We start from the raw sequence: 71,433 nt of genomic DNA on the forward strand, positions 1-71,433 counted from the left end.
ACCGGAACTGTTGTGAAAGGTCATCTTCTGCTGTTTTTGAGGTGCATACACCAACTTACCAATATGAATGTCTGTCTCCTTCATCAAAATAGACCATTAGGGATAGACTCTCTCTCTCTCTCTCTCTCTCTCTCTCTCTCTCTCTCTCTCTCAATATCTCCGAACGTCTGTATATGTTGAAGCTGCATATATGGAAAGGTTCACAAGAGCTTTCAAACAGTAAATGCAAAGCATTTCAGTTACTTGTACAGCCGAGCATCCATTTTCTTTAAATGTCCTTATATGAAAACCATTATTTACCTTTTTTTCTCACCTTCCCAATAGAAACCCATATAAGCAACCGCAACCTTATAATTTCTCCAACCATATATTATATATACACACATGTACACATGTACACATACATTCATACCCTACGTAATTTCTAACCATCAACAACCCTTTGAAAAATAGAATTCAACAAACCACTTTGACTACTGCAATCAAACTTTCTTACACATGCATGCATGATCGATGCACCCACTGTTCCACATCATACAAAACCTACCTTTTGCCTTGTGTAAACCGTTACCTTTCTAATACTTACCCTTTTTGTTGTCCTTATTGAATGCATATTGTTACATGGTTGCGCAAGATATTAATGCACTTTTGCTTCATTAAATTCTCATAACTATGCTTTCATAAACTGATTTGGACTTGTCACATGAAAAACATATATAGTTTTTTTTTTTGTCAAACTAAATTACTTTCATTAAAAAAAAACAAGTACAAGAAAAAATGGAGCCCGAAGACAGCCCACTACCTAAATACAAGCCAAATAGCAAAAACGAAAAATACAGTAGATGAACCCAAAAGTAGCCAGCTGAACAACAACAACAAAAAACCCTAAGACTGGAACGAAACTAGCAACCACTAAATGCGCCTCCATCGCAAGGCTGCCACCACCACCAAGAGAACAAACCAACGAAACAAATGGATCAATGGAAAATAGGGGTGAACAAGCCACCCGCGCAGGAAACGCTCCCATAATTTTACCAGATAGTGCTAAAAGCACTTTGACAGCCATCCAACACCCGGGAAGAAGCACACGGGCCGAGTAGCAGAGGCTAGTGATTGAGGACGTGCGACGAAAAGTTGCACAGAGTAGGAGAGGGCCATAAAGGTCCAGATTTGAGACCAGCTCATGGGAATTGAGACAGAGTTCATAGAACAAAGCTCAAGGGAAGCCAAAACAAAGACCAAAAAAGAAAAAGTTCAAAAAAAAAACTTTTGAGTAAAAGAAAGGAAGGAAGAAGGAAAGTAAGGGAAAAAAGAAGATGTAAAGAGTGGAGGTGGAAGGGAAAGAGGAAAAAGAGCTAGAAAAAGTTGGGACTAATGGGGGAAAGAAGGGGAAAGAAGGGGAAGATGAAGATGCAGAGGGTGGAGAAGGAAGAGAAAAAGGAAAGGAAGGCTAGAAAGAGGGAGAAGTTGGGCTGCCGCCGACCCCAAGCCGGAGCAAGGAGCGGCGGCGAGGAATTTTTTTTTTCTTGAAGGCAAAGGGGGGAAGGTTAGAGAGAGAGAGGAGAGAAAACGCATTTTTGTACTTCAATAAACTCTAAAGTCTACGTCCATCTAATTGTGAAAACCAAAAAACAAAAACAAAAAAAAACATATATAGTTAGGGGTGTGCTATCCACACACCCCTTTTTACTTCTCACATACCTCTTGTTAATTTTTGTCCGTTGATTTTCTTCAATTCATCCAATCCGACGGCCGAAAACCAAAAAGGTGTGGGAGAAGTAAAAAAGGGTGTGTAGATATCACACCCCATATAGTTAACAACCATAATAACGCTAAGATTTTGAAGTAATAAATTCTTATGAAGGGGGAATGCCAGCAACTTTGTGAAGAAATACATTTTATGAAGGGGCATGATAGGTAGGAACCTTCTTATTCTACCTTTTAAGCTCTCATTTTCATTATGAAATGTTGCACAATGATCCGAATCTTTTATTTTCTAGGTCATCTTTAAAAGGTCTTACAAAAAAAAACAAAAAAAAAAAGTTTATATCACAAATGGTCCTGAAATTGACCCACACCATCAAGATGGTCCCTAAAATTGAAAATCGATCAATGTAGTCCCTGAAAATATGTGTCACAAATCAATGTGGTCCTCTGTCACACATAAATGAGGCCCACAAGGTACAAGAGTTTTCATCACAAATGGTCCCTGAAATTGACCCACACAATCAAGATGGTCCTTGAAATTGAAAATTAATCATTGTAGTCCCTGAAAATAGATGTCGCAAATCAATGTAGTCATTCTGTCACAATTTGTCAAAGATTATGTTATGTGCTGATGTGGGTTTAATATAATCAATTAAAAAAGTTGTCAAAATACCTTTTTGCACAATGAGATTATCTAAAGACAGAGTTCGCCGTTTTCCACATCACCAAGATCACGGGGGAGTGCCCAACAAGCTCTCCAAGATTAAGGTTGTCAAGCGCCCAAATATTGACAGTGGAGTCACAAAAGTCATCACCAATCCAAACCATCACCAAAGGTGGTCTCAATCTTATTCCAAGTCTATGAAGGGTGTCGAGAGGAGTAAAGATGGGTGTCTTGAGAATTTTTTTTCAAAGAAGAGACGTCGAAGGCTACCATAGATGGAGGTAGAAGAGTATAGGTTGGGATCGAAGGTGATTGCGAGATCGAGTTTCTGGGTTGACAATTTTTTTAATTAATTATTAAATTATTAGACCTATTTCTAATTTATTTTTTATTTAGTTTAATGGGTCCATTTTGTGCCACATCAGCACATAACCAATTTTTTTACATAATTATGATGGAAAAACCACATTGATTTGAGACATCTATTTTAGGACTATGGTTCAATTTTCAATTTGAAGGACCATCTTGATGGTGCGAGTCAATTTTATCGACTATTTGTAATTCAAAAAAAAAAAAATTGACTTGTGAGGCCCATATATGTGTCACATTAGCACATTAATCGATTTTAAATTTCAAGGACCATTTTGATGGTATGAGTTAATTTCAAGGACCATTTGTGATATAATTAAAGGAAAACTAATGAAGAGAACTTCAAAACTTTGAATTTTAACCAAAACCACCTACTAACTTTATTTAATGAAAAGGACAAAGAGAAAAGTAGATGCCAATTTTGAACCCCTATGTTGCATCGAGCCCATTCTTCAGTGGGGATCACGGTAGCTTGTTACTTACAATCCCTGCATTGAAAAGTATATGCAAATCTCGTATGGCCCCACAAGCATCTAAGGATGTTCCATACAATTTCTACACATGTTCCATACAATTTCTACACATGTTCTTGGAGGACTTTGAATTCTTAACATACCGTTCCTCAGAGCCATTGGGAGGTTGCCCAGCTGGTTCTTGATGGCATACTTTTTTTTTTTTGCATATATGGGAGTTACGAGGAGAAAGGAATGGCCTCATTTCTTCAGATTTCATGTGGTGATGGGCATGACGCTTTCGTGTGAGTTTCTGGTGAACCCAGTTGGGGTTTCTTCCAAGCTGCAAAATGTGACTAAAGTTATAATAATGGACAAGCTTGAATTAACTAAGTCATCATCTACGCCAATATATGTGGAATACTTTTGCAAAGTTTTCACAAAATCCAATGCCAACATTGATAAAGGGAAGAAATAGAGATTTTTTTCAAAGTTCAAATTGATTTTTCATTTAAAATGTAAGAGAGAAAGGAACGTGTGTGCATAGCCGTAGTGGTTGAAAGGATGTGCAACACAACAGAACATCCACCATTGAAAAGGTGAGGCCTTTAAGGGCTTCGATGGTGCCCTCTTCATCATTGGGCATGAATTCGCCATAGCCATTCGTAGCAGTCTCTCCTATGGCTACTGCATGGTTCTTGAGACACTCCTTGTAATAAGTATTCATAAACAGTGTAGTAAGTTTCATAAACAGTGTCATAAGTTTTCATAAATAGTGTAGTAAGTTTCATAAACAGTGTCCTAAATTCCATAAACTGTATAGTAAGTTTCATAAATAGCGTACCGTGAGTCCACGCGTCAGATTTTTTGTCCTTTTTATTAAAATTATGTCTTTTTCATTAAAATTTAAGTTCTTTTGTCCTTTTTATTAAAATTTTAGGGTTTTTCATTAAAATTTAAGTCTTTTTAATTAAATAAAGTTATAGCATGGTTTTTTATTAAAATAAACTTAGTCCAAACTCTTTCCATGAAAGTTCCCTATAATTAAACCCAAAGAAAAATTAACTAAATATGAAGTTATCTAATAGTTGTCCATTAAATAGACAAACCATATTTTTCATTGAAACATTGAATGAAATTTTGAGAACATGAATTAGATTATTAAACCATGTTTAATTTGGTTGATTTTTGGTAGAGTTGATCATTGGTGACCTAGAAATTAGATAATTTTGATCATCGAGCAACATTTCAAGACATAAAGAAGTGTGAGAAAGTAAAATGAAAAGATTTAAGTGAGAAGGTCATTAGTATTCACATTTTATGAATGTGTGTTGTTCTTGTGCTTCGCTTCAGACACCACACACGAATGAACGTTTTGAGAGTGTGAAATCGAGAATAAAGCCTTGTATATATCTATATATTGTAATAGGTGTGCTAATGTAAAGCCGATGACGAAGCAGATTGAAGAACAGCTTGAGACACGCAAAAATTGCAGCAAGGTTGAATGCAGGTCCGGTCGTTGGTGTCAAATCAGGCCCATAATATGTTATTGGAAGCAAACAACGCAAGTGGCAATGCCACGAGCTTTGATCGTGACCTAGGACAATTTTGGCCAAAAACCTTCGTTTACTATCACAAAACAACATTTAGATTTTTAGCTTAGGAATGTTTTGGAACTTTGTTTACGATTTTTTTTATTTATTTCCTATTTGATCATTAAGACCTTCTAGGGTTTGATTTTATATTATGAACGTATAAACATACTTCCGTGATGTTGGAATTGTTACCTTTTGTATTTTTTTCATTACAAACGTGAGTTTTCGCTCAATTCTTCTTAGTGGATTCTAGGGTTTGCTAATGGATTCCACCTTGAGTTTATCGTTCGATTTCCCTTCAATATATTTGTTGCAGCATATATGTCATTGTAGATGGGTCAATATGTTTGTCAATTTTTATGAATAAACTTGTTCCTTGCCATACTCTTTTTTATTTTTATCTTATGTTTTCAATCACCTTATATATGTGATGCATATAATAAGATGATATCTAAACAAATTCAACCAATTAACAACCAAAGCATTTGTTATGTTTATAGTAGAGATATATGAGATAAAAATGAATCATGATAATGGAGATGCTATCATATTAATTATGTTATATATGAGAAGAGTCTTAAACGGCAACGAATTTTGAGACAACCAACTAAGAGAAGGTTCTTAGACAAGTGTGACGTTTTATCCAACACAATAATCAAGTAACCCATAATGATTTATTTGTTGGACCTTCCGGTAACTTGTTGTTTCATGCATGCCTTGTACAATAACCAACACCTATTAAACCACAATAAAATAACAGGACTGTTTAAATTTATACATAGTTAAGTACATTTAGTTGGCTTTTCAGTAGTGATTAAGTCTATGATCACAACAAACCAACATAGCCATTCTCCAGTTGATCGCAATATCTAAAAATTAAAATTTTTGTTTAATTAGCGACTTGATACAACTAAGACAATGACAGTTTATCTACCTTAATCTATGGTTATACCTCTTCCTAATCTGAGGCTGATCGTGAATTAACATTCTCTAAACTTGTCCAATCAGTCTAATTAATCCACATTCTCAATCATACACAGCAGCACTAACAAAATTAGCATATCCATATGAAAGGTTTATATCAATTATATGACGTTAATTCCATGCTTAAACCTGCCAATCTGAACCGATTCATTCCCATATTTTGCATAATTTGAAGCTGACAGGAACTGCCAGCTGTTTGTTAATTTTTTTTTTTTTTGTTGGTTAATTGTGATTATAGGTATGTGGGAATTGGGATGTGATGAACATGCATGCATCAGCGTTCAAATCAAATTAGGTATATATATTAATTTAATTGTACAATTGCACAGCCTTTCAGTTGAGCTTTGTTGCTTGAGGATTACCTATATATAAAACTAGCATTTGCCCATCATTTTTTTAAATGAGAAGGAGAGAGGGAGAGAGAGAGAACATGGGGAGAATGGGAGGTTTTTGTTTTTTATTTTTTTTTTTTATGTTGGAGGTATTTTAATATCACTTGTAGGTGAGGCTTCAATAAAAAACAGTAAAATTTGAACCTGTAAAATTAAATTATTGCCCATCATTTTTTTTTTTGTGATAGAAAACTAAATTGTGTTTTCACCCTCTTTTGGTTGATAAAAAGGGTTTCATTAATTAGTAGAGATAAATAATAAGAATCTAAAATAGATATGGTTATATATATGTATGTGTGTGTGTGTGTATATATATATATGTAGTTTTATGGCATGTTTATTGCAAGTCCTATCATTTCATTTGTTTAATTTTCTATAATATCTTATAGCCAGGAATTTGTGACGGTTATCACTTTAGTGATAGCATGACATCCTACCTACTAAATTACTAATTAAGCGAATTTACAGTTCAATATATGGCAAAAAAAAAAAAAAAAAAAAAAGGTGAGATCGGGTGTAGAAGAGAGAAATTTTCTTTATGTCTAATTCTCTTCTAAAATCCTTAAAATAAAAAATCATTCTTATTTAGCTTCAAAATACATTGAATTTAGAAAATTATCCTTTCAATCTATTAAGAGTGAAGCAAAGATGTCAGTTCATAAGCCATGGAGAACATGTTAGTTCATAACCGCCTGATTGATTAGGATGAAACCACTCAAGAAAAAGAATTCCCTTTAAAACATGTTCAAAACATCTAATCCACAAGTTCCCCACGAATTTTAGATTCTAAAACAATTTTGACAAAAGTACAACGACAAGTCTAGTTGATGTAAATTAAAATGATAGAAGTATAGAGAAATTGAAAGGAAGCAAATGAAGCGATTAGACATACGGAATTCAAAACACACCATCCCTTGACATCTGAAGCTAAACATAAAAGATATCACGTGTACAAAAATCTAATAAGAACACGAAGAATTGTTCGTGAACTGGCATGTGAGACGTGAAATTCATATTCAAAGGAATTGTTAAGACTCCATTGGAATAAAAGGTACCATATGGAAGAAAAAAAATTACGCGAAAGATAGCTAAATGTATCAACCTTACAAGTGTCGTATTGAAAATCTTAAATATGGATATTTTCAATACATATCTTCAAAATTTTCACAAATTGTATGTGAATATGGTGTAAATAGTAGGTTTTTTTTTTTTTTTTGGAAACGGTGTAAATAGTAGTTTAATTATATAAAAAAATATACTAAAAATAATAGAAGATATTGGAGAAAAAGTATGAAAGGCTCAAACTAAATGTCAAAACCCACCAAGCCTAAACTCTGATCAGTTTGTCCGATTAAACCCAGGATTTGTCGGTCTTTTTCTTTTTGGTCTGGATCTCAAGACTTCTTTGGGCCTCCTTCAAGTACTCTTGTACTTGACCCAACGTACTTCTAAAATGAATGTGCCTTTCTACGGCCCCAATCTGGCCCAACTTAACTTTGGGTTAGAATCTGACCCGATATGACTGTGTAATAGGGCTCCAGGTCAATGTGCCTTAGACCAATTACCTGAAGATCTTACTCTATCAGTTATATATAAGAATAACCTCCACATAGTAATATCTGTCAATAAGTACAAATAATGCCACAAATAATTGTTCAAGCCAAAATATTTGTAGCTTCTCAAGTATGTCTATAACTTCTAGGCATGGAACTTTGGCATTAAAGAGAGAACTTCCCACATTTTTGAAAATTGATATGCTCCACTAATAATGTTGTTTGTACCATACTTAGGGCCTCCGTATTTAGATCTCGTATAAATACTCAGGGGACTTAATGTAATTATGTAATAAAGGACGGGGTAAATATGTAATAAGTGAGAAGCCCTTATTCTATAAAAGGACCCCTCACCTTCACAATTGGGGGGGCCTCACTCTCACCCTTAGAGGCCAATTCCTAGGCCATAAGGATCCTCACACTCTCTCCCTCACAATCCTCTCAGAAATACAATATCAGTGTGGACGTAGCCCAAAACTTGGGATGAACCACGATACATCTTGTGTTATTTACTTTCTTGCAGATTCACGGTCGGATTTACATTGTTCCAAAACCCCTCCAGTTTTGTGCATCAACATTTGGCGCCGTCTGTGGGAAACGATACGAAAAGTTGTGTCGGTTCTCTTTCATTTTTTCACCTCCGCCGTGAATCTGCAGAAACCAAAAAACCAAACACATGCACAGTCACTGCAAGACCCATGTTTTCCGCTCTAGTTCCCGGCCACGGCGGCAGCGCCTAAACACAATACTTGTTTGAACTTGAACCGTCATGGCCACCTCCCTCTTGCTCTTCCTCCTCCTCCTTCTCCACCCTTTGATTTTCAACCCATTCCCGAACGTCGTTGTTTCAGCTGTAGGCATAAACTACGGCACTCTCCGAAGAAACCTGCCACCTTCAAAGATAATGGCTCAACTCCTCCAAGCTACTCTCATAGACAAGGTCAAAATCTACGACACCAACCCCTAAATCCTCCAGGCATTTCCTAACACCGAGATCGACCTCATTGTCGCTATGGAGAACAACCATGTCCCCAACATCAGCACGGAAGTGGCCGCCGCGGACGAGTGGTTTGCCACTCGCGTCCTGCCATTCATTCCCGCCACTTCCATCACTGTCATTGCCGTGGGAAACGAGTACTAAATAATTGGTGTTGCCGCAAGAAACGATGAGAAAGACCTAAACCCATTGGACCCAACAGCCCTAGTCCAAGCAATACAGAACTTGCACTTGGTGCTTATAGCCCGAGGGCTAGACCGTAAGATCAAGGTTTTCCGCCAAGGCAGTACAGAGAGAGTGCCGACCATGTTGAAGACGAAGAAGCAATTGATGTCATCAACTCCGTGGATGATGGAAGAAGAGGCGGAAGCTGAATTCCCAGAAAGGAAGCTGAAAGTGACGAGCCAGCCAGGATTGACTCCAACCATGCACGTCACTCGCAAGAAAACCAAGCGCTCTCAAGACCAAGATAATCAAGATTCTCTCACTGAGATCAACCCTGAGCTCCGATACAGCTTCCAGCGTAACTTTCAGTTCCTTCAACGGATGTTTAGCATTGACACTGTCGTGAAACCTCTTCATTCAACGGATGGGAAGCTTCATTTCCTGAGTCAGTTGCAAGTTTGGAAGCAAGAACCTTCAGTCTTAGCTGTCTTTCAGCAAAATAGTTAATGGGGTCGATGTCATGGTGAGTGATGGGAAGCTGGGCATAATTGTTACAATAGAGAAAGAGATTAAAATGGTTGCACACCAAGTGTTCGGTGAAATGCAGACGTTGGAAGTTCAGGCCAGGGAACTGCTGGATGAGTTGGAATCAGAAATACTGGGCAACCATCAAGACAATCGAAAACCTTGTTTCTGCAGTCTGCATGGTCGGGGTCTTCAAAATTACCGGCACATTGTTTGAGATGAAGACACCCAACAAGCCATCATGTTGCTTGCTGAGACCATCAGTAAAGCAAAAGTAAAAGCAGAAAGAAAAGCAAGGAATAAAGGGAGGAAAAGAATTGAGCAAAAAAGTGGTGATGGAGAAAAAGGGAGAGGTGATCAGCATCTTGTTGAATATTTTGAAACCTTTCCGACACCATACACATGATAATCTTGTGTAAAGGAGAGGAGGATCTTGCACGTGAGGCTCTGAAGAGGCGTAAATCTTTTGCTGATAGTGGTAATATTTTGAAATCTCAACTTGATCAACAAAAAGCTGTTGTTGATAATCTTGTGTTTAATACACGGCTTTTAGAAAGCAAGATACAAGAGGCAAGGTCGAAGAAAGATACCCTCAAACTGAGAATTATGGGTGTGACCCATTGAGCAGAGGGTCGGATTTATTTTTGAATGATGTAATTTATTCTTCTTATCTTTCGGATATATCTGTATAAACCCCATAAGGTAATAAAAAAAGGCAAGCCTAAAATAATGAGCTGGAAGCTTATGTGGAAGGCGAAGGCATATATGCCTAAAAGAGCCAGACCCTCTATTATCACCAACCAGGTGATCAAAAGTACGTCCAGTACTACAAAAAATTATTCGGCAGCCTGCCTCTATTATCACCAACCAGGTGATCAAAAGTACGTCCAGTACTTCAAATTATACATGAGCATCACTCATGTCAATCATACATAAACATTCATCGCCATCATTCATGTCAACATTCATAACCATCATTCATGTCAACATTCATGAGCATCACTCATGTCAACATTCATGAGCATCACTCATGACAACATTCATGAGCATCACTCATGACAACATCCATGAGCATCACTCATGTCAATCATACATAAACATTCATGAGCATCACTCATGTCAATCTAGCTTCAAAAGCTTTATTTACAGAGCTCTAGCTTCAAAAGCTTTATTTACAGAGCCCTAGCTTCAAAAGCTTCATTTACAGAGCCCTAGCTTCAAAAGCTTCATTTACAAAGCTCTAGCTTCAAAGCTTCACTTGCAAAGCTTCACCTACAAAGCTTCAATGTCGGGTATACAAATACCACCTCCGAACAACCGCCACTTCGACCCATACATGGATTCAATTTGAAGTCTCCAGCCAACAGACTCTATTGACCGAAGACTTGAGGGACTACACTATACACCATATATTGGGCCTCAACTGGGCCTCATGAAAAATACTTGGAGGACTTAGCCCATTATTTATGTATTGAGGAGAGAGCCCTTATTCTATAAAAGGGACTCCCTCACCATCATTAGAGAGCATCGCCGCTAGCTGAGCAACCGCCTCGCCGCGAGCATCACTCATAACCCATCACTTATGTATTGAAGAGCGAGCCCTTATTCTATAAGAGGGACTCCCTCACCATCATTAGAGAGCATCGCCGCCTGCTGAGCAACCGCCTCGCCGCGAGCACCAACTCTAGCCCATCATTTTTGTATTGAGGAGCGAGCCCTTATTCTACAAAAGGGACTCCCTCACTTTCGACGCGACAAGCCGAGCCACCAAGGCAACATTAGCCACAAGCCGAGCAGCCTCGCAACATGTGCTACTTCTAGTTGAGCATAATTTCAGATTGAGCACCACCTTATATCGAGCATCAGTTCAAGACAACATCTAGTTACTTCAGGCCACACATAGACTGAATTTCAAGTCTCCAGACAAAAGACTCCCTTGACTAAAGACTTGGAGGACTACTGTTTGTACCATACTTAGGGCCTCCGTATTTAGATCTCGTATAAATACTCGGGGGACTTACATGTAATTATGTAATAAAGGAAGGGGAAAATATGTAATAAGTGAAGAGCCCTTATTCTATAAAATGACCCTTCACCTTCACAATTGGGGGGCCTCACTCTCACCCTCAGAGGCCAATTCCTAGGCCATGAGGATCCTCACACTTTCTCCCTCACAATCCTCTCAGAAATACAATATTAGTGTGGACGTAGTCCAAACCTTGGGGTGAACCACGATACATCTTGTGTTATTTACTTTCTTGCAGATTCACGGTCAGATTTACGTTGTTCCAAGACCCCTCCGGTTTTGTGCATCAACAAATGTAATTATTTTTATGCATACAATTTTTTTAAGGATAACTAAGTGTAAGTGTAAGTGTAAATACTTTATGATTAGCTTATTTCTATATTGACAAATTTCATGCTCAGAATATCTCGAATACGTGGCATTGGCACGTACCTCAAAAATCCTAAAAATAAAAGGCTCACCCGTCCAAGCATTGTACTCCCGAGTATTCTCAAGATAGGTTAAGCCCAACATGTTTAGGCTCAACAAACCTCAAGGCGGAAACCTTGTCAATGTTTTACAAAATACAATGTGGAACAAAAACTCAACCTAACATAATTTTTACAAGTGAAGTGATCAAGTTTCAAAAGTTGATACATAACCAGATTTCCCTGGAAGAAAAAGAAAAAAGAGAGAGAGAGATATTAAGAAACTCCTTGACTTGCTCGAAAGACATGACGGGCATATCACACTAGGGTGGAGGAGTAGGATTACAGTCCCATAATGGGTCAATTACAAGGCCGGCCCATAAATTTTGAGGCTCAAGGCTACTAAAAATGGACTCTTGAGTTTTTACGCACTTCAGTCTGTTGTACATCCATATAAACTCTTGAATATTGTAATTTGATATAACCAAAATTATGAATTTATATATTTTTTCCAATAATTTATTATTCAAAGATTAGATGATTATAATATTCGTTATTCTAATGTTGATTCCAGGAGGAACACAAGAGAACCGATTAGCGCTATTGAATTTATTATATTTATCAATCAAGTTTTTACTCTCTTGAAATCTTTAGTTTATTGTTGATTATTAATTATCTAGAGCACGATATAATAATAAATTAATGATCATGTGAGAGTTGATTTACACATTCAATAGAAATGGAAAGATTGGGAGTTTGAACGAAGAGGATTGCAAAGGGACTTAGGTTTTATATGTAACTTTATATGTTGAAGAGGAATGCAAAATATGATGCGGTTTTATATGTAACTTTATATGTTGAAGAGGAATGCAAAATATGATGCGTGTTATTTTTTGTCTCACCCTTTTTATGATTTTTTTGGTTTTTGTTAATTGTTATTGGAGGCTCATTTGAGAAGCAAACTAAAAAAATATATACATTTGGACTAGGATGATACTTGTTTGTATTCAACTGCTGGATTGGGCCATTAATCCCTTGGGGTAAATTCGAAAAAGAAGAAAAAAGTTAACGACTAAAGTGCAGCTCCCAGTATCGAGCTGCACACCCAAAAAAAAAAAAAAAAAAAGAGGTGGGCCGGTTTTACTGCACCCACAACTCAATTATGATGTCCTATAAGTTTGCTATATTTATATGTACATACAGCATCTAAAAAAAATGGTGATGCGGGGAAGAAAAGCAAAAAGAGTCTCGGGGAGACACGGGATGATAATTTGGGAATCACTCAATCAAAGGGATGAAATCACTCACGTCTCTACGGGGATAGAACCTGGGAATCACTCGATAGAACTTGGGAATCACTTGATCAGTGGCAACAGAATCACTCACGTCGCTAATCGTGGATTCACTCACACGACCAAACCTCACACTTGATTTAAGAAAGGAGAAAACTCGTATTCTTAGATTACTTTTAATTTACTCTATTGGCTTCCTTTTGAGTACATAAGTATCCCCTTAAATAGGGAGATTACAATAATTGATAGCATAAATATTTAATGCTAAAGATTATAGTTTCTAAATATCTAATTAAAACATGACTTTGAAAAATGAAAAGCCACCAACATGTTTAATACATAGACAATGTTAATTATCTTGGGCTGCATCAAATGGGGCCCTTGAGATTGAAGGTCCTAAGCGACCGTTTTATTAGCTACCCTCAAAGCGGATTTACTCGAAAAAAATGAACTTTATTTTTAACTTTTAAATAAAAAAATATATATCATTAAACAGTAATATGAAGCGACGAAAACAACTTTTGATTATACATCTGTACACTTGTAAATATCCGAACTGTAGTGCTTATGTATTGGATAAGATAAGGATGATTAGGACGAAGGATTAAAATAATTTCAAGTTGTCCTGCAGTGATTAATACTTCCATTGGACAACACTTTCACACGCGCAATTTTACTCCACAGCCCAACCCCATGATTGACGACATATCTATGATTCCTTTCCCACTACAGATGCATACAAGTATAAACTGATTTTCATATTGTTATTATTAAAACAAATTTGGTAAGATATGGAGCATAAGTAAGGAGAGTTTATGCTTCAAAGCCACGTCTTAGTAATGTTCTAATTAATTTTTTTTAAGCATGGTTTGTAACTACGGTCAACCGACTTGAATTAATGAGATAAGACTTTGTTGTTATTATTAGACTATTTTGAAAACAAATTTGGTAAGATATGGAGGATATTAAGGCGAGTTTATGCTTCAAAGACACGTCTTAGCAATGTTCTAATTAATTTCTTTAAGCACGGTTTGAAACTACTATCAACCGACTCAAATTAATGAGATAAGACTTTGTTGTTGTACTGTTTGTGAATACTGTGCAAATAAGACTTATGTAAAGTTTCTCTATTTATCCTTTAAAAAAAATGCAATGAAGTTCAACACCTTGTTGTTGTTAATCCTCTCTCGATTTATTTATTTTTGTCCACACACTTTGATGTAGTTCATTTGCTTTTTGAACTCATCAACAAGGCTTCTAAATACGTCTCACGGTTATAAGAAAGTATTTTTATGTTATACTCTTTCATGGTAAATTAATTATAAGGCTAAATAGTAAAGTGTTTTAATAATTAGAGATTTTCATTAACTTACTACATTTCGTGTTTAATCTCCTCTTTCTTCCCTCTTTCCTTAAAGTAAGATATCTCGTTCTTTCCATCTAGTGAAAGTTTGTAGCAAAAAGGTCTGAATATAAAACCTTCGACTTTGTCATACAAAGCTATAATTCCATGGGGAGTGAGAAATGGAGAATTGCAGCGGCCCCACCATGAAGTGTTTTTAATAAAGTTCCGATCAAACGTCACTAAGGATTAAGCACAACAAAACTTTTGCACCATATTTTTCAACCGTTACCGTACAAACAATTGTTCATACAAGTTTAGTCCAAGTACTTTTTACCCAACTCACTTGACCCTTTTAAAATCGATGTGCCACCATAGATTCATTCGTTGGTTTCCAATTTGATGAGTCGGAATTTGATTGGCCAAAAGTAGGATTTGCTCGAGATCAAATCTTCTGCACCCAAAATGGGTGTAGCCTCAATAAGTGTCTGACACATATTAAATTCATGACAACAAAATTAAGAAAAGTTAAGATATTGAATACGTGTTAGAGTCATAGAGAGGCCACACCCATTTTGGATGCAGAAGATTTGGTCTCGATTTGCTCACTTTAAAAGAGCAATTCTCTTATCTAACTAAGATTTAATTTCAATAACGTTATTGTATAAAAATAATTAATATATTATGTTGAAGAATGCAATCTAAATAAAGCATTGACAATATGTATTACTACTTATAAATGAATACTTCTACTATGAATAACATCAATATTTATAATGATAATATCCAACACATGTTTGGTTGTTCATGTGATTAAGAGACCGTTTGGATGTAATTTTAAAATAACTGAAAATGCTTTTGATGAAAATATTTTTAGAAATAATACTTAGTAAAAATGTTAGTAAATTCTGGAAAAACACTTTCTAGAAAAGCATATAATTGGTGCTTTTTGTAAAAAACACTTAAAGTGTTTTTGGAACCCAAATACATTTTCTCTAAAAGCGCTTTCAGTCATTTAAAAGCATATCCAAACGAGTCCTAAATTAAGCCAATATCAATGTGATTAGTACTAAGTTGTTGACCAAACTCTAAAATCATAACATTGTACCTGCATCATAGACCATTGACACGTGGTACGTCATGACATGAGAAAATCCCTCTCTCAAGTCAAAACCCCTCGAACAATCCGTAAATTATTTATCTTCAAGAGGTTTCTGGGTTCGAGACCCTCGAACATAGTCTATATTGTTGTCGACCCCTTCAAGAGGTAGTGCTCAAACACCTGTCGAGTGGTTAAAATGCTAAAGGTAAAGAAGGACAACTTTCAAAAGACCCCATGATTGTGCTTTGGAAGCAAACAGTGTCACAACAAAAGCAACGAGAGCATCACATTGCGCAGTCGACAACATTAGTCAGACAAGTTGGTATAAACATGCAGACTGACTTATGAACAGAAAATTCAAAAACAAAAGAAGAGGTAAAAGCAAAGGAAGGAAGTTTCCTCTGTAGGGAATTGTTGGCTGGATTTCTCTTTTCTCACTGCCTTTTTTTCTTCCTCAAAGTTCCTGAATGTTGGAATTTTCTGCCCCAAAACCAAAGTCTCCTCTTAACAAAACAGTGTTTTCTCTGGTCAGATGCTTCAAATAGGTAGTTAATATCCACCCAAATAACAACAGTTTCTTAGTATTTATTTTCTTACTAATCGAGGTCATTTTTCATTTGTCTATGTTTTTGGTCTTCAAATTTGCTTTTTGGGTTATCTTCTCTACCTTGTTTGTTGCTTCTCAACCTAACTACTTCATAAAAATCTAAAAATTGTTTAATTATTTTATATTATATCACCATAGGAATTTTGGCCCTTTTCCTTTGTCTTAATCACAAGGTCAAATCCTCAACTCTTTCCTCTTCCTTCAAAGTTCAAGGTTCATACCAAATTCTCACCTTCCTCTTCATTTTTGGGTTCATCTTTCACTTGCAGCAAGCAGGTACTTATCTTTTTCCTCCTCCTCCTATTCTTTATATTTTTTATATTTTTTATTCTTAAATCTCTCCTCTTGTATATGAACTTAATTGTCATGAAGTTTATTTGCATATATATTATTGTATTTATAGATAATTAAGTCTATGAAATCATTGGTTCAGGCAGGCATGGATCTCTCTCTCTCTCTCTCTCTCTCTCTCTCTCTGATGATGGTTATGCATGTTGTTGTTGTAATCTCAGAAATCTTCTGTCTTTCTGTCATGATGTTTTGACAACTTTATTCCTCTGCAATTGCCAGCTACCATGAAAAACAATTTTGTTGTTTTTTTATTATTTATTTTTTCGGGTTTTCCGGAGTTCCCATGTTGTTCAAAGGTCCAGCTTATTTCAGAATTTGTTCAGCTTGTTCAAGGTTTTCTTAATTGCAGCTTTTAATTGTTTAGGCTCAAAATTTCAACATTTTGATACAGACGATATCGGGGGAGGGGGAAATCGAACTTGGAACCTCGAGCGCAAGGGTGAATGGTCATGCACTTCCATTGATTTTGCTTTCTTGCACAACTCTTTTTACCTGCCACTGCAAAAGGACATATGATGAATAGTCTTTTGTTGTTGTTGTTGTTCTGTATATATGCCTTCAAAACAGTTTAGCAGACATTACTATCTGTTGGATTGGACAGGCTCGACCAGATTTGCTGGACAGGGATCTGGATCCCTTCCTCCTTATCCACCAAATCAGGAATCCGGCCATTGAAATTTGATCCAACAACTACAAATAGGGGTCCACTTTAAAAGTTATAATAACTTTAGCCGTTGGATAATTTCAATGGTCCGAATCCCCTGATTTAGTGGATTAGGAGGAAGGGATCCGGAGAGGATCCCTTTCCAGATTCGCTTGGTCTAATTTACTAGTTTCCAGTGTTAATGATTGTTTGACAGTTATTTACCCTCTAACGGGCGACAAATTGTGATGCAGAAACTCGAATTGTGTGATAGAACTTGTGTTCCTCAACGACAGAAGAAGTAAACCAAAACCATGTCTTTAGTTCGGCCAGCAGAGCTCTCCACCACATCATACAGAAATCGCAAATTATATTCTTTAAATGGCAGCAATGACGGTTCCAGCTTGTCAACTCAAATATTTGGGGCCGATGAGCACAAGGCCGTGTATGTGAATGATTCTTACAGCAGTGAGACTTACGAGAAGTACTTCCTTGACTCCCCAATGGAAGAAGTTACACATCCATCCAGCTCTGGCATTTCTGGAAGTTCGACTAACCCACGAGGTGCCTCATATTACCAGCTAACAGCTGGATCAGTTTCCTCCTTGAATACTCAAAATCCATATATCACTTCTTTAATGTCCAATTTTGAGTCAGATTACTTAGAGAGTCAAAGCCCCGATGCGGATAGCTTTGATGAAGATAAGATGAGATTGAAGCTTCAAGAATTGGAGAGAGCACTGCTTGATGACAATGATGATGATGAAGATGATGGGGAGAAAAATTGCTGTAGTCGAAGCATGGAAGTGGAAGGTGAATGGATTGATCCGATCCAGAGTGAATTGCTCCATGACTCACCCAAGGAGTCTTCATCATCTGATTCTAACGCGAGCAGTATCAGCATCAACAAAGAAATATCACATGCTTCTCCTCGGACACCCAAGCAGCTGCTTTTTGAGTGCGCTGGTGCACTTTCAGAGGGAAACAATGAAGAAGCATCAACGATGATAAATGAGCTTCGACAGATGGTGTCGATTCAAGGAGATCCCACACAGAGGATTGCAGCTTACATGGTGGAAGGCCTAGCAGCTCGCTTGGCTTCCTCAGGAAAATTTCTTTACAAGTCTTTGAAATGCAAGGAACCCCCGTCTTCTTATCGCCTTGCAGCCATGCAAATCCTTTTTGAGGTGTGTCCTTGCTTTAAATTTGGATTTATGGCAGCAAATGGAGCCATCATAGAGGCATGCAAAGATGAAAAGCGAGTTCACATCATAGATTTTGACGTAAACCAGGGGAATCAATACATAACCCTCATACAAACACTTTCGAGCCTGCCAGGTAAGCCACCACACTTAAAGTTAACAGGGGTGGATGATCCCGAGACAGTTCAGCGTCATGTTGGAGGCCTTAACATCATTGGACAAAGGCTTGAGAAGCTGGCAGAAGCGCTGAAAGTTCCATTCGAGTTTCGTGCAGTAGCCTCGAGGACTTCAATCGTCAATTCTTCAATGCTCGGCTGCAAGCCTGGGGAAGCAGTTGTGGTTAACTTTGCTTTTCAGCTTCACCACATGCCCGACGAAAGTGTTTCAACAGTTAACCAGAGAGACCAGCTTCTTCGGATGGTGAAAAGCTTGAGGCCCAAACTCGTTACAGTTGTAGAACAAGATGTGAACACCAATACAACCCCTTTTATCCCAAGATTTGTTGAAGCCTACAACTATTACTCTGCTGTTTATGATTCCCTTGATGCAGCTCTCCCTCGGGAGAGTCAGGATAGGATGAATGTTGAAAGGCAGTGCCTTGCACGGGACATAGTGAACATTGTGGCATGCGAAGGAGAGGAAAGAATAGAGCGGTATGAGGTAGCTGGAAAGTGGAGGGCTAGGATGACCATGGCAGGATTTACTTCATGTCCTATGAGCACCAGTGTGACTGATTCGATTCGGGATCTTAGCAGACAGTACAGTGACAGGTACAAAGTGAAGGAGGAGGCAGGGGCGCTTCATTTCGGGTGGGAAGGCAAAAGCTTGATTGTTGCTTCAGCGTGGAGGTGATGATCGTTCAGCTCCAAACTACTGCTACGCTTTCATTCAGTCTTGTACTTTGATTTTGTGTGGGGATAAAGACTCACGGCAATACAGAGGCAATTTCAGAGATTGACTACAATACTTACATATATTTAATACAACTACCATCTCGATTGTAAGGTGGCAATTGTATTAAATACACTTAAGTTTATAGTCAATCCCGTAATTTCGAGTTTATAAATAAAGGAACGTAGGGAGCTGCCAGTTTTCTAACACTGATAAACGATCTCAATGCTTGTAATAGAATAACCTTATGTACTCTCCTGTATAATTTTGTGCAGATGTGTCGTGATATTGTTGATGTTGCGAGCTTAAAATTATCGATATGTTGGGCAATATTGTATTCATAAATGGAACAACGGGTTATCCCGGACCTATTGACGGTGATTCTCAAATATTGCATAATAGAATGTGATTAAGATGGGATAGAATGAACAGAAACAAAGACCTCGTATATATATAACCCTTCGCGTTATCCCGGACCTATTGTTCTTAACTAACTTAGCTACAAGCCTACAACCCTTCGCGTCATTTCGTCATCAAACAATTAATTTCAAATATGATAGATCGTCAAAATTGTGAACAATATAAGTCAATTACAAGATCAGAAAATACAGTTAGGACTTCCCTCCGGCAGTTAAGCGAGTTAAATGCTCTCCGACATTTCTACTATTTCTCGTCACCTCTTTTAAGAGATCACTTTGTTTTCTTCCATACATTCTTCCTTACGTTTGCCTGGTTTTTGTTATCTGTCCAAGCCTCCCAACTAACCATTCCGACAGTAACGCTGCTTGGACGTTGTAAGACACCAACCGCCTTGCTCTTGCGAGCAAACAGGTAAAAGCAGCCGGAAAGCTCAATTTTGTCCAGCTCTCCTCACCCAATCCTTGCTGGAAGTCACCCTTAAAAGCCCTTGATATTCTATGCTCAGCTCTTCACACCAACAAAACACAATGCTACCTCAGCTTGGGCTTGGAGCTCTTCCAATACCTTTACAATGCTCTCCCGGCACATTGTTGTTTCAGTACGATCCAATAGCATTTTCCTTAATCTTCATCCACGTACAAGAAAAGTTAACAGGGTCAGACATGAATCAACTCCAATTAAGCAACTTCTACGCAACAATACAGATAAATTCATGTTATTCTATTGATCGTCAACCAAATGGCTTACATCGAAGCTTTAACTCAACTCCCTTATTATAAGGTATCCCCAAGGTCAGTGTAAACTCCCTGGACATCTTTAACGATGTTTGAATTTCAAAAATTTATACTACCATTTCATATAACAAAATCACTAACAATCTGACAGTCGTAAGTGGTAAATTCATCAGCAAGCAGAGTCTACTAGTCATCTATTGCTCTTTAAATATATTTTCAAGGAACAAAGGAAAAATACCAATGTAAATAATTATCTAGGTGAAATGTAGGACATACCTAGAGACAGTTGCTATATCTCCATGACCAGTGCAGACAATAAGCATGGCATTAGCAGGCAATGCGGCATACAAGGTACGTATTCTAGTATCCAGTCGCATAAGAATTTCCTTTAGTTCGGACGTTAAGCTGCAGCTGATACTTTTTTTATTTCCAGAGTTCTTATGGCATGTAAGCAAGGATATCAACTCAGCAATTTTTCCATCTAATTTCTCCGCATCTTCTGCTTGTTTCGTGAAATAACGATTCAATTCAGAAAACTGGGTCCAGACGAAATGCACTTTCTCATTCCTTGCCTACAATCAAAAGTAAATGAAAAAAGCATGTAAAATTACGTAGCCAAGCCAAATGATAAAAATGAGAAAATAAGTGAACACAGCCATGAGAACTCTACCTCCTTTTGAGCTTTGGAAAGAGCTTCATCATCCGAGAACACAGGAACTGCATGGGATAATTCAGAGGCATGACGCTTCACAATGGAAATATCATCAATGATAGAGGATGTCTTTCCGCTTTCACTCAAAACAGTTAGGAGCCTTTTCCGTATCAGTGATGGTGCTGTACCAAAGTCGGGTCCTAATCCAACAGAAGGAGCATTCTTATAACAGACATTGACAAAAGGAGAACTATTTCCACCTTGGGCTCAGACAAGGTGTCAAATTCTGACATCTGGAAGACACTGAACTTTTGCCACAAACAGTAATGCTTCCCAACTCCACTTTTTCTGTATTCTATTTTCCATATAATTAGAATGAACGTTTATGGGCAAGTGGCCCTTTACCACAATGATGAAAAGGTGTTGAGCCCTTGCATGATGGCGTGGGTTAGAATCCCGTCGGTGCTAATCTACATCTAATCTAACAAAATCTATTGTTTGAAAAGAAAAAATGAATAAAAGTTTATGCTGACAATGACAAGGTTCAATATAAGTCCTATATTAAAAAGGTGATAGATACCACACTAGTTGAGTTCCGTTATTCTCCATATTGGTCTATCATACAATGTAAATGCAAAAGATAGTCACTTACCATGTCTAATCTTTAAAAGTGCCAGGTCCATAGTAGCTCTTGCATCTTCAATACTGTCATGGCCAAGCCCTGACTGCTGTATCTCTTTAGAAAGAAACTTCCGGGCAAGATCACGAAGTTTAGGTTTGTAAGACCTACCACGGGGGTACTTGTACAACACTGCAGTATCGATCACTAGATTGTGGGAGATTTTTAATGCTAACAAGTCATTTTCCAACGAATGGCCCACTACGATGGTCTCCTTGTAAACCAGCTTTAGAAAGTCCTCCTGAGCATCGAAAGCGACTATTATAAATTAGAAACAAAGAGTTTCTTAACAGGAGATGGTGAAATTAACACGTGAAGCAGCATCTGACAAGTCACAACTCTGGAAAATCACTAAGCGCAAATGTAAAACATAAATATGTACAAATGGAGAACAAGATCCAAGGATTAACCTGGATGTCCTTAAGACTTGTAGTCACCCCCTCTAACATCTCACTTGTAATTCCACTAAACCTGAACAGGAAATCGATCGTTATTCTTTTTATCATTTTACAGAAGCCTCTCTCATTCATACCGCAACAATTTCAAATACTGCAATCTAATTATAGGGCTGGATCTTATCCAGAAAAAGCATCAACACTAAGAATCACCTATATCCAGAAATAAAATCAGGAAAAATGATGATTTCTCAATGATTTACAACTTTCCCAGTGTGTTTTTTATTTCTCAGAGTAGAAAACTTTAAAAGCCCAAGTGTGGTTGAGTTATAAACGTTTGAACTCATTCTAAATCAGGATTCCAGCCTTGCACAGAAACTAAAATTGATTTCGAGCCTGCTGCTAGGGTTGGGCTGGTTGTAGAAGACACCTAGGGGATCATCATTTTAGTTTTTAGAGTTGAGATGTATTGGTGGCACTCGGGTGGATAAAGAGGGGGTTTTTCTGGAAGAAACTTAAAGCTGCAGTATTCGTGGGTTTTGAGTAGAGATGGAAGATGTGGACACAAAACCCAGCGTGTCGTAGATGGTTTTTATTTAAATGCTAAATATGATTTGCTTTAAAATATCTTTGGCCAGCTAAGGCAAATTAATGTCGGCCGTATAACAATATATTAAAAGGAAAAAAGCACAGCCGCCACTGCAGTGCCTCAGACCGCATGAACAGGGACATGCACACTAAACGGTCGGCCAGGTAACAAGGGGTGCCTTGAGGGGCAATTTTGGAACTCCTTGCCCCAATGGGAGGCAACATTTTCCAAAACACTTGCTCCCCCACAATGCCCCAATAGCACTACAACCGATCATCATTTGTTTTACCCCACAAGAAATACAAACACCACCATGCACTTAGTTTGAAAAACATCATATAATATGCAGGAATAAGATATTAAAACACAAATGTTCAATGATAACGGTGACAAGGAAAATAATTAAAATTCAATGTGTAAGAGCAGAGTGAATAGCACCTTTTACTGGTAAGATAAGAGGAAATTTGGCTTAAGTAGATGGACTAATAAATGCACCTATAACCAAAGCAAGACTACTTCAAGAAGAGGTAAATGACTATGGGTGCTGACCAGAACTAACACGAAAATAACATAAAAATATTTTAAAACTTGAAAAAACTCCAAGATGAGATTTCATCCGGCCACCCTCATGGGAAACGGAAAAAGAAAAAAAAAAAAAGGCACGGATGGCCACACATATTGATGACGATAAATCTGAATTCCAAGAAGCAGCTCTAATTGCTTCAACACTAGAGCAACATATCAAGGGAAGGACTAATGAAAGCTAAAATGATAACATACCTGGTATTATAATCAGTGATAGGATTTGTTGGTTTGACCAATTTATCTAGCACAACCTGAGATTCATTAAAACTTAGAAGTTCAAACATTGAGAAGAAAAGTTATTTAGGTGGTAACAAACTCATTTGCACAAAATTACGTAGAAGAAATTTTAAGAGTCTAGGGGTCACATTAAAAGTTTCAAAGCATTCAGAATCATAAAAAATAGTCAAAATTTCATACAAAATCTTGATAAGCAAGAACTTGATATCATATGATATGAGGATTCAAAAAACCTATATGATTCAGACATTGATAACATGTTGACCCTGGTGAACCAGAGATTTCTAGCTTCAAGATTGTGTCATCAGCAGGATGGGATAAGGTGCGAATTAGAAAAGATGTTGAAGCCCTGATATGTCACTCTGTTTTTTCCTTTCCACACCTCCTTCATATATTTGGAAATGATAATCAAGCAACACTAGGAAATGAGCATCTCCAAGTTTCTTTAAAATTTGTTAATTTAGCTAGTGCATCCAAAAACTATTTTAACTAGCCAATTTAATTTAACGTCTCCAGCACTATAAATGTTTTAATCTTCAAACAACCCATCTTTCTCATCATTCTCATCCCTTGACATCTCTCTCCCCAATTAATAACTTTTTATGTTTAGCTAGCTCTTTTCTTTAAGGTTAAAGAGCAACTATTCAAAAAAACTAAAATAAAGAGTGGGATATAGATTCTCTTGGAGCTTGATTTCCTTGGTTTGGCTCTTTCAAAAAGCTATTTGAGAAGTTTAAAGAGTCTCTTGGAGATGTTCTACAAGTAGACCAGAGAAAGCTTAATGTTCAGGGAGATTGGCAATGGTTTAGGGATTATATAAGACAAAATATAAGTTCAGAGACATTAGCAAGATTTACTCAAAACAAGAAAGTTCAAGCATAAATCACTCAGATACTACATTTTATTCAACTGAAATTATAAGTTTTGAAACATTCAAATTTAAATAAGACCACTAAACCATTGCCAAGTCAGAAAAAAATTGCAACTTTTACTTTTAAAAAATTTCAGAAAGAAAAAAATTGCACAAAACTCATGCATCCTTACACATTAACATCCATTTCCTTTTGCACAATTAGGCAACAAAATAGTTAAAACTTACATCTCCTTTCATAGTCACCAGCGTTGCTCTTGTTAGCTCAAAACCCTCACTTGTGACGCACTAACAAAACAAAATGGATCAACCAAGATGACATCAGTACGCCAATGCTTTGTGAGAACAGAAAAATTAAAAATGAACATAATTTACAACTATCGAACAATTCAGCTGGCAGTTATAAAACAAGTTGAAAGGACAAATACACCTCAACAATGAACTTCCCACAAGATAACAGTTATTTAGTACTATATGTTAAGTTGTTAACAAATTTCTTTCTATCTTTAGAAATTGATATTCAAAGATTTACCATCTCACAATCAAGTGCCAACATTTGATAGTGAGACGATCCTGAAGGGGCCAGAAGAGTAGAAAGAAAACCTGCATTGATAAATAATAATTAATAAGAATAAAAGTTTAAGGAACTAGCTAGAAATTAAATCATAGAGAAATCCTAATTAATAACTTAAGTGGCATCTGTCTTGTTACCTGGCAAATTGAAGCAATATCCATTCTCTTCAAGTTGTTTTGTTGTAAGAGTGTAAAATGTAATAGGGAAAGGTATATCTTTCATGAGTTCCACAGAAGATAGATTATCTAAACCAGAAAAACATGTAGAGAAAACCCAGAAAAAAAAATTAAGAGGATCCTCATGGAGTGTTAAGATACTTTTACAGAACACAAGGATGCATACTTTTTATAAGATAATTTTATAGCTTGGATCAAATGATAAGAACCTACACCAACTTAAGAAACGCAAAAACTGAATGGCTAAGTAATCAATACAACACCGATATCCAAGATATGATAAAGCTGGTATGATTTCTGAATTCTACTCATACTGACAGAACTGATGTTGTATCATGAGTGCATGAATTTCAAAAGGAAAACCTTTTCTAGACTTCCATATACAAGAACTTCTATGGCGCAATCCAATAGTGCACACTGAAATAACTTTGATGTTACAGTCCAAACATTACGAAGCAGATAACATTGTGTGTTTCTTCATGTTTTATGCATGCGAAGATTTGGGAATACTAATATGAGAGTGAGTGTTGACAGCAGGAAAACATCAACACAAGCTCTAGTAGCAATAAAAGTTGTTCTGCTTCTGCAAAATCTAGCCCCATCCAGATGGGCATGCAGCATTTGTTTTCGTAATTGTTAATCACAACATTGTAGGTAGTTTCCTAATAGTTTGAATCTGAGAGACACTCTCCACACATTGGACATTTTTCTGCTCTTACCTATTGGTAATTAATTGAACATGGATCCCACAACTCCTAGTGATTCAGAACAGTACAAATAACTATGACAACCAATGTTACCAAAAATGAGGATTGCTAGCCATAACGGAATGGAGAAGTTTAAAAAAAGAAACCGAGAAGTATTGATACTTCTCAGTTCATGAGTATAACTGCAACCCCGGAGAACTGTACAAATAAACAGAACTTCAGGTTACTTGTGGCTTGCTTTCCTACTCAGACAAGTTGGAGGACCATTCTCTAGTAAAATGTCCTTGATTTCCGTACAAATACTAACTTTGACGTGCAAATTAGCAAAGTTAAGATGAAAGCAAGAAATTTAGTATGATCAATGTTCTGCAAACATGTCACATACCTTGTTTAGACGCCAGGTTAGATTTCTCCACAGTTGAACTACTCTCTTCCCTCTTTCTTTTCACTTTGCTCATCAGGAGTGCATCAATCGTCTGCATCCCATCTGACATACAACTAGTATGGGCAAAAAGATAAAGCATAGAAGGTGGAAGTACAGGGAAATTAAAGGCGGATGAAGCAAAATCACTTGTGACAAACCTGAGAGCTAAAACTGGCCTTGGCTTGCCACATAATGCCTTGAGACTCTTAAGAAGTCGATGATGTGATAAATACAATGCTGCGTCCAGGCCTGGGACATAAAGCATAACCACTTTGGGAATGAGGGGCTTGTTCTGCAAAATGTAAGGTTACAGTATTAATAACTATAAGAATTCTTGTTTCTTTCAACTTCATGTCTACAAATTATGCACGGAATCCAACGAGATTGAGAAATATATACGGCTGGGTAACATTTCACAGTTTAATGAGTCTTCCACCTGTTTGGTATGTGTATTATTTCACAGTTTAATGAGTCTTCCACCTGTTTGGTATGTGTATTAAGGATTCTTCCATGTACTTTTGGTAATATTGATCATTATGGTTTCATTGATCCTTAACGATACATACATTGGAATTATCAAAAGAGGGGTTAAAAAACAAAAGAATTCCTCACCTTAATAAAAACCCATGAAGGCATGAATCCTTCAGCAAGCACCCACGTCACTAGTTCTTGAACCTCCTGCATCACGACATAAACTCCATTCACTCACTCAATCTTCTTTCTTAGTCAATAAATGTTCAAATCGAATGAAATTTCCTGCCACTTGACAGAAAAGGAACAAATATGAGTACCCACTTGCAAATTCAGAGTTGTGTTGGCTTCCGATGTCTTAAAAACCACCTCTGCTTTACTCTGCAAGGGCAAATAAGATTAAATGCAAAGCACTAAAGTTCAATCGTTTCAATCAAAATCCCGTCAGACCGCACAAACTACTTCCATGAACAAGCATTACTGGTACTGCAGAAACTAAAGTCTAAAGAAAGCATACAGATGTACATACTACAGCTAACTTCACCATTTACGTATCGAATTGAAAGCTATAAGCAGCAGACCTGTTCTTCGTACAAGAATACATGGTATCGCCAACATCACAGAAATTCGAAACAAAACTAAAAGATTGCAACTTTGAATGCTAATGATAATACAATTAGAGCAGCAAATACTTTAGACGCACAACCAATTCATGGCAAAACATGGAGGGCGACGAAATTTAAAAGAAAACAAATTAGAGAGAGAAAGAGTACTTGAGGGCCGTGGACATCGAAGAAAGTGGAGCAGTTGCTATCATTTTTGCTGCTGCTTGAGCTCACTTCTTCCTCCGGGGCTAAAGTTTCGACTTTAATGGGGGAAGAAGGCATGGCCTCCGTCACTGAAGCTTTACGAACCCCCGGAGAGCGAATATGTACGAGTTTTATTACGAACCCAGGGAGAGAGAGAGAACGTACGAGGTTTATAAACCCTTTTGTTTGACCGGATTAGGGGGACTGGACTAGGACTAATTCCAAGTGTAGTCTTATGTTTGGTTTGCACAAAAATTAGGTTTAATGGGATTAGATAGGACTCGCTCGGATTAATGACTTCGCTAGGAGTTCTTAGCCAAGAACCCCAAATTTGGCCGGACTCGTAGGACCTTCTGCGAGAGCGAACCTGGCTCATCCTGCGAGAGAGAATCGACGCCATCGCTCCCTGCTTGCCCTGCTCCCTCATCCTTGTCCTCCTCACCCTCATCTCTGTGTCCTGCTTGCCCTCAGTTGCATCCTGCTCGCCCCCATCTGCTCCTCTTGCCCGGTAAACTTCGAATCTTCGATTTGTTTTGCGATCGTGATACTACTAAGCTTTATTTGATTTAGTTGTTTTGGGTTTGAGAAATTTTCAATAATAGATCTCTGCACTTGAACAAATTAGGGTTTTGATTAGGGTCAAATTGCAGATCCTGCTCGCCCTCATCTGCTCCTCCACCTTCTTCTCAGGCGACCTCTCAGGAACCCTCCACCCAAACCGACCCTCCTCCTCCCCCATTCGATCACAGTCCAAGTAACCCTCTCTCTCTGGTTTTTTGAATTTGCGACTAATGTTTTTAAGATGCCTTTTTTATGTATCTGAATTTTTTCCATCTGTTTTATTTACTTATTTATGGATTCTGGGTTTATTGAAAGGTGTTGAATTTGCAATCAGTTGCTGTCTAATTTTGAGATCTGAAATTTAGTTAAAATCAGTTTTGACCATTAAATATAGGTTGGACAGGTTGGAATCAACATTTGGAGGTTGAGTTGGTCGAATTTGAACATTTGAGAGCCTTGCACTTGTAATTATTATGAGTAATGATAACATAGAGTGAGATGTATGTGATTAATGAAAGATAAGATTGTGAACCTTGCATGCAGTGGTAATTACTTCTTCCATGGCTTGAGAATAGAGAGTAGGATGATCAATGCAATAATCAAGAGCAAGATTATGGAAATCATCATGCATTTTCTTGACTTCTTTTGCAAGCTCTTTGCAGCTTGTAGGGCAACATTCTATAAGAGGAATCCCATTTACTAATTACTTCTTCCTTACTTTTGTTCTTTTGTAATGTCTCATAAACTTTTGTTCAAATCGACAAAGAAAAAAAGTCGTCTCATTTAGCCTTACATTGCCGTGAATCAATTTGAACTGTAGAGTCTACTTTGTTTTGTTTCTTCATTTAAGGCCTCAGTTCTTCTTCGTCAATTCAACAAGCTCATCATACTATCTCTCTCTAAAACTTTCTCTCTGTAAAGCTTTTGCTCTGATATCTTGAGCGATTTAACACTCCCTTTGCAGCGCCGTTCCTTCGTCTTGAGCGATTCAACACACCCTTTCCGACGCTGTTTTATCGTCTTCTCCAAGCTCTTGCAGTCACTTCTGAAACTCCAACCTCCAGGTCAGTGTTCATAGCTTATCTCTGTCATCGCTTCTGCCATCGCAATGTATATTTTGTCTCAATTCTTCCTTTATGTTATTCTTTTAATTAGAATTAGGTTTGGATTTTTAGTTTAGTTATATCTTTATTTTCGTCATTTGAATATTTTCTACTAATTTTATTTGTTTAATTTTTGTTTATTTGTCGAAATTTTTGTTTAATTGAAGAAACATATCGTTGGGTTGGGTCCCTTGCACTCAATTTTTATTTTGTTTTTTTAATATCACAATAATTAAGGAACTGTCAAATAGTGATTATGTACTCTGATTTACTGGTTTTCATATTTCTGTATATTACTTTTTCGGAGGAAGTTCGATCATCTGAAAGTTACTTTGCAGCTCAATTGTTAATGGAAGCTACCAAATGCCATTATTTTTGTATACCCTATTGAGTTTTGTCGCGCTGTTTTGTGGTGGATCTTGAATCTTAACTTGTGTTATACTTATTATCCTAAATTCGTAATGCTTTGTAAAGCGGTCTGCCCTTGTGATCTCGTGAGGCTGGCGGGATTTCGCTTTCCATTTTACCTCTTTGGTTGTTGTACTAGTTGGTTTGTTCTGTTTCTTGTTTTACAAACTAAGATAAAAGGCATAATTTTGCATTGTTGCTTTCTTTACCCGCTAACCTGTATTGGACTTTCGCTTCACTTGTATTCTGATTGGTTCCCTATTGTTGTTGCAGTTTATTCAATTGCAGTTACAGATTCACAAAGCAGAACTTGGTTTGTGAAAAGAAGGTTTCATTCTCATCTATTTCTTTGTTCAGTTTTCATTTTGTTAGTTGTCTTTTATTGCTGCACTCACATGCCTGCACTACATGTATGCATCACTCCTATATAAAAATGCATTGAAGACACAAACTTGATGTCCCTTGAGTACAGACAAATGCTCCATCCATGCATCCCTTGAGCACAAACTTGATGTCTCTTAAACTTGGTGTCTCTTATTATGTCATTGTCAATGCACAAACTTGATGTCCCTTTTGTACCCTTGTTCTCTCTTAAAATTTTTAGGCCTTAAAATGCATTTGAAAATGCAGGCAGGATGATGTAAAAGTGTAATGGGTGATTGGCAGTCTGATCAGGGTACATAAAAAATGGGTACATAAAAAATGTTGGAATATCGATATGCATATTTTCCATGAATTTTTTTCTCTAAAGCCCAGGATATCCTGCCTGAGATCTCCCTGACCCAATGGAACATGCCCCATCTTGTTTAATCTGTACTTCTTTATCTCATTTGGAAGGATCCCATTTTTTAATTTGTTATTAAGTATTTTAGATTCTATTTGTTAATGTAATTTTGCACACTCGAAGTTTGTCTGCTATGAAGATGTCTTTCGACTTTATGTCGTGCACAATTACGTATCGTTCTTTGGCATAATTCCTATTGAAATAAAAACTTTGTTTTCTATGCAAAAGGTTGAAAAGGGATAAAGATAAGATAAGATGGAACTTGGGAATTTAGGATGTCAAAGTTGTCAAAATTCCAAGTCCTACCCACATGCTGTTTTGGATTTTTAAAATTTGGGGTTTCAGCAATGGGAGTCTTCCATGTGTGTACTATCTGCGTGTGTCGATGTATGCTGGTTTTGTGTGTGTTTGTGTGTGTGTGTGTGAAATTGTAAAGTTTTTGTAGAAGACTCGTAGATGATGGATACACCTTATTGACCTTTGGTTGAAAACGATTAAAAATGTGTTTTGGCAATGATAAATAATGATGATGATCTCTACAATGTAGGATTGAGCACAATCATGCGCATACACATAAGCACGCGCAGATCACACACAATTGCTTTGTAATGACGATGATCTCTAGTTCTAAAAATTGAGAGCAAGTAACTTGCATCTTTGTGATGTAGTTGCTTTGTATTATGAATTCTTTTGATCTGGTTCAATTGATATCATAATTACTTCTTTTCCATCACCCTTAATAACAGTGATATTACATATATCATGTTCTTATTTTTTTTCCTTTTTTTTTTTAGTTTGGATAGAGATGGATCGAAGGAAGCTTTTATTGATCTTATTGTTAGAGACGTCCCATTTAGAGACAATTTGCATTTGTACAATTCTTGTGTTGGCTGATGCTAAGGGCCAAACACAGACATGTTGAACGACGCACTTTGACTAACCGTTCACTTGTTAGACGACATATTAGTTTGTGTTATCTAAACGGTATAATAGGGAATACTGAGATTGAATGTGTCAACGAATTGAGAATGGATAGAAGGACTTTTGGCATATTATGTGACTTACTTCGTCAAGATGGGAGGGTAAAAGATGATGGTTTGGTGTCTCTGGAGGAGCAGGTGTGTATGACTTTACAAATACTAGCATATCATACTAAGAATCGTAGTATTGGTGCTAGATTTTATGGGTCGGAAGAAACTATAAATAGGTATTTCAAAAGTATATTGCAAGGAATTTTGCGATTACAAGGTATCCTACTAAAAATCCCTCAGACTGTGCCTATTGATTCTACAGATCATAGGTGGAGGTGTTTTAAGGTGTGTTGATAATTTTTTCAATTTTTCCTAAGCTTTAACTAGATATTCCCTTTGTATAAATTAACAAAAGCTTATTTTTTGTTTAGAATTGCTCGGGAGCATTAGATAGAACGCACATTGATGTGCATGTACCTGAAATTGACAAACCTAGATACCGCACAAGAAAGGGTCGAGTCGCAACTAATGTTTTAGGTGTGTGTTCAGGGGATATGTAGTTCATATATGTGTTTCCGGAGTGGGAGGGCTCCGCATCAGACTCTAGAGTGCTACATGATGCAATTACTAGGCATAATGGTTTAAAGGTACTTGCGGGTAAGACTATTAGTTAGTCTCAAATTTGTAAGTTAGGTCTAGTTTTGTTTGTGAACTGCAAATATTAATAGGGTCTTTTTTATTATTATTATTAGGTTATTATTACCTTGTAGATGGTGGTTATACAAATGGTGAAAGATTCATTGCACCTTATAAAGGAATACCTTATCATTTATCTGAATGGGAGGGACGAACACCTTCCAATAAGGAAGAATATTTTAACACGAAGCATTTAAGGCAAGGAATGTAATTGAACGCTGTTTTGGCTTGCTAAAAGGAAGGTGGGCGATACTAAGAAGTCCATCTTTCTATTCAATAAGGACACAAGGCCGAATAATTACCGCTTGTTGCCTACTACACAATCTTATTAGGCAAGAGATGTCTGTAGATCCAATGAAGAATTTGCCAATAATAGAAGATGGACAAAATACGGAAGAAGGTGAATATGTTGGTAGTGTTGAAACATCTGACCAGTGGATTGCTATGGCTCAGGAAATGTATAATGAGTGGAGAGCAATTAGGAACCAGCAACCGAACTAGTTATATGTGTTAATGATAGCATTTTATTTTAGCTTTCCTTTTTATCATGCATATGTTGGACATTAGCAAAATGATTGGATTGCTCATCATTGATTGTAATTTGATTGGATAGTATGCAAATTGATTGGATATTATATGAATTGATTTTTTGTATTGTACCTTAGTACATTCAAATATTTTTTGTTTAGGTATGGATAACGACAATAATTTGAATGTTGCTCAAGAGTCAAAAGGAAGGAGGCGTAAATGGGAAGCATTTGAGGAAGAAGCATTACTATCTGTTCTTGAGGATTTTGTTGCTCGAAGGCAACGGTGTGACACAGGTGCTTTCAAACAAGGTACTTTGATTGAAGTTGCAAAAGTTGTCAATGTGTTATGTCCCAATTCAAATATAAAGGCAACTCCACATATTGAGTCAAAGTTGAAGAAATGGAAAAAAACATATAGTTTGGTCCTTGACATGATAAACACGAGTGGATTTGCATGGAATGATGTCAAAAAGTGCATTGAAGTTGACAGTCATGACACATGGCAAACTTATGTGCAGGTTCATATCCTATTTTATTTATACATTAGTTATATTCTTGCAGCTATATTTGTTACGCATGCTAAATTTTAGAATTGCTATTTTGATATAATTTTAGAAAAATAAAGAAGCTGATGGATGGAGAAGCAAACCTTTTCCATTGTATCATAGATTTGCATATATATTTGGAAAGGATCGTGCTAAGGGTAATGTAGCCGAAATCTCTGCTAAAATGATGAAGGAACAAAGTCATAATCAGGTTGATGCAAGTGATCTTGGAGTTGAAAATAATGTTACTCCAGTGAACCAGCAAAGCCAACAGAGCAACCAATCTACAAATAGCCAAAGAAAGAGGAAAAAAGCTACGGGAAGTTCAAGTGATGGAACCGAGGCAATTATCAATGGATTGAAAGAATTTTATGTTGAAAGTGGGAAAATGATGCAAATGGTAATTGAAGCTATAATTCGAGGTACCACAGATTATAGTGACATAGCTAACGAACTTAAAGCAATGGGTCTTTCTCCTATGGATCAAATTGATGGATTGACTCTTATTTTGGAAAAACCACAAAATGTGGGAGTGTTCAGGTCAATAGATTCAGAACTCAAGAAAGTGTTCGTCCAAAGGCTTTTAAGAGACAAAGCAAGCGGATGATTATATTATGTGGTGCCTTTTGATATGGATGTATTTTGTTAATCGCACAATCTTAAGGTTATGGCTTCTAACTTAGTCTTGCACTGTGAAATATTTTGGCTAATATTAACTAGGATTTTGTAAATTATGGGGATCTACTTTGGAATGCTATGCTATAGTTAACTAGCATTTTGTAAAATATCATGGAGGAAAGTTTAGTAAATGATGTTTTACAGAGTCAGTTAATGGCAAAGATTGACTTGTGCGATGAACTGAAATGATGAAGTAATTGCTCCTCTCTTTCTTTTGCATATTGTTAATAGAGGATGTTGTATAATTACTAGTATATATATGTATATATGCACAAAAATTTCATATGCATGATTATTGTTATTACTAGCTTAGGAATGCATAAATTGTTCATGATCTCTTCCTTTTGCATATTGTTACTAGTTTTCTTCAAACTAGGTGGAGCAAGCAAATTTACGTGCTAGGAATCCAAATGTAGCAATGATCAATGCGCAGCTATCCATTTGTCATTGTGCCTCGTATCATTTTGGTCTTGGGATTGAATGCAATTGTCATGGTATGGACTGAAATTGGCTGGAAGCGTTTTAAATGCTTTTAAAAGTACTTGAGCCTTTTTACCTTAAGACTCGTTTAAAAGTGTTTTTAATGAGATTGGTTATAGGTTCCAAAAGCACTTCAAGTGCATTTTAAAAGAAACACCAAATATATGTTTTTTGCAAGAATGACTTCAAGCTTTTTTTCAATATCTACTTTGATTTTCACTAGACGAGTTCTTAATTCTCTTCCTCATTTAAAACCTTCTACCTGCACATCCATGATCCATGTAGACAAGGACCTCTCCGCCACCAGGTCGTTTAAAAAGAAAAAAAAAATTAAAACCTCTTCTTCTTCCTCGTTTATAACATTCTGCATGCACATCCATGGAGACAAGGACTTCTCCACCACCATTTCCCAACCCATCGGGGGTTCCCCAATGGTCGATCAGAGATGTTCTCCCAGAATCCGGAAGATCCCGAGGCCACCCGGGTTCCAATGTGGATCTAGTAGCGAATCCAAAAATTGAATTTTGGGGGCCCTGTGGCAATTGGGTCCTATGGCACAAAAAATGTAGGAGAATGTTTAATCAAATTGTTAAAATAAACATAAGTTTAATCTAAGAAGCTTTTTACTAAGGATTCTTTAAAAATTATTTTCACTAAAAAATGTTTTTAGTCATTATAAAAGCATTTCCAAATGAATGACTAATATTTAGCTGGAAACACTTTAGGTGTTTTTAGAACCATTTTTTTTCTTCTAAAAACACTTTTAATTATTTTAAAAGCATTTATAAACGAGTTTTTAAATTTCTGCCATATCTATTTGTGAAATTAAATTTGTCTTTCCAACATTTTCAATATAAAAAGAAAACATAAATTCTAAAGTTTTAGTTTATCTACTCGGATGGTCGAGAAACAAAATACATGACCTGAGAGAAAAATATTAATTTTTTTGCTGGTTTTGCTTTAATTTTCTGCTTAATTGAGTAGCAAGAAACAATATCCAAGTGTGGTGAGCAAAAACGCTCGCGTCATTTGGTCATTCTGAGTCTCTCGAGCTAAACAGCTCAAACATCAAAATTGCGACTAAAAACTCGATCCTCGGCACCCAAAACCCAAAAATGGCAACTTTGGTTGCAATGCCCAAGATTCGAATGAAGATTAGAGTTTTCCCAAATGTTTTTCCTCCATTTTTTCCCCAATCCCACAACAAAGTCTCAGTCTTCCATGGAGGGAGGAGGAGTTTCTCATTCTCTGCTGCATCGACCCAACATCCAGTACGCGTTCGCTTCGCTCCTTCTCCCACCGGAATCTCCACGTCACGGGCCCAAATTCCTTGTGAAACCAATGCCTGATTTTATTACAGAAATTAATTGCACGTGAAACTAGTGCCCGATTTTATTATAGAAATTTAAAAAAATTTGGTAGCCTATTTGAATTTAACTTTTTAAATTCAAAAACAATTTTTAAGTTTTAGGCCTTAAAAACTTAAACTCATTCATTTCTTTTCTCTCTCTCCTTCCCTCTCACTCCAAATTTCTCTCTTTTCTTCTTTTTCTCTCCTTTTTTTACCTTTTTCATCTCTCCTCCAATCCGATATCTTCAGTCTCTCGGTTCTTTCTCTTTCTCTCCTCTTCCTCTCTATCTCGTTCGATCCTCTCTCTTCTTTCTCTTTCCTTCAATCATCTCTTACTTTCCTTCATCCTCTCTCATCTTTCCCTCTCTCCTGCGATCCCCTCTTTTTAGATCTCTTTGTCTAGTTTAAGTCGTAAGATTTAAAATTTTTAAATCGCAAACCAATCAAGTTTTTAAGTCTTAAATAAAATTATTTTCAAGAAATGTTTTGAGAAATGATAAAAAAATTTAAATAGGATACTAAACAGACCCTAAAATTTCTGGTGCATCACGGACCCAAAATGGAAATCGGCCACCAAATGTGCAAGTTCCAACTTCGTCCTTTTGTCCTTTGACGGTCCATCTCCTCTTCAATTCATTCAGTCATTTGTTCTACATTACTTAGGGATAGGATTGGCTTAGAAGGCACGTGTAAGACATGACTTGTAACACATGCATAAGGATATGTTAGATAACCAACTTTATTGTGGATTCATAACTCCTTACTTCCAATCTTTCTGTCTTACATTGTGATACAACAAATAAAGGACTGGACTCGAGCACATATTTGTGTTAGTTATTTTGATATGAAAGCCGAAAGGGCTATGGGATATCATCTACCAACTGATTCATAGTATCCCCTGTTTCCCTTAAATTTTCCATAGCTATTTTCATGTCTATCTATTTTATTAATTTCAATTTTATATGATAATAATTTATCAGTCATCGAATTTGTTAGTTTTCACGTTAGTTATCCAACTATTTGCATATACGTACGTACATACATACATATATATATACATACATATATATATAGATATATATATACACACTTTCAACTATACAACGAAGCAGATTGCATTTATTTAATGAATCAAAATCTATTTCTATTCCAGTGTTTCTTCTATTGTAACTGTGTTATTTCATATCAATCAAAATGGCTTCTTTTTTTTTTTTTTTTGTCAGACGATAAATTTTATTAGATTAAATGCTAAATTAACCACCGATAGAACTCGAACCCATGCCGTCACGTAAGGACTTTATACATTTTCACCATTGTGGTAAAGGGTCACTTGCATCAAAATGGCATTTGGATAATAGTAGTGTTGAATTAGTAATCCCAAACAATACGGCTACAGTTATAGTTATTCATTAGTAATATCGATATCTTACATATTTGTGAACAGGTGCTTGTCGCAGTAATGGATTCTTATGTTCGTAACTCGGAGCAATGCTTTAGAATGTTCGTAACTCGGAGCAATGCTTTAGAATTTAGGCATGGGAAATACGACCTTTATGTGAGGGACCATTTTGGGGGTTTCGGGCACTCAAATAAAAAGGCTATACTACACTTACCCAACTTTTATCTCGTGGTTGCATTTCTCTCCCTGTGTCGTAAACCGACGCTTCTGATTGCCCTATCTAGTAAGGCCTTTGCTTCCTGCTACAGAAAATAGATCTCTGCCCGATTGCCAACAATCGACTGTTGGAAAGAACTCCATAATAGGGCCGGCCTTGAGGGGGGTGCAAGTAGTGCCACCGCACAGGGTCCCCAAATCGGAAGGCCCCCGATTTTTCAATTTTGCATGCATATACGTATATATAGTAATATGTGTAGAATATTACAAACTTGAGTCTTAGCGCAAGTGATATTATTGCTTCTTTACATCGGCCTAGGGGATGGGTTTGAAACTTGTCTCCATTATTTTTTCAGTTTATTTTTATTAAATACATAAGCTTCCACAAAATAATATAAAAATTTCACACAATAACATGAAAATTCGAACACTGGCCCTCTAAATAGTTAAGGAAAAATAATACACCACCTTTCCACTTGTTGATATGTTAAATTTGTTTGTGCTATTGGAATTTATAGAAGTTTAATTAAAAACAAAAATTATTTTTTCGAACAAAAAAATTAAAAAAAATAAATCTTTAGTACTTTTTAGGGCCTTCAATTCACTTTCGCACATGGCCCCTGAAATCTTAGGGCCGGCCCTGCTCCATAAGCTGGACTAAAATTATTTTTTTGAACAAAAAAATTAAAAAATTAAATCTTTAGTACTTTTTAGGGCATCCAATTCACTTTCGCACAAGGCCCCTGAAATCTTAGGGCCGGCCCTGCTCCAGAAGCTGGAGTTAGGAGATTCAAACATGTAATAGTGGGATGTGTCATGGGTGGTAATTTATATAACAAGACACTCGAGTCCAAAGCACTGTACGGAATGCGTGAGGCTTTTGTGTATTTTGGAGTATGAATTCACAAGAATAGAGGTATGAATATGGGAACTAGTTTGGTCAATTTATTGTGGTAAGGTCATGTCCTTACTAAGCTACTAAAGCTCAAACCCTTTGATTCTGCTTCTTTTTAGTTTTTATTTGTTTATTTAATTTTTAACTCGCACACTGGATGAGGAGTTATTTTTAACTTATCACCTGAGTTACCTTATGTACCGTTTGGTACGTGGGACGGGACGGAACGGAGTGAGACGAGGTGTTCCGTGAGACGTTTGGTACGCCTAAAACAGGTGGAACGCGCTGTTCCACGGGATGAGTTTTGGGTGAATTTTCATTCCGCCTCATCCCCTAGAACGATTCGTTCCACATCTGTGGAACACAAAATTTGCTCCCTCTCTGTTCCGTCCCGTCCCGTCTGCATACCAAACGATACCTTACGTAATGTTATTTTTACACAAAATTGAGGCTAGTGGGCTTCTATTTGTCAATTCGTTGATGTGATTCTCGATTTTTTTTACTTTAGCAGGTGTTAGCCACTGCCCGGAGCGGAAGCGAAATTGAGATCGCGTAAAAATAGCTAGTTTGTTTTCTTCGTTACTGTATTTTTGGTCGGAACTCTTTATATTAGTTAAGTTGGTACTGTATAATATGTTAATTGAGCCTAAATTCTGACAATTGTTTTAAAAAATTTCAATTTCTGAAACAAAGTCTCTCCCCCCATCCCCAAATTCAAAATATTTAAATAGATACTTTAGGGTCTGTTCGGTATTTGATTTGGATCCAATGTTTTTAACTCAAAAACAAGTTTTGAGTCACAAATTTAAAGTCTTTGTTTGGTAGTGGATTTGAATACAATTCTCAAAACCACTACTCAAAAATATCTGAAAACAAGGGCTATTGGTTGAAAACACAAAAAGTGTGTTTTTAGACCTTTTAATTTATGGATTATCATTCCCCTTCTCTCTCTCCCTCTCTCTCCTCTCTCTCATTCGATGTACTCCCTTCCCTCTTGCCTCTTCAATCCTCTTTTCTCTATTGCACTTCCAATCCCTTCCCGCTTATATCCACCATAGCCACCACCTCTATCCTTCTGCCTCCAGCCAAGACAATTCGATCTCTCCTCTCTATTGCATTTCCAATCCCTTCCCGCTTATATCCACCATAGCCACCACCTCTATCCTTCTGCCTCCAGCCAAGACAATTCGATCTCTCCCGCCTCTTCAATCTTATCTCTTCTCACTTGCATCCACCATAGCCACCACATCTTCCATATGGTCGTTGGATCTCAGGTTTGAGACTGCTAACATGATTAGCCTCTGTCAGCGCAAGTTTGGAGTTGGTATAGCCAAAGGAGTCGCCGCTAGGGAAGTGAGGGATGCGGTGGTCAGGTAATTGCTTGGGCTGGGCGTTTGACTTTTTCTGTTTGTATTAGTTTTGAGAAATTGCATACCAAACAAGGTTTTGAATTTAAAATTTTTAAATCAAAACATGTGTTTTTAGAAAAAATTAAAATTTTGAATTTCGTTTTCAAGTCAGATGCCAATCAGGCCATTAATATCTCTCTCAACTCACTCTCACTCTACTTTTACTCCCTCTCTGCGCTCCTCTCTCTAATTTCTCTCTCTAAGGGCTGGTTTGGTATTGCTGTGCTTTGAAAAAAAGCTGCTGTGAGAATAAGCGGCTGTGCTGTGAATCAGCAGAGTGTTTGGTAAACTTTTTTGTAAAAGTGCTTTTGAAAAAAAAAGCAGTCTGATAGTGGGTTTTTTCATTAAAGGAGCATTGTAGCTCCGTGTGCTTTGAAAAAAAGCCAGTTTTCCAAAGCTGCAAATAGCAGCTTCAGCTTTTTCCTTTGATTTCAGCTTATTCTCGCAGCAGCTTCCAAAATAAGCCATTTTTTTTCAGTTTACCAAACACCTAAAACCCTTACAGCTTTTTTTCATGGGTATTTTTTTTTAAGCACCTCACTCCCAAACCACCCCTAACTCATTCTACTTTTCCTCCCTCGCTCGCTTGTTTTCCAGTACACCATTTTCAAAAGAGAAAACATGACCCAGCCCTGGTCTTCTTTAGAAGACGTAAAATTGAGTAGTCTTCGTTTGAAATTTCCAGGTAACTTTTACGGGACGATCTCGAGATTCTTTGCCGTTCGCACAGAGAGGAGATTTGTCAAAGGATTCGTGAACTCGACAATTCTGACCCAGACACATTGGTTTGGCCAATCTTGTTTAAAACCAATGGAGAGGTAAATTTCAGTCTTTATTTTACATATTAGGGGTTTGATTTTCAAATTTTTAATATTTCTTATTCTGGGTGGGTTTTGTTTTCAGGAAACAGTGGAGGGTTCTGTTCAAGGACAACCACTGAAGATAGAAGCCTGCGAGGAAGTACACCGGAAAGAAGATGTTTCTGGTAAGTTTTTATTTCTGTTTGTAAATCTTGTTTTTTATTTTATTTATAATTTTCTTTTTATTTGTATTTTTTTTTAATTTAGGGATCTTGATAAAATTTTGTAAATTCTCTTTCTTTAGTTTAATTTTTTTGTTTCTGCTCTTTGTAATCGTTAATTTTGTAAATTCTGTTTGTTTTCTTTAATTGAGGTGGGTATTCTTGAGAAAATTGTTGTAAAGATTTTGAATTTCTGATAAATCATTGAGATTCAATCTTGATTCCCTGAATTAGCGGTATAGATTTTGAATTTCTGAAATAGTTGTATAGATTGAATTTCTGAAATAATTTCAGTTGGGGTACCCTGATTCTTACACAATGTAACCGTATCCTTTCACTCTTTAGCCACAAACACATTCTAAGGATCGATCACGATAACAACACAAATAGCATTATTGAATCTTCCTCAACAAACCAACCAATTGAATCTTCAAATTTACAACACAATTAGATCAATAACTTGAGCTGTAAATGCATACATAATCCTCTCTTACTTTCTCACTAGCTAATACTATAAACAAAATCCAAAAGCAAATCCAATACTCAACAATTTATCATAGAACAACAATTGATACGACTATTTTAGGTAAACACAATTGAAGAAACAAAATAATTTACACCAGAAACCAAGTTACTACTGTTAAAGCAAATCCAAAGCCCCAACAGAAATTCACAATCTATACCACCAATTCAATGAATCAAGATTGAATCTCAACCTTTAATTGTGAATTTCTGTTGGGGCTTTGGAAAATTAAACTAAAGAAAGAGAATTTACAAAATTTTATCAAGATCCCTAAATTAAAAAAAAATACAAATAAAAAGAAAATTATAAATAAAATAAAAAACAAGATTTACAAACAGAAATAAAAACTTACCAGAAACATCTTCTTTCCGGTGTACTTCCTCGCAGGCTTCTATCTTCAGTGGTTGTCCTTGAACAGAACCCTCCACTGTTTCCTGAAAACAAAACCCACCCAGAATAAGAAATATTAAAAATTTGAAAATCAAACCCCTAATATGTAAAATAAAGACTGAAATTTACCTCTCCATTGGTTTTAAACAAGATTGGCCAAACCAATGTGTCTGGGTCAGAATTGTCGAGTTCACGAATCCTTTGACAAATCTCCTCTCTGTGCGAACGGCAAAGAATCTCGAGATCGTCCCGTAAAAGTTACCTGGAAATTTCAAACGAAGACTACTCAATTTTACGTCTTCTAAAGAAGACCAGGGCTGGGTCATGTTTTCTCTTTTGAAAATGGTGTACTGGAAAACAAGCGAGCGAGGGAGGAAAAGTAGAATGAGTTAGGGGTGGTTTGGGAGTGAGGTGCTTAAAAAAAAATACCCATGAAAAAAAGCTGTAAGGGTTTTAGGTGTTTGGTAAACTGAAAAAAAATGGCTTATTTTGGAAGCTGCTGCGAGAATAAGCTGAAATCAAAGGAAAAAGCTGAAGCTGCTATTTGCAGCTTTGGAAAACTGGCTTTTTTTCAAAGCACACGGAGCTACAATGCTCCTTTAATGAAAAAACCCACTATCAGACTGCTTTTTTTTTCAAAAGCACTTTTACAAAAAAGTTTACCAAACACTCTGCTGATTCACAGCACAGCCGCTTATTCTCACAGCAGCTTTTTTTCAAAGCACAGCAATACCAAACCAGCCCTTAGAGAGAGAAATTAGAGAGAGGAGCGCAGAGAGGGAGTAAAAGTAGAGTGAGAGTGAGTTGAGAGAGATATTAATGGCCTGATTGGCATCTGACTTGAAAACGAAATTCAAAATTTTAATTTTTTCTAAAAACACATGTTTTGATTTAAAAATTTTAAATTCAAAACCTTGTTTGGTATGCAATTTCTCAAAACTAATACAAACAGAAAAAGTCAAACGCCCAGCCCAAGCAATTACCTGACCACCGCATCCCTCACTTCCCTAGCGGCGACTCCTTTGGCTATACCAACTCCAAACTTGCGCTGACAGAGGCTAATCATGTTAGCAGTCTCAAACCTGAGATCCAACGACCATATGGAAGATGTGGTGGCTATGGTGGATGCAAGTGAGAAGAGATAAGATTGAAGAGGCGGGAGAGATCGAATTGTCTTGGCTGGAGGCAGAAGGATAGAGGTGGTGGCTATGGTGGATATAAGCGGGAAGGGATTGGAAATGCAATAGAGAAAAGAGGATTGAAGAGGCAAGAGGGAAGGGAGTACATCGAATGAGAGAGAGGAGAGAGAGGGAGAGAGAGAAGGGGAATGATAATCCATAAATTAAAAGGTCTAAAAACACACTTTTTGTGTTTTCAACCAATAGCCCTTGTTTTCAGATATTTTTGAGTAGTGGTTTTGAGAATTGTATTCAAATCCACTACCAAACAAAGACTTTAAATTTGTGACTCAAAACTTGTTTTTGAGTTAAAAACATTGGATCCAAATCAAATACCGAACAGACCCTAAAGTATCTATTTAAATATTTTGAATTTGGGGATGGGGGGAGAGACGTGCATTGCACATGTGTTTCAGAAATTGAAATTTTTTAAAACAATTGTCAGAATTTAGGCTCAATTAACATATTATACAGTACCAACTTAACTAATATAAAGAGTTCCGACCAAAAATACAGTAACGAAGAAAACAAACTAGCTGTTTTTACGCGATCTCAATTTCGCTTCCGTTCTGGGCAGTGGCTAACACCTGCTAAAGTAAAAAAAATCGAGAATCACATCAACGAATTGACAAATAGAAGCCCACTAGCCTCAATTTTGTGTAAAAATAACATTACGTAAGGTATCGTTTGGTATGCAGACGGGACGGGACGGAACAGAGAGGGAGCAAAGATGCCCTCGGATTGAAACAAGGAGGAAGAAGGAGACGGAGATGTTATAATTTTGTGTTCCACAGATGTGGAACGAATCGTTCTAGGGGATGAGGCGGAATGAAAATTCACCCAAAACTCATCCCGTGGAACAGCGCGTTCCACCTGTTTTAGGCGTACCAAACGTGGGACGAATCGTGCTAGATACTACTTTCCTTCTGTTGTTAATATCGTTCTGCTGGGCTAGCTGATTGTCATTTCGGCACAAGCCTCCAAGAACAGTAGTATACTTTCCTTCTGTTGTTAATACCGTTTTGCTGGGCTAGTTGATTGTCTTTTCGGCACAAGTCTGCAAGAACAATAGTATACTTTCCTTCTATTGTTAGTACCGTTCTGCTAGGCTAGCTAATTGTCTTTTCAGCACGAGTCTACAGAACAGTAGTATAGTTTTTGTTTCTTCATACCATTACTAAATTAACTTTTGTTAAGATTCAATCTTGTTTTCCTGAATTCGTTGTATAGATTGTGAATTTCTGATAAATCGTTGAGGATTTGGTTTATAGAATGTGTTGTGTTGATTTCTGATAAATTGTTTACTTGGTTGTCTTTCTGTTTCTTGATGCTATCACTAAATCAAATTTTGTTGAAATTCAATCTTTCCCTGAATTGGTTGTATAGATTGTGAATTTCTGATAAACTGTTGGGGATTTGCTTTAACAGTAGTAACTTGGTTTTTGCTGTGAATTATTTTGTTTCTTCAATTGTGTTTACCTAAAATAGTCGTATCAATTGTTGTTCTCTAATAAATTGTTGACTATTGGATTTTGTTTCTAGTATTAGCTAGTGAGAAAGTAAGAAAGGATTATGTATGCATTTACAGCTCAAGTTATTGATCTAATTGTGTTGTAAATTTGAAGATTCAATTGGTTGGTTTGTTGAGGAAGATTCAGTAGTGTTTTTTGTGTTGCTATCGTGATCGATCCTTAAAATGGGTTTGTGGCTAAAGAGTGAAATTGAACTTTGATGGGGAACTTTGTACCCGAACCGAAAAAACCCACCCTATTTTCCCCTTTTTATGAGATTACTAGCTATGACACAAAGACTAAAATTACACTTTTCTTCTTCAACTTAGTCCTACTTTTGGCACTACGATCTAGTTGTAAGTAAGAGGTTTTAAGTTTGAATTTCATGGATGGCGACTCCGCAACCAATTTATTCTCCCTCTCTCATTTTGTTTTCTTTTTAATTTCACCGCCTTTTGTATTTTGCCATGAATTAGTTGTGCGTCTAAAAGTTTTTGCTGCTCTAATTGTATTATCATTAGCATTCAAAGTTGCAATCTTTTAGTTTTGTTTCGAATTTCTGTGATGTTTGCCATACCATGTATTCCTGTACGAAGAACAGGTCTGCTACTTATAGCTTTCTATTCGATTCATAAATGGTTCAGTAGCTGTACATATGTATGTATCCTTTAGACATTAGTTTCTATAGTACCAGTAGGCTTTTTCATCGAAATAGTTTGCGTGGTTCGAAGGGATTTTGATTGAAACAACTGAACTCTAGTGCATTGCTCGATTTCCCAGGTAACGAAACTAGTACCATAAGCCCTTTATATAGGAAAAGGATCATCTTTGATCCTTTCCACCTAATCCAGGCCCTTGAAATTTAATTCAACGGCTAAAGTTACTACACATTTTAAAGGAGCCTCCTATTTGTAGCCGTTTGATCAAATTTCAAAGGTCCGGACTGATTGATTGGGTGGATTTGGTGGAGGGATCCGGAGAGGATCCCTTTCCTCTTATATAGACATTATAAAGGTCTTCTTCAATAAGGAATACTAATAATGATTGGAATCTAGTTATGAATCCTTCTTCAATCCAAAAACTAAACTCCAATTGGGCAAACAACTCCAATTGAAAAAACAATTTAATCATCTGAGACTATATTTTCCAATAGCCTTGGGACAACTAATCATGGACCCGAAAACTAAACAATTCTTGCTTAGCAAGATTTTGTGTGAAATTCTGACTAGCTTTTTTTATTCTGAATGCTTTGAACTTTTAATGTGACTTGTAGATTCAACACTTTTAAATTTTTAATGCTTTCAAGCCACACTCATGTTCATAGGACATGAATGCTTTTTCAAATAAGAAGACGTTTAATAGTCTCCTTTTCCTTCGTTACTTCATTTGTTTGTGGTATTTAAGTCATCATGATTATTTACATCATAATATTATGGGTAAATTACATAGTAACCCTTCAGGTTTGAAATGTATTACAACTTTATACAACATCTTTAAAACATTTCACTTTTATACCTCATGTACTATTTTATTTCAAAATAATACATCTGTTACATTTTTCATCCATTGATCCATTAAGTGCTGACGTGGCTGTCACATTTATGCAACGTGGCTGTCAAACCTGAACCTTGAAAAGAATAAGAACCCAGAAAACTTGGAACCCCGATCCCATTCCCCCCTTCCCCATAAATTCAAAATTCAAAAACTCAAATGGACCGATTAATATTCCAAATTTCAATTCCGTTGTCTTTAATTTTTTTTATTTTTCCTTCAAAATTCCTTGCAAAGCAACGAAAATTCGTACAAACAAATAAAAAAATTGGATTAAAAACACAATTGCAAATTTGTAATTCCTGGAAAGACTTACCTGGAGGATTAATGTGAAAATCCAACACTTTCTGTAACCAAAATCTAGCTGCTAACTTGAGTTGCAGGGCGGAGGTGAAAGGCAGCTTCCGCTCTCAAGGAAGAAGGCGCACCAAATCAAAAACGCCACGTCGTGTCTGCGGGGTTTCTGTTTCTTCGTTTAGAAACCCACTAGAAAATGCTACCCGCGCGTTGCTGCGGGATTAAGAATCGTATGAAAAATTATGTTTGAAAGGTATAAAAGATTATGTTACAAAAGATTAAATATAGAAGATTGTGTGGGGGTAGATAAAGGACCCTGTGCCTAAAAGGTGAACCTGTTCATAATGGTAGAGAAGGGTTGAGTAGTGCTTTCTCAGCACAAACAAAGCGCTTGTTGATGTTGGGGAGAACATGAAAACACTGTTCTCGTCTGAACTGGACAAACAAAATCAGGAAATACAAATTTTATTTGAGATATGAAAAAAAAAGTTACAAAAAGGCAGAAGAAATAAGGCACAACCAAGTTTACACAACAAAGGCCGAAGATAAAAAAATGAAACAAAACTAAAACATGATATAAAATTTCTTTTTAACAGCCTCTACATTACATAGCTAAAAGGTAGCGTTTAATGATAATTAAACACACAGTTCCTCCATGTTTTTATATAAGCTCTTTTCATATTTGCAAATATAACTTTCAAAACCGAAACTCTCCAATTTCACACAAAAAATGTAAATTTGCATGGCAATTACTACAATTTGAAGCAAAATTCAAGTTACCCAATACAAACAAATGAAACCTGAAATAAAAAATCTACACTTTGTAGAGAAAGATAACAACTTTACCTCCCTTCATGCACAGTAATTGAAATTCCAGCTCATGGGTTTGTTGGGTGGTGGCGGTGATTTTGCTGCGAGAGAGAATTGGGGAAAATGGACCAAAATGTCAGTAAAATGAAGAACAAAAACCACTAATCATACAATCCAAATTCAGTTTTCGATTAGCATTTTTCCAAAAGAAGGCAATCAATTGCTAACACATGTACAAAATCAGAGTCCGAAAACTAAAAATCAAGCAAGTCAAGGAGCGGAAGCGGATGACAGTGGACGACACAGAAGTTTTTAGAGAAGATTAAATTATATAATCTGGAAAAACAAATAAAGCAGCCAATCAGAAGTTAAATAAATAGAAAGAAAAAAGGGAAAAAAAGACAACCTGAATTCAAAGTGTTCCACATGCTGTATTCAAAATTGATTAAGCACCGATTACATATCTAAAATTGACATCAACTCACCTTAACACTTCATTTTCTATATTCTATTGGGTTCGACCCAACCCTAAAACTAATAAAAAGAAAGGGGAAACTTTCTTTTCATTTTTACCATACCAATCTGTGTATTTTTCTCTGTCAGTATGCCTTGACTTCTGGGTCCCTGTATAGACCTACTTTATTACCCTCTCTCTCTCCAGCTTTCCTTTTAAATAGGTTATCATATACCCATGCTCACTTTCACCCAACAGCAAAAGAAACAGAGGAGAAAGGAAGACACCACATTTAATTAATTCATGATTTTGTCTAATTTGCTTTGATTGAACTGGAAAGCATCAAAAGAAGGTCATACATTATCAGCAGATGGTCATGTAGTGCAGCTCAGTTCTTCAAATCATTAAAAACATCCTACTTTATTTCAATTGGTTTGGTTGTCCAACTTAGTTGGATACCAAACATACATGTCTCTTACACTCAGTTCTAAGACCACAACTCAATCACGATAACAGGAAAAATATCAAACCCAAACAGAAACTCACATTTCAATATAATCAAAATGCAAACGAAATACCAAACTGAACTCCAATTATAAAAAACTAAACTAAATTATAAATTGAAAACTTTGAATTGAATAACCCCAGAAGTTTAAATTGCTTACCTTGAGCACAGAAACAAACGCCATCAAATCTGAAAAACCTACGAATCGAAAATCACAAAAACACCAAAACTAAAACATGGGATCACATTTTCTAAGCTACCAAACAGAAAAAATCTAAAAAATATGGCCAAAATAAAACTCACCTTGATGCCCTGTGGATCAGCAACCATGGTTGGAGAAAAAGAGAGAAGGAAGCTGTTCTAAAGGTGACTGAGTATCAGGTTCCGAGTGGGAGGTGAAATCGAAATTTCAATCCATTTGTAAATCCAAAATCACAAAACCCCATATTTGAACAAAACAAAACCCCCAAGATGAAAGACTTGAAAAACTTACCAGGAAACCCTAGCTTTTCTGGGCAAGAAATTCCTTCAAATCAATCTAAAAAACTGAAGAAGCTCACCTGAGTTTAATAAAAATCGAAATTTAAGCAACTTTCTCACCTGGAAACGTTGGATTAGATGAGCCCAGAAATTCCAATCGAAACCAAATTGGTACAAATTTCTGAAACCAAAAACCGAACCACATCAAATATTAAAAATTCTGCTTATTTCATAGCCATCCCCCATCGGATTCACAATACAAATAAAGATGGCAAATAAAAATTCTGCTTATTTCACCAAACGATCAAGAATTCCAAGAATCTTTTCTCGAATGATTCCCATCAATCCAAACGCAAAAATCTGCTTAGTTCTCTTAAAACCAAAAGAAAATATTAGGGTTTCTTAGTTTCTTACCCAAATCCACCAAATTGAATAAAATCTCTGTAGCCGAGCTTCAAATCCGTCTCAAATCGCCTCCACGAACACGATTTTTGGAAGATTGGAAACGCATAAAGAGGCATGCCCTGTATTTTTTGCACTTTGAAACGCAATCCACCTTCTCCTATTGACCCCTCACAGACTTCTTCGAGTAACCTGCAGAGAGAAACAATACCCATTATACATTTTTTTAGATGGATTTTAGAAAGAGAAGAGCGACAGAAGGAGTTCGAGTGCGACGGAAGCAGAGATTTGAGAGAGAGACAGAGAGAAGTGAACACAAATGGAAAAACGTGGAATGAAGTAGAAGAGTCGAGAAACAGAAGGTGAAGCGATGAGAGACGCGTGGCCAGAAAGGGTAAATCCGACACTTCGCTGTACAGAAACGTGATGGAAACAGCTAGAGAAACAGAGGAAAAACGGAGGGGCAAAAACGTCCACACACTGGTCATCCACAGTGACCAGGGGGTTTGAGTTTTAGTATATATGATATCCCACATGCCCCCCAAAACCACACCCCCTCCCCGGGGCGGCGGCGAAGTCCATATCTCAGCAACCCCCGTCCAAATCATCTTCCATCCGTTGTGCGCACCCATCCTCCACCTCCTCCGTACACCCATCTTTACATCTTCCGCTCCCCCAACCTGAGCCCAACCTGCAAACCTAGAAAGAAGGGAAAAAAAAAAAACCCAGCGCATCCACCCTCGGCCTTAAATCCACACTTATTGGGGAAGACAGGATCTGGGTTGTAGGGAAAGGGAGATGGGTTTTTTTTTTCTTTTCTGGGTTGCAGGTAGTGGGTGCGGAGGAGGAGGTGGAGGATGGGTGCACGGTGGGTTTGGGGAAGACGGAAGGGGGAAGAAAAGGGTGGGTTGCAAGGAAAGAGGGTCATGGAAGATGATGGGTGTTTTTTTTTCCCTCTCCTCTTCTTCTTCTTCTTCTTCTGGTTGCAAGTTGGGGGGGTGCGGGTTCAACTTTTGTTTTTGGTTTTTGGTTTTTTTTTTTTTTTTTTAATTGAGAATATTCAGGTTTTTTTTTTAAATTAAAAAAAAAAATTTTGCCATGTGGCACAAATATGACAGTCACGTCAACACTTAACGGATTAATGGATGAAAAATGTAATGGATGTATTATTTTGAAATAAAATAGTACGTGAGGTATGAAAGTGAAATGTTTTAAAGATGTTGTATAGGGTTGTAATAGAACTCAAACCTGAGGGGCTAATATGTAATTTACCCTAATATTATCCTAAACCAATAAGGATTTCTCTATTAAAACCCAAATAGAAAACTGAATCCGTTCCCTTAGGTACCGTTTGGTACGTGGGACGGGACGGGACGGAACGGAACGAGCCATTCCGTCCCACGTTTGATGCGCCTAAAAACTGTGAAACGGGTTGTCCCATGGGACGAAATTTGGCTGATTTTTCGTTCCACCTCTTCCCCCTGGAACGACCCGTTCCACATCCGTGAAACACAAATTTATAACATTTTATGACAAAACTTCTCCTTATCTTTTTCAATATTTACATCATCCGTTCCGTCCCGTCCCGTCTCGTCCCGTCCCGTCCCGTTCCGTTCCGTCCCGTTCCGTTCCGTTCCGTCCCGTCTGCGTACCAAACGGTACCTTATGAAACAAGTTCCAATTACAAGAACGCCAATTGCAATCAATCAATCCAACAATCTGCACATCAATAATCATGTTGAATCTTGATGGTCTCCATGATTCTGTGTTGGTTGAAATCCTCGGTCATCTCCCCTACGAATCCGTAGTGCAATGCATGTGTGTGTCCAAACGTTGGTACAATCTCGTTTTTAATCCTTATTTTCTTAGCCGCTTTTCTTGTGTCCAACTCCAAACCGACAGTCAGACCCCCGCTACGCGCACCATGATCGTCACAAATCCAAAGAACCCTAGCAATTTCTTTTCCATGTCGTCCGAGCAACCTCTTGGCCCAACAAAATTCCGTAACTTCTCTTTGAGTTTCCTCCCTTGTTTCCAAGGGCCTCCTGTCGTCAGCACTAGTACCGATGAATTTGAACCAGGACCCACTGTGCTAGCATCATATAACGACCTACTTTTATGCTGCGCAACCATGTTTTCTCAACGTGATTACTGTTGGAATCCAGTAACACAACTATACAAAATAAGTCTAACAGGATTTGAGAGAGATATTTAGAAAGATTTAGAAGATGAAATCACAGAGAGAGCACACACACAGAGCATAACCTTTCAGCTTCCTCAGTATATTTCATACAGGGCATAACAACCCGAAGAGACATTTTTAACTGATGACAAAGAAGAGAGAGAGAGACATAACCTCAATTCAATCTCAACCAACCATTACAACCTATCTTAAGATCAAAACACTTGTCAAATGATAAGCCCTATGAGACTTGATCAACACACCACAATTTTACACAATAGCTCAGCCTATGAGCTGAGACATGACACACATAACAATCTTGTAATGTGTACTAATCAGCTCAACAACTTACATACTAACATTCCCCTTTAAGTTGTGAACTGATTTCACTCCAAGTAGATTTCTCAAGTAAGTGAACTGCTCCCTTGCCAATGCTTTTGTAAAGATATCTGCTAGTTGCTCCTTTGTAGGACAGTGAATCAAATCAATTACTCCTTGCTGTAATGCTTCCTTTATGAAGTGATATCTTCGGTTTATATGCTTAGTCTTCTGATGAAAGATGGGATTCTTGGTGATGGCAATGGCAGATGTATTGTCACAATTCATTGGTGTTGCAACAGTTTGCATTTCACCAAAATCCTCTAGAACAAATCTCAACCAAGTAGCCTGTGCTGTTGCTTCAGAAGCACTGATATACTCTACTTCGGCTGTGGATAATGCAACACATTGTTGCTTGACTGAAGACCAAGAGAAAATCCCATTTCCAAAAGTAAAAGCATACCCGGATGTGCTTTTCATGTCATCCTCTGAGCCACTCTAGTCACTATCACAGTATCCCATTAAGAGTGTTCCTTCACCTTTCTTGTATTCCAAACCAAAATCAAGAGTTCCTTGAACATATCTCAATACTCTTTTTGCTGTTCCAAAGTGCTTGTTAGTGGGACAATGCATAAACCGAGCTAGGAGACAAGCAGCATACATTATATCAGGTCTAGTTGCTGTGAGATACAGCAGACTACCTACAATCTGTCTATACTGAGCTTCATCTGCATTTCCACTTCCATCTTCTCTTCTCAGTTTATCACTTGGAACCAAAGGAGTACTCACTGATTTGCAATTCTGTAGTCCGAACTTCTTCAGAAGAGATAAAGCATAATTCCTCTGATGAATGAAGATACATTCCTCAGTTTGGATTACCCCCATACCAAGGAAATGGTGTAAAAGACCAAGATCTGTCATCTCATACTTATACATCATTTCAGCTTTGAAAACATCCATTAACTCTTGACAATTTCCAGTATATATAATATCATCAACATAGATGGATACTATGATCAATTCTGTGTCTCCCTTGTACTTGGTGTACAGAGTTGCCTCACTGATGCTTTTCTTAAATCCACAAAGCATAAGGTATAAATCTATTTCACCATACCAGGCCCTAGGTGCCTGTTTTAGACCATACAAAGCTTTATGTAATCTGTAAACCTTTTCTTCCTCTCCTTGCACTACAAACCCATCTGGCTGTTCAACATATACTTCCTCTTCTAATACTCCATTCAGAAAAGCTGATTTCACATCTAGTTGAAATAACTTCCATTTATTCTTTGCTGCCAGTGTAATTAGAGTTCTAACTGTGTCTAATCTTGCAACAGGTGCAAAAGTCTCATTAAAATCAATTCCGGGCTTTTGTGCATAGCCTTTTGCAACAAGTCTAGCCTTGTTCTTTTGAACTATTCCATCCAAATTCAGCTTTGTTTTATACACCCATTTCACCCCAATCACAGGCTTATCTGAGGGTCTTCTCACCAACTCCCATGTCTGATTTTTTTCGATCATATTCATTTCATCCTTCATTGCCTTTTTCCAAGCTTCATCCTGTGCAGCTTCATTAAAGGATTCAGGTTCAACAATACATAAGTGACATCTCTCATAGATCTCACTCAAGTTCCTATACCTCAGTGGAGTATCATCATACTGAGCAGAGACCTGTGAGCTACTTGATTCACCAATAGCAGTAGCTGGAGAACTTCCAGCTTGAATTTGAGACCCATCAGATCCTTCTTGTTCATGAGATTCAGACATCTCATCAATTTTATCCAACTCTGAAGACTCAACTGCAGATAAAGGAATACAGACTTCCTTGACTTTGTGTTTCTCCCAGTCCCATCTACCATGTTCATCAAAAATTACATCTCTAGATAACAAGACCTTTTGAGTTAAAGGATTCAGTACCCTATACCCCTTTTCACAGGTACCATATCCAATGAAAACACCCATGACACTTGTTTCTTCTAATTTGTGTCTTAGATTCCCTGGAATAAGAGAATAGCAAACTGAACCAAACACCTTCAAGTGTTTAACCCCAGGTTTTCTTCCACTGAATTTCTCAAAAGGTGTAGTATTCTTCACTGCTTTTGTAGGACTCCTGTTAAGCAGATACACAGATGTGTTTACTGCTTCACACCAGAGATTGTTGGGAAGTTCTTTCTCAAAGATCATGCACTTTGCCATCTCTACAATTGTCCTGTTTTTCCTTTCTGCTACTCCATTTTGCTGTGGAGAGTATGCAATTGTGAGCTGTCTTTCTATCCCCAAATCTTCACAAAATTTTCCAAACTCATTTGAATTGAACTCTCCTCCTCTATCTGTTCTTAGCTTCTTTACATAATATCCACTTTGAAGCTCAACCATGGCTTTAAATTTCTTAAACACATAGAAAGCCTCTAATTTGTTTTTCAAGAAATATACCCAGCACATTCTTGAAAAATCATCTATGAAGGTAATAAAGTATCGGTTGCCACTCAAACTTGATGTTTGCATAGGACCACACACATCCGAGTGTATTAGTTCAAGTGGTTCCTTTGCTCTCCACATTGATTCTTTGGGAAATGGTTCCCTGTGATTTTTCCCCAGTGCACAACTTTGACATACAGTTTCACTGTCTTGGATTTCAGGCAGCCCCAAAACCATCTCTTGACTCTGTAACAGTTTGAGACTTCTGAAATTTAGATGACCGAACCTCTTGTGCCACATTCTAACACACTCCTGCACATTTGTCCTCAATGCAAGCTCCTTGTTTGTGTTGAGGATTAAGGGAAAACATCTATTTCCTCTCTGTTTCACACTGACCACCAGGTTTTGTAAGGATCTATCATCGAACACATCCACTTTATAATCTCCAAATAAAAGAAAGTAACCGTGCTCAGTCATTTGTCCCACACTTAACAAATTTTCTGTAAGACCAGGTACAAGCATAACTTCTTTTATATATCTTCGACCTTTTACAGTTTCAATGATCAGTGTTCCCTTCCCTTCAACTTCAACCAAAACTACAGTGCCAACTTGGACTTTTGCTTTCACTTTCCTGTCAATATCAACAAGTAGATCTTCTCTGGATGTCATATGGTTACTACATCCACTATCTATATACCATTCATCACTTATCTTCCTCACTTCTCCAGAATGATTTGCATAAAACAAATTTCCAGTTTCTTCAACCTGATTAGCAAAGTTCACATGCTGCACAGTCTTGTTCATATTACAATACCTTGCAATATGCCCAATTTTGTTACACTTGTGACACTTGACTTTGTTTTTAACCCAACACTCTCCATAGTGAAGTTTATCACAGAATTTACACTTATCTCCAGTATTGTTTGCCTCATTCTTCACAGTGAATCCACCCTTATTGCTCCAATCACCCTTGTTACTCCATTGTTTCTCTTTTGGCTTAAAATTCTTGTGATATTTGTTACTGTTTGGCTGACCATTGAATTTATTAGACCTCGGGACAAATTTCAAACTGGCAAATGCTTTCTCCATACTACTCTCTCCATGTCTATCCAACCTTTGTTCATAACCTTTTAAGATAGCTACAACATCCTGTGCATCTATGGTGTCTAAATCCTTAGTATTCTCTATCACTGCTGCAATACTATCATAGGACTTACGTAAACTGATTAACAATTTCTGAACAACTCTCTGATTACTCAGATCTTCACCATAGCTCTTCATTTGATTAATCAGATCAAACAACTTAGCAATATACACAGAAAGAGATTCACTATCATTCATGCGAGTATATTCAAAATCTCGCCTAAGACCTTGAAGTTTCACAGATCTTACTTGTTTATCACCAACGAACTCTTGTTTCAGAATGTCCCACGCAGCCTTCGCACTTTCCTGAGTTGCAATCCTCGGGAAAATTTGGTCTGAAACTGCTCCTTGAATAATACCCAGTGCCCTAGCATCCTTAACTACATTCTCACGCAGCAGCTTCCTCTCCGCCTCTGTGAGTTCCTCCTCCTTCGCCGGAGCTCTGTACCCACTCTCGACCATATTCCACAGTTCATACGAGCGAAAGATGGTCTTCATTTTGATTTGCCAGAAATCAAAATTCTCACCATTGAAAATTGGTGCCCGGAGTTCTCCTCCTCCAGATCCAGCCATATTAGATACTCGAATCACCGCAATAAGCTTTTGCTGTGAATCCGAGCTCACCCACTCGTAGAAACAACGCCCATAAGTTTAGATCGAACTCGGCTCTGAGGCCATGTTGGAATCCAGTAACACAACTATACAAAATAAGTCTAACAGGATTTGAGAGAGATATTTAGAAAGATTTAGAAGATGAAATCACAGAGAGAGCACACACACAGAGCATAACCTTTCAGCTTCCTCAGTATATTTCATACAGGGCATAACAACCCGAAGAGACATTTTTAACTGATGACAAAGAAGAGAGAGAGAGACATAACCTTAATTCAATCTCAACCAACCATTACAACCTATCTTAAGATCAAAACACTTGTCAAATGATAAGCCCTATGAGACTTGATCAACACACCACAATTTTACACAATAGCTCAGCCTATGAGCTGAGACATGACACACATAACAATCTTGTAATGTGTACTAATCAGCTCAACAACTTACATACTAACAATTACTACATCTGCAATCCGTACACCAAGCAATGGGATGCCCTTCCTCCCCCTCCTCAATGCTACGACCTCGTAAAAGTTGGACTCATCTGCAATCCCGGCAATCAGCTGGGAGTGCTTAACAATGAATACAGCTACAGGGTTGTGCGAATAATTATTCCTCCATCTCCAGTGTATCCTTCCAAGCAATTTAAAGTACATATTTTTGCTTCCGAGAATCGTACGTGGACAGAAACTGTTGTATCATCCCCAAGAGAATTTAATGTTGCTAGTTTGCTTTCAATGGGTGCAGCGTTTGGTTACGATGGAATGTTGTACTTCGGGGGCAGTTGTGGCTTGATTGGTCTGGAACTCTACTCCAGCAATATCAATGCTACTAGTACTATTCATTGCCGTTTCATTGATTTACCTGAAGATAAGGCCAATGTCATGGATTTGCCTGAAGATGATCAGGTCAAATTCGTTGACTTACCTGAAGATGTATATCACTTTCGGACTTTGTACACCTGGGTGCCAGTAAAGCTGGAACTGGAAGAGGATTTAGTATGCGGATGTGCGAATCCTTTGGACATTTTAAGAATGGACACTGTTACCATGATGGTGTGGGTGTTTGGGATTACTTTGAAGACAAGGGAAGCAAACGTTGGTGTTTAGTAGACATAGTTCCCCTCAACTGGGTACGTCGTCAATGCCCATCGATCACGGATTTTAGTTGTAAGTATAAGGTCCACGTTGACAACTATACAAGGGTACTCGGTTTTGACCTATATAATGAAGATATCTTGTATCTAGAATTTTGTCAGCACCTCCTCATGTACAACGTTGGCGCGAAAACCCTAACGCAGGCTTGGAGAACTGATCTGTTTAGTTATGGTGATGTTATGCCCGGAGGAACTGTCTTCCCGTATGTAATCCCACGCTGGCCAACACTAGTTCTTGGACACAAACAGCGGGATGAGGGCTCTAGTTCATGTCATGTAGCGGAAAAGGTTAGTGTTTCTGCCGCTGCTATAGCCACAAGCAAAGCAGACCAAGCTCAAGCTCAACAAGGTCGGGACTTGAAGAGATTGTTGCAAATGGAAAAGGTGGTACAAAGGAACATATGAGCAAACGCCGTCGCCCTGCAGCTAATTCAAAAGCAAGTAAAAAGAGGAAAGCGAATGAGGCAAGTGGATGAAAGGCAAAGTGCGGCAACCGATCTGAAATTAAATCTACCAACTGATTCATAATATCCCCAGTTTTCCCTTCAATTTTCCATAGGTATTTTCATGTCTATTTATCTTATCAATTTCATTTTTATATGAAAATAATTTATCACTCATCGGATTTGTTAGTTTTCACGTTAGTTATCACACTATTTGCATGTATTTAATGTATTTAAGGAGAGTTTTTGCATACAAGTAACTATAGGCTAAAATAAATATGTGCATAGTCTCATCTATTTAGATTTTACTGGATTACATCTTTACTTGTCAAATCTATTTCTATTCCAATGTTTCTTTTTTTATCTGCGTTATTTTCATATCAATCAAAATGGCATTTGGATAATACTAACCAATGTTATTATATATCACAATCATGCATGCACATGAGTAACCAATGTTAAATGAACATAAAAACCCATTCATGCAAAACAAGCAACAATTATGAAGTAACACCTATGTAATGCCAATTCGGAATTGATGACAAAATTATAGCAACCAAACCTAAACTTGTTTTAAGATTGTTGGAAAAATTGGGTCTAATTGCTATAATAAATCACATAGAAAATCAAGAAATAACTCATGCAATTATATATCACAATAATGCATGCACATGAGTAACCAATATTAAATGAACATGATATAATGGATTAGAAAAACCTAGAAAATACAGTCGAGGCAAGTGTTGGACACTTTGTCCTTAAGACAAGTTTACGCCCCACTACGGTGCTCATGGTTGATCGGCGCATGTCTCCCAAGATACAACGACCACGTCCTTATAATAGTAGCACTCCAAATCACAAGGCTCCATGAACCACGATTGTGTTGAAAACTCTCTCATATGGACTGAATGAGACTCTCTAATATTTAGTGCACTCTATGTATGATTATGTAAACAATGCAAAGTTTTTTTTTTTCTTTTTTTTCTTTTTTTTGTGATTATAGGGGGCTTCCCTATTTATAGAATGTGAGATGTTTCTTTGGAAAACATGTGACTATTGTGGATGCAAATTTTCTCCTCCTCGATCTTGGACGATTTTGCACCTACAAAACAACTAGCACCTTAGGTTAAGGCCAAAAGCCTCACGCGCCCACGATGAATGGGGGGGGCTTTGGCCGAAGAACCTCCGATGCCAAAGTTAGAATTTTAGAGAGAAATAGTGTTTAGAGTATTTGTGATTTTTTGTAAGAGAATTGGAATGAATTTTTGGTGAGAATAGGTGCCTATTTATAGAGTTAGGGCTTGACCAATTTTGAATAAAAGTAACCAGCCACTAAAGGTTTTTTGTGGGGTTCAATTTCATGTTTAATTAGACAATTTATTGGCTTATTAAATATGAAAAGAATAAATGGGTGGTTATAAAAATGAATGACTATTTTAATAAGGAAAATGGGAAAGGTGAGGATGGGAATGGTGGTGGCCGGTTTTGACTATCAATTTGGGTGATTTTATTGACTATTAAGGATGATTTTAGGAGATATGGTAGGTATATATTATTTAGCTAATTGATTAGCTAAATAATGAAATAGAAAATACTAGGTTTTGGGAAATACCTTATAGAAAGGATTTGATGAAAGAGGTTTTTAATTGTTACCTTTTTTGGGCACTTTTGACTTGATTGAAAGATGATTGCCCGCTGCTCGCGCATAGAAATCCTGGTATGCCTCAAGGGTATTTTTGTCCTATTTTGTCCAAAAGTCCACGTGTCGCCTAGTAAATATTTTTGACTCCACAACTATTCATGAAGAGTAAAAAATTGCAACTCTTCATTTGAGTAGACACATCTTTCTACCAAAAGGCTCCACTTCTAATTTCCATTCAATTAATAAATTTAATATAATAATATTATTATTAAATTTTCCAACAATCCCCCACATGAATGGAAATTGACTCAATACCATGCAAATGACAATGCAGACACTAGAGAGATAATTTAGTAGGAAAAGTATCACATCAGGATAGGTGGCTTTTGGCTTTGAACCTTCCGTAGTGAATTACTATCGGATTTACTTGGCTAATCAGTGAACGCGATATCTTGAACTGCTCAGCCATTTGTGTAAACCAAGACAATAGTAATCACACGGTACCCTTCCAAACACCCCATGGTTGCTCGATTGTGTTCATTTTGGCCCTGAACAATTATTGGTTTCTCATGAGTGCTTTTAAAGAACTGAGCCCTACAAAAAATTCTCACATGAACGGCCCCATTCCTCACTCAAGATAGATGACTTCCCATTAAGAGTATCCTGCAATACCCCACTTGTTATTTCCAAATATAGGAATCATTAAAAGCAAAGTTTATCCTAAATACGCTGCAGACAACACTGTTTCATCATAGGACATGGGTAAAACGTAATCTCCGCAATGCTCCCATTGAATCATCCACAATTCGGTTGTCCCCTTGAACCTAGATCTTGGGATCTCCAGTCAGCTAGGTTGGGTTGCCATTATGGCGATTCTTAAGACGTGGGCTTTTAACCCATTCCCCTCGATGATACAACTTATTCTCTAGTCAAACCCTTAATTAATTGGATCCACTAGAGGTTGATGACTATCAGTTAAAGTGCGCACTTCCATTTATGAAATTATATTTCATTCAAGAGTAGTTGTTTTCCAACATTAAGTCCTTCAAAACATATGTTAGGACTTAAAAAGTAATTTGCTAATACTCAGGGTACATTCCCCCACATTTAAGGTATTTGCTAGAAGATCTCCAACCTTTCAATACCTTAAAATTACCATTATAAGAAATGACATTTTGATTGTCTCATTCAATTAGCACATTATATTTCCATTCTTCTTAAATAAATCTCATATCTCAAAATTAGATAAGTTACCTCCACAATTCTTTGATAATTGTGGTTAATTTAACGTCATTGTTAAATCGATCACGTTTTTTTTTTTTTTATGAAGTAGGAAACAACTAAGACAGACCTTATATATCTATCTTCTTAGGCCTTCATGCCTCACTGGCCATTATGGAAAAAGCACTTCTTGGCTTTCATCCCTTCCGCACTCTGACTAACATACACGACCCAATGGCCATGTCCATTAATATGCTTACTTAATAAGTATCATTATGCATGTCTAATACAATTATGCGAAATGCTCCGCACATTTTTAGTGTCGTCTTTTCCTTTGTGAAAGACCCCCACAATTTCAAGATTATTTCTCTATACTGATATCATTTTGAATAACACTCAATAATATTCATTTTCTCCATGGCAAATGCATCACTCTCCTCGGCAAAGAAGCAAAACACATGAACTAAATGCTTCTCAAGAAATCTTCCAGAAAGTTAAGTGATATATGACTACAGTCATATAAGTCATATAATTGTTCGTAATAGTATGATGATATCATTCTAGGCCTCTTGAAATTGATGAATTAATCTCTTCGAAGAAATCAGATAAATGATTTTGCAACATTATTATCACTATATGATAATACATCCAGTCGGTATGTAGAAGTTTACATACCAACCCATGAACACGTATTCAAATTTAAGAATGGCAATGACTAGTTGGAAAGGTCGTACCCTTTCACTGTCAAAAGTAGCACTTCAAATGGCATGCTTTTTGCTTGGAATCTCATATGGCAGATTCCACCTTTTGGTTCCACCACCTTACAGAAACTATTCATTTGTCAATTAATTGCATCTTTTTGCATCTTAACCGCTACATGGTTCTAAATGTCCCAAAATTCTTGACTCAAATGAATATAGAACCGTCAAGCCGCGGTCTTACCGATTTCTCTTTTATCTAGAATCTCCAACTGGTCAATTGTGATGGAGTTTTACATATACCATATATATTTTACAGAACACCCAATGATTCGTTTCAGGACTTCACACATATGAATACAACAAATCAAGGTATGCATCTAACTGTCATACTAATTTCACACCATTCTCATCCCGTGTCAGTTGTCTTAGTGTTGCACACATGAGGCTTTGAAACATGTAATTCTTTCCCAGAAGATTAGTGCATGCACAAAATAAAAGGGAACTATTATATTAAAGCAACAACTCCCCATGCGTATACAAGATGAATATATACACAGACCAAATACAGTTCAACACCATAGTTTTTCAATATATCATCATGCCTTATGACATTTTCATTTCTGAAATGATAAAACCTTAACAGTTATTGAGTTCCAAACCGTTTGACATGCAAAACAACATGATCCATTGTCCAAATGAATGTATTATGGCGAAATTACCATTCAAAACTATGTTAAAACACCAATCCAAACTATTATAAGAGATACGTATATTCAACAGTACGCAAAACCCATCAAATGTAAGCAACCGTGTAACTTTTCAATCAAAGCAAATGGCAATTCATTCATCTACTAAATGAATATATCTAAAACTGATTGTCAAAAAGAAACGAACCTAAGTTTCTTAATATAAGTACTTTGTGAATCACGTATAGCAAATAAACCTATAAACTTGTCTTAAGATTGTTGGAAAAATTGGGTCTAATTGCTATAATAAATCACACAAAAAATCAAGAAATAATTCATGAAATTATATATCACAATCATGCATGCACATGAGTAACCAATGTTAAATGAACATGAAAAACCCAAGCATGCAATCATGCAAAACAAGCAGCAATTATGAAGTAACACCTATGTAATGCCAATTCGGAATTGATGACAAAATTATAGCAACCAAACCTAAACTTGTCTTAAGATTGTTGGAAAAATTGGGTCTAATTGCTATAATAAATCACATAGAAAATCAAGAAATAATTCATGCAATTATATATCACAATAATGCATGCATATGAGTAACCAATGTTAAATGAACATGATATAATGGATTAGAAAAACCTAGAAAATACAGTCGAGGCAAGTGTTGGACACTTTGTCCTTAAGACAAGTTTACGCCCCACTACGGTGTTCATGGTTGATCGGCGCATGTCTACCAAGATACAACGATCACGTCCTTGTAATAGTAGCACTCCAAATCTCAAGGCTCCATGAACCACGATTGTGTTGAAAACTCTCTCATATAGACTGAATGAGACTCTCTAATATTTAGTGCACTCTATGTATGATTATGTAAACAATGCAAAGTTTTTTATTTTTTTTGTGATTATAGGGGGGGCTTCCCTATTTATAGAATGTGAGATGTCTCTTTGGAAAACATGTGACTATTCATGAAGAGTCAAAAGTTGCAACTCTTAATTTGAGTAGACACATCTTTCTACCAAAAGGCTCCACTTCTAATTTCCATTCAATTAATAAATTTAATATAATAATATTATTATTAAATTTTCCAACAGTTCATTAGTAATATCGACATCATACATATATTGTGAATAGGTGCTTATTGCAGTAGTGGATTCTTATGTTCATAACTCGGAGCAATGCTTTAGAATTTTGGCATGGGAAATAAGGGACAACTTTGGGGGTTTCGGGCACTCAAATAAAAAGGCCATACCATACGTACCCAGCTTCTATTCCATAGTTGCATTTCTCTCCCGGTGTCCTAAATTGATGCCTCTAATTCCCTATCTAGTAAGGCCCTTGCCTCCCGCTACAGAAAATAGATCTCTACTCGACTGCCAACAACCGACTGTTAGAAAGAACTCCAGATGAAGGTGGAGTTAGGAGATTCAAACATGTTGTAGTAGTTGGATGTGTCATGGTTGGTAATTTATATAACAAGACACTCGAGTCTAAAACACTGTACGGGATGAGTGAGGCCTTTGTGGATTTTGGAGTATGAATTCACGAGAATAGAGGTATGAATAAGGGAACATTCATGCATCATCAAGGGACCATTGCTTCTAATTTCTCGTTGCTTTTCAACTTTAGCCGGTGTTATCTCCATGAACTACATACTAAGGGCTGATTTGGTATTGCTGTGCTTTGAAAAAAAGCTGCTGTGAGAATAAGCGGCTGTGAAATAAATCAGCAGAGTGTTTGGTAAACTTTTTTGTAAAAGTGCTTTCGAAAAAAAAAGCAGTCTGATAGTGGGTCTTTTCATTAAAGGAGCACTGTAGCTCCGTGTGCTTTGAAAAAAAAGCCAGTTTTCCAAAGCTGCAAATAGCTGCTTCAGCTTTTTCCTTTGATTTCAGCTTATTCTCACAGCAGCTTCCAAAATAAGCCATTTTTTTTAGTTTACCAAACACCTAAAACCCTCACAGCTTTTTTTCATGGGTGCTTTTTTTTAAGCACCTCACTCCCAAACCACCCCTAACTGATAGACGCGATATTACTACGTTCGCTATCCCTAAGCCACTGCCCAGAGCTGAAGCAAAATCGAGTAAAAATAGCTAGTTTGTTCTCTTATGTACTGTATTTGTGGTTGGAACTCTTCTACATATAATAAGTTGGTCGTACTATATAATATGTGAATTGAGCCAATTGAGTTATTTATTTGGAATCAAAAGAAGAAAAAAATTGGGTCAATTGGTTTGTGCTTATTTATTTGATCTATAATTGCTTATTGTGTTCATTCTGTCTTAAATTTAATTACTTATTTTATATAGGATGAAGATGAAGAGTGAAGTAGGTATTTTGTCGATGCACACACATGACTTGGACTCACACAAACACAATCGAAAGGCAATACACTTTAACTTTGATTTGCACAGAGAAAGGAACTGGCACGCCCGCATGCACACTCGGCTCAATTCAATCCACCAAAAGAAGAAAATTAAAAGTTATTACTATAATTTTGTTAGTACAATAATATATTTTACACTAGGAAAAAAGAGAGTTCGGCTAAACCACAATAATTGGCAACTTAATTTGGTATCGAATTCGTCATTCACAAAATTTGAACCTAAGACCTCTCACTCACAAGTGAAGAGAGATACCACCAGATCGTAATACTGAGTGACAAAAGTTACTACTGTAATTAATTAGTCAATATACTATTACATTACTACACTATAAGAATCAGGGTACCCGAACCGAAATTATCTTCGTAACAGCCTGCTAGTACCGAAAAAACCCACCCTATTTTAACCCTTTTATGTGTCATGCTAGCTATTACACAAAGACTTTCTAAAATTACACTTTTCTTCTTCAACTTAGTTTTATTTTTAGCACTACGGTCTAGTTGCATGTGATAGATTTTAAGTTCGAATTTCATGGACAGAGATTCCGCAACCAATTTATTCTTTGTGTAAATTATTATTATTTTTATATAAAATAATAAATATAAGTCTGATTGATAATTAACTAAACTTAATAGTGCATTTTTAGTTATAGCTTTCGTTTGGTACTTCTGTAGGAGCTCGGTTTTTTTGTCAAGGGGAAGATTTTATTCCGACCAAAACACAAACTTACAAACAGACAAAGGCCCAACAACACCTATAAACAACCAAAAATGGCCTAAACAGAAAGAAAAAACAACAGAAACAGAGAATGAGTCCAAAAGCCCAAAACCAAAGAACATCCGAGAAGCACCCACTACCTTCTCCACCAACGGTCCAAGGAACTGCCAGCCAGCCGATTCTCCGACCACCGCCAATCATCTCCTTCACTGACGTCTCATGTGCACAGTCACCAGGTGGAAGCTCAAAACAAGTCCTGAGCAACACTGCCGCAAGCGGCAGACACAAAGGAGAACGTGGTGGTGTGGAAAACACCCGAGTCGGTGCAAGTGCTGGAACTGTACACACAAACTCGACACATGACATGGCTTAAAAACGAAGCAATGAAGAACGAGGAAGAAGAAAACCCACAGAGTTAGAGGAATTGGACAGGCTGAATTGAAATTTGGGGAGAACCAACAGTAGATGCAAGGAGAAAAGAAGGAGAAAAGGGAGAAGAGGACGCAGCACCTGACCCCAGCCGAAGCTAGGGCCGGTGCCACCGAAGAGTCTGGAAGAAGGTCTCACAGAAGCACTCTCACAGCAGAGAAAAAGAAACTCTCATAGAGGAGATAAACTTATGTATGAGCCCGGTTCTACATGTATAATTGAGTAAATTGTAGCATTGATTTCTTAACTTTAACTCAATTGGAGCAATGGTTCCTCAACTAAAAATTCATTATCATTGGTCTCTTAACTTATCAAAACGTGCATTTATGGTCCTTCAACTAAAAATTCATTATCATTGGTCCCTTAACTTTAATCCAACTGGAGAAATGGTCTATCAATTTTACCCAATTGGAGCAATGGTCCCTCAACTTACCTAATTGTAGCAATGGTCATTCCAATATTACTCATTTTGACAAATTCTAACGAAATTGATGAAAAAGACTATAGCTACATGTTTTGATAAGTTGAGGGACCCTAATTGTAGCAATGGTCTTTCCAACATAACTTCTTTCGACCAAATTCTGACAAAGTTGACGAAAATGACTATACCTACATATTTTGATGAGTTGAGAGACCAATAGTAATAAATTTTTAGTTAAGAAACAAAGGAAGTGAGTATTGCTACTATTTACTCAATATAATTTGGTCATTCCGAGTCTCCTGAGCAAAAGGTCTTTTCTCAAACGTCAAAATTGCGACTAAAAACTCGATCCTCGGCATCCAAAACCCAAAACCCAAAAATGGCAACTTTGGTTGCAATGCCCAAGATTCGAATGAAGGTTAGAGTTTTCCCAGATGTTTTTCCTCCATTTTTCCCCCAATCCCCCAGCAAAGTCTCAGTCTTCCATGGAAGGAGAAAGAGTTTCTCAGTCTCTGCTGCGTCGACCCAACATCCAGTACGCGTTCGCTTCGCTCCCTCTCCCACCGGGAATCTCCACGTCGGTGGAGCTAGAACTGCGCTCTTCAATTATCTGTTTGCCAGGTTCCTTCCTCGTTTTGTTTTTCGTTCGGTTTCAGGTTTCGAGCCCGAAACGGGGTTTTGCTTATTTGATTGAGCATTGTTGGTTTATGAACATCTGTGTTGTGTTGGGTCAGGTCCAATGGAGGGAAGTTTGTTTTGAGAATTGAAGACACTGATTTGGAGAGGTCTACTAAGGAGTCTGAGGAGGCTGTGTTAAATGATCTCTCTTGGCTTGGCCTTGATTGGGATGAAGGTACTACTTTTTAAATTGTTTACTTCTTCTCCACTTCTTAAATGCCTAAATTTCCGATCCGAACGCGGTTTTTTCTTCCTCTGTATGTGTATGAATTTGGATATTACTTGAATTATGACTATGTACTCTGAAGAATTTGGATATTACTTGAATTGTGACTTATGCTCAGTGACTTAGTTGTAACTTGTAATGGCTTAGTTTGAGATGGTAGGAGAAGTACTTTTCTCAATTGGGTTTATCTTGGATAGTGTCCAACTTGGTCATTTCATTTATGGTGAACCTTGTAGGACCCGGTGTTGATGGAGACTATGGTCCGTACAGACAATCAGAAAGAAATTCGTTGTACAAGCAATATGCTGAGAAGCTCTTAGAATCTGATCATGTCTATCGCTGCTTTTGCTCTAGTGAGGTAATTCTCTTCAATATTTGAGTCTTGAAATGTGTCTTTACGTGCCAAATTATATGATTGGAAACTGCCTAGAAATAAAATTATGCCTGTACCAGATTTATAAATGGAAACTTTAGAAGACTATGAATGCCTTTATTACTTGTCTTTGCTTGTCCTTTTAATTTATTACTTTTGGTTCTGTATGTCTTGTTGTTGGCTAAACGAGTGGCAGATTTTTGTTAATGTAAATTTGAAACCTTAATGGCTTTTTCTGAAACAGAACTTCAATAAAAATTGCTTCACATATTTTTCGAGGTGTTTTGGCGTCATGAATCATTTATTGTTCATTCTGTATTTGTTCATTCTCTCCAGGAACTAGAAAAAATGAAGGAGATTGCAAAACTAAAACAACTGCCACCAGTATACACTGGGAAGTGGGCCAATGCAACAGACAAAGAAGTACAAGAAGAGCTGGAAAGAGGAACTAGTTACACATATCGGTTTCGTGTGCCAAAGGAAGGAAGTTTAAAAATCAATGACCTTATTCGAGGCGAGGTAGGTTCATCTTTCTATTGTTGTTGTGTTGGGGACGCTTAGGAACTCCTAGTATGGTAAAGTGTGTTGCTCACTATCAAAGGAAGGAACTCCTAAGCAATTTTAATTAGCTTCAATTACCATTAATTTATTATTTAAATTACATTTATAGGAAGGATGGTAATATTTTATATGTTGTCATGAAGGTCAGTTGGAACTTGAATACTCTTGGAGATTTTGTAATTATGAGAAGCAATGGTCAACCAGTGTACAATTTTTGTGTCACAGTCGATGATGCTACTATGGCCATCTCACATGTTATTAGGTAATAAGAACAGTCTATTAAAATGGATTAGAATGTGCTATTTGCCAGCCTGCTAGTTCACTATTGTTTTTTGGATTTTTGTTTGTTGATTTTTTGTTCATCTGTTTGTTAATGTTTTTGATCTGTCAAAACTTGCATTCAGAGCAGAGGAGCATTTACCAAATACCCTAAGGCAAGCATTAATATATAAGGTAATTTTGCAAACTTGTGCCCTGATTTTTATTACTGCTAGGGTTTCTAATATCTTTCAACCATTACAGTGAAGCTGATTTTGTTTTCTAAATACCATTGTAACACAGGCTCTAGGATTCCAAATGCCTGACTTTGCACATGTTTCCTTAATTCTTGCACCTGATCGGAGTAAACTGTCAAAGAGGCATGGCGCTACTTCAGTGGGCCAGGTGGTTATCTATATATATGCTTATTAGTTATTATTACTTGATAAATATGTTGGGCTACGGGATGTTTCTTACACTGTTTCTTAGAGGTCCAGCCCCACCTTTCTCGGTTCTGATTTCCTTGATTTAAGAGTTCCTTTATCAATATTTAATGATTCAATATTCTTGATATCTAATAACTAGAGCATAACAGTACAGGGAGATGGGCTATCTACCCCAGGCAATGGTGAACTACTTGGCACTGTTAGGTTGGGGTGACGGCACTGAAAATGAATTCTTCACCCTTGAGCAACTTGGTTAGTGAAACTTTTTTCATTCTCTTGCTCCCTATCATCTTAAGCTGCTCAGCTTATGCGTGCTATTTAAATATCCAAGTGTCATGTTTGACTAATTTCGTACTCTATTTCATGCATTCATAGTTGAGAAATTTTCAATTGGTCGCGTCAACAAAAGTGGTGCCATTTTCGACTCTACCAAATTAAGGTAATTTTGACTTTTAATCTAGTATAGTATTATATGCCTAGAATGGTTGCTAATTATTGCTTCTACCTAGCATTCCCCTCCCTGGAGAAGCAGATTGAATGAACATTTTACAGTTGCATATTTTCCGTAGATTTAGATTTTCATGATTTAATGTGGATCGTGTCTTTGAGAATTTAGGCTGCTTGAAGAATTCTTGAATTAATGGCATTACTGAGGCATTGACATTTCCTGTTTATATTTTCTTTCCATATTCTTACAAACTAAAGGTGGATGAATGGTCAACACTTAAGAGCACTTCCATCGGAGCAGTTGACAAAGCTTATTGGTGAGCAGTGGAAAAGCACTGGCATCCTTACAGAAGCAGAGGGCTCATTTATTGAAGTAAGACTCGTTTACTCATCATTTTCAATTTCTGTTAATTTTTCGTTTTTAAGTTTTTGATTCTTCAACATTGCTGTAGATGATACCTCTCTTTCAAACAGGATTGTTTGTGGTTTACAATCTTTTAGAATAGGTCTGCTGTATTTAGATAGTTCTGTTACAAAGAGCAGATGCATATGCTTCCAGGGGAGGTTCTTTACTTTCCGATGATTTTCTATTGTTGAAATTCTCTGTAAATGAAAAAGCGTTGACCACTTCTCTTGTAACTTCAATGTGATTTCTCTTGTGATATTTTATATTCATGAAAAGTGAAGCATGTGTGCACTTTGTAATTTTGCAGGAGGCAGTAGAGCTACTCAAGGATGGGATCGATTTAACACCAGATTCAGATAAAGCCCTCTCAAACTTGTTGTCTTATCCTTTTCATGACACTTTATCCAGGTGATTTTGAATTGCACTTGAACTCTGGTTATATGTTTTTATCATTCTGTTTATTGGGAGGAAAATGAACTTTTGAATTGGCACTGTGAGAGTTTCATAAGCATTTGAGAGAGGTTGATATAGTTTTGTCTAATATAATATTGGAAAAATACTTGCCCACTTCTCAACTTTATTCTTTTCCTCACTTTTTGGATAACTATTAATTTCCCTATTGAGTGCATTGGGTAGTTTTCGGGATTCTCTCTTGAACTGGGTGAAAATGACTTTGAGTGCTCTATCTGAAACAACGGCATGCAAGCAACAGCTGAGTATCGTAAAAGTCTGCTTTTGGGTTTATGATCAATAGTTGACGTGGCCCTTTGTAATCTGGTTGGGCTAAGCCATATCATATCTTGTATAAGATTGTGGTCTCACTCAGATGGGATATTCTATGGATTTGTTTCAACAGAAAGGTAGATTATCCCTAAATCCAAGGTTGCAATTAGGTTATGCAACTTCTAATTCTATTATAATGGCTTGCTGTTCATCATATTTGGTTTACTCGTGACTTGTAATTTGTGTTTGAAGCCGGGGATGGTTGTTGGCTGTTGATGTTAACAGAATACTGTATGTTGTTAACCATGATTTTGTCTCTCCTGGCTGCAGTGTTGAAGCCAAACCAGTCTTAGAAGACAAACTTTCTGAGTTTGCTGCAAGTTTCATTGCTGCTTATGACAGCGGCGAACTCATTGGTGCCCTTGAAGAAGGCCATGCTGGTTGGCAAAAGTGGGTTAAGAGCTTTGGCAAATCACTAAAGCGCAAGGTGGGCTTATTTTTGTTCACTTTTTTTTTTTTTTTTTTTTTTTGACCTTTATCAAACATTCCTTCGTTACTGGAAAATGAACTGAAAGTTTTGTTCATTTGATATCCTAATCTCAGGGGAAATCACTGTTCATGCCTCTCCGAGTGCTGTTAACAGGAAAGTTGCATGGCCCGGATATGGGGACTAGCGTGCTTTTACTGCACAAAGCTGGAAAGTCTGGTATTATCGCTCCTCAAGCCGGTTTTGTGACGTTAGATGAAAGGTTCAAACTTTTGAGAGAAGTCGACTGGGAAGCATTAATTAGGGATCAGCCTCTCCTGGAGGCTGCCACCATATCAAACTGAGAGTACGCAGTTTTAACCGGCTTTTTTTCTTTCTTTGGCTTCAAAAGAGGGTATCTATCGCGTTCCTGTTGTCAAGAAAACACGAAATCTTTACTCAGTTACATGAATTGCACCCTCATCTGGGTGTTTCAGTGATTGTTATGGCAATTACGTTGGTTGCAACATAGACAATGAAGAAAACCCAGATACCAACACCACAAGAAAGGACGTGACAGATTAGTGTAAAACTGAATGTGCAGGCTTATATATAGTTTCACTCGAGTTGTCTCCTTGATCTGTAAAAAGATTTATAGATCTGATGGAGCGAAGACCTAGTTTGGGAGTGAGGTGCTTAAAAAAAAAGCACCTATGAAAAAAAGCTGTGAGAGTTTTAGGTGTTTGGTAAACTGAAAAAAAAAATGCTTATTTTAGAAGTTGCTGTGAGAATAAGCTGAAATCAAAGAAAAAGCTGAAGCTGCTATTTGCAGCTTTGGAAAACTGGCTTTTTTTTCAAAGCACACGGAGCTATAGTGCTTCTTTAATGAAAAGACCCACTATTAGACTTTTTTTTTTTTTCCAAAAGCACTTTTACAAAAAAGTTTACCAAACACTTTGCTGATTTATTTCACAGCCGCTTATTCTCACAGCACATCCGCTTATTCTTAGAGCAGTTTTTTTTCAAAGCACAGCAATACCAAACCAGCCCGAAGTCTCCCCGTTCATGTGCTTGATTTCCGTCGTGTAATTTATTTTTGAAGCACAGGCATTATACCAAGAGCTGCATGAAACAACCCATACCACCTCTCTAAAAGAAATGCGACCAACATGCATTGGTGGGTCCTATTTGTATTAAAGAGGTAATACAAATGCGGTTTGAAAAATGTGGTAAATATAGCATTATTCTTGCCAAAAAATGTAAATCTTCTGTTTGGGTGCCCAATGTGTAGGAGATATTTTATTAGGGTGAAACCAAAGCATTGCTCAATCATGAAATGACAGTAATTTTGTTCATTGGGTTAAAATTAAGGGAACTTTAACGAAAATTCACATTTTTACACTAAAAAGTCAATCTTGTACTATTTACTTTACCCTTTATTTTATCTTTATCGTTAAAACTCAGATTTAAAATCATTTTCATTAGTTTTATTTAAAATTAAATGGGCCAATCCTGCTAAAGCTGTCTGATGGATAATGACCATACATTTTAAAAGAAGGAAAAGAAGAAGAAAAAATGATAAGTCTATGGTCCACCCACCAGTAACGATAAAATAAAATCTAATAATTCTACT

General features: G+C 37.0%; 4 protein-coding genes and 2 long non-coding RNA genes across 30 annotated transcripts; 4 read left to right on the forward strand and 2 right to left on the reverse strand.

Annotated features, from left to right (window-relative positions):
- Positions 1-15,916: 15,916 nt before the first annotated feature.
- On the forward strand, positions 15,917-19,647 carry LOC103429435 (scarecrow-like protein 1). 7 transcript variants are annotated; one of them, XM_070805586.1, is made up of 4 exons: positions 15,935-16,455; positions 16,895-16,976; positions 17,428-17,737; positions 17,831-19,647. In XM_070805586.1, the coding sequence occupies exons 3-4, from the start codon at positions 17,488-17,490 to the stop codon at positions 19,225-19,227; spliced, it is 1,647 nt and encodes a 548-aa protein (XP_070661687.1). In that variant the 5' UTR covers positions 15,935-16,455; positions 16,895-16,976; positions 17,428-17,487; the 3' UTR covers positions 19,228-19,647.
- Positions 19,648-19,791: 144 nt separating this feature from the next.
- On the reverse strand, positions 19,792-27,689 carry LOC103429432 (small RNA degrading nuclease 5-like). The gene is made up of 14 exons (XM_008367584.4): positions 27,554-27,689; positions 27,105-27,161; positions 26,922-26,987; positions 26,468-26,601; positions 26,271-26,383; positions 25,140-25,247; positions 24,961-25,031; positions 24,657-24,716; positions 23,516-23,571; positions 22,162-22,222; positions 21,725-21,992; positions 21,091-21,272; positions 20,697-20,992; positions 19,792-20,311 (listed from the first exon to the last, which is right to left on the reverse strand). The coding sequence occupies exons 1-14, from the start codon at positions 27,665-27,667 to the stop codon at positions 20,188-20,190; spliced, it is 1,710 nt and encodes a 569-aa protein (XP_008365806.2). The 5' UTR covers positions 27,668-27,689; the 3' UTR covers positions 19,792-20,187.
- Positions 27,690-27,742: 53 nt separating this feature from the next.
- On the forward strand, positions 27,743-34,051 carry LOC103429433 (uncharacterized). 12 transcript variants are annotated; one of them, XM_017330680.3, is made up of 6 exons: positions 27,743-28,097; positions 28,240-28,343; positions 29,115-29,214; positions 29,935-29,989; positions 32,802-33,160; positions 33,258-34,051. In XM_017330680.3, exons 5-6 carry the CDS (start codon positions 32,804-32,806, stop codon positions 33,792-33,794), a joined length of 894 nt encoding a protein of 297 aa, XP_017186169.2. In that variant the 5' UTR covers positions 27,743-28,097; positions 28,240-28,343; positions 29,115-29,214; positions 29,935-29,989; positions 32,802-32,803; the 3' UTR covers positions 33,795-34,051. The 12 variants fall into 12 exon arrangements, with proteins under 12 accessions (XP_017186169.2, XP_070663340.1, XP_028964900.1 ...); XM_070807239.1 differs by having other exon boundaries at positions 32,802-32,951; XM_029109067.2 differs by having other exon boundaries at positions 27,788-28,097; positions 28,215-28,343; positions 29,072-29,214.
- A 5,540-nt stretch (positions 34,052-39,591) lies between these two features.
- LOC103422004 (uncharacterized) lies at positions 39,592-40,875 on the forward strand. The gene is made up of 2 exons (XR_003776527.2): positions 39,592-40,433; positions 40,519-40,875. It is a non-coding gene; the product is annotated as an uncharacterized lncRNA (long non-coding RNA).
- A 130-nt stretch (positions 40,876-41,005) lies between these two features.
- On the reverse strand, positions 41,006-49,048 carry LOC103422005 (uncharacterized). Of its 8 annotated transcripts, none has more exons than XR_011572501.1 (8): positions 48,750-49,048; positions 48,349-48,516; positions 48,159-48,210; positions 48,016-48,053; positions 46,933-46,997; positions 46,422-46,521; positions 46,106-46,299; positions 43,138-43,314 (listed from the first exon to the last, which is right to left on the reverse strand). It is a non-coding gene; the product is annotated as an uncharacterized lncRNA (long non-coding RNA). The 8 variants fall into 8 exon arrangements; XR_011572499.1 differs by having other exon boundaries at positions 48,159-48,225; positions 48,750-49,044; XR_011572502.1 differs by having other exon boundaries at positions 48,159-48,215; positions 48,750-49,019.
- Positions 49,049-65,481: 16,433 nt separating this feature from the next.
- On the forward strand, positions 65,482-70,300 carry LOC103444548 (glutamate--tRNA ligase, chloroplastic/mitochondrial). Its single transcript, XM_008383496.4, has 13 exons — positions 65,482-65,837; positions 65,951-66,069; positions 66,357-66,478; positions 66,830-67,012; positions 67,198-67,316; positions 67,459-67,507; positions 67,616-67,717; positions 67,908-68,010; positions 68,134-68,197; positions 68,464-68,578; positions 68,919-69,019; positions 69,665-69,821; positions 69,938-70,300. The coding sequence occupies exons 1-13, from the start codon at positions 65,596-65,598 to the stop codon at positions 70,163-70,165; spliced, it is 1,704 nt and encodes a 567-aa protein (XP_008381718.3). The 5' UTR covers positions 65,482-65,595; the 3' UTR covers positions 70,166-70,300.
- The last annotated feature ends 1,133 nt before the right edge of the window (positions 70,301-71,433 follow it).

The sequence above is a fragment of the Malus domestica genome, chromosome 10 (genome assembly GCF_042453785.1).
Source record: "Malus domestica chromosome 10, GDT2T_hap1".
Taxonomy (NCBI): Eukaryota; Viridiplantae; Streptophyta; class Magnoliopsida; order Rosales; family Rosaceae; genus Malus; species Malus domestica.

Coding starts and splice junctions, on each gene's coding strand:
- LOC103429435 (XM_029108878.2), top strand. CDS start 17,488: ATGTCTTTAGTTCGGCCAGCAGAGCTCTCCACCACATCATACAGAAAT.
- LOC103429432 (XM_008367584.4), bottom strand. CDS start 27,667: ATGCCTTCTTCCCCCATTAAAGTCGAAACTTTAGCCCCGGAGGAAGAA. Junction 21,993..22,161: donor CAAGTCTTAAGGACATCCAG/GTTAATCCTTGG, acceptor TTCGATGCTCAG/GAGGACTTTCTAAAGCTGGT. Junction 21,273..21,724: donor ACTTTTAAAGATTAGACATG/GTAAGTGACTAT, acceptor CTGTTGGATTAG/GACCCGACTTTGGTACAGCA.
- LOC103429433 (XM_017330680.3), top strand. CDS start 32,804: ATGGATAACGACAATAATTTGAATGTTGCTCAAGAGTCAAAAGGAAGG. Junction 33,161..33,257: donor CATGGCAAACTTATGTGCAG/GTTCATATCCTA, acceptor ATATAATTTTAG/AAAAATAAAGAAGCTGATGG.
- LOC103444548 (XM_008383496.4), top strand. CDS start 65,596: ATGGCAACTTTGGTTGCAATGCCCAAGATTCGAATGAAGGTTAGAGTT. Junction 66,070..66,356: donor TGGCCTTGATTGGGATGAAG/GTACTACTTTTT, acceptor TGAACCTTGTAG/GACCCGGTGTTGATGGAGAC. Junction 67,013..67,197: donor ATGACCTTATTCGAGGCGAG/GTAGGTTCATCT, acceptor GTTGTCATGAAG/GTCAGTTGGAACTTGAATAC.